The 72089-nt window shown below is 37.1% G+C and overlaps 2 long non-coding RNA genes across 2 annotated transcripts; both read left to right on the top strand.

Moving 5' to 3' along the window:
- Positions 1–44870: 44870 nt before the first annotated feature.
- LOC149231879 (uncharacterized) lies at positions 44871–47192 on the top strand. Its single transcript, XR_016248110.1, has 2 exons — positions 44871–45103; positions 45341–47192. It is a non-coding gene; the product is annotated as an uncharacterized LOC149231879 (long non-coding RNA).
- A 15892-nt stretch (positions 47193–63084) lies between these two features.
- Positions 63085–64854, top strand: LOC149231878 (uncharacterized). Its single transcript, XR_016247492.1, has 2 exons — positions 63085–63356; positions 63593–64854. It is a non-coding gene; the product is annotated as an uncharacterized LOC149231878 (long non-coding RNA).
- The last annotated feature ends 7235 nt before the right edge of the window (positions 64855–72089 follow it).

The raw sequence follows: 72089 nt of genomic DNA, 5'->3' as shown, positions 1-72089 counted from the left end.
ACTCTACGTCCATATGTCCCTTGCCACTGGCTTCTTTTGCTCCAGCGTTTGGCACCTCTTCTCTAGTGTTTGGCACCTCTTCGACACCAGCTTTTGGTGCAACTTCGACACCCGCATTTGGTTCTACGACGTCTACTCCATTTGGTGGAACATCTGCATTTGAACAAAAGATTGCATTTGGAGGATTTGGATCACCAAGTCCCGCTCAATCAAGTCCTTTTGGAAGCACTTTTGGACAAACGCAGCCAGCGTTTGGGAGTCAACTTGTGGTGCAAGCAGTCAACCTGCTTTTGGGTCAATTCGCACACCTGCATTTGGATCTACTTCAACACCTGTAGTTGGATCTACTTCAACGCGTACATTTGGGTCAACAACTACACCTGCCTTTGGGGCTTCCAGTACTCCAGTTTTTGGGGCTTGCACTACTTCCTTTGGTTTTGGGAGCACTACAGCTTTTGGTCAATCGACTCCAGCATTTGGTGTTGCATCTACTCCAGCATTTGGGAGCAGCACAACATTTGGAAGCACTCCATCTCTTTTTGGTCAAAGTTCGGCTTTTGGAGCTCAGTCAAGGGTATTGCCTTTTCAATAACCATTTCCTTAGTCGAATCATTTTATGCTTATCGACTTTCCATGCGTCTCAAACAATTGGAGGGTTGAGTAACAAGAGTAATTGATAGTGATATTGTTTGGAGTCTTTATTGTCTTTATTGATATTGTTTTGAGATCCTCGCAGAGGAGAGCTAGAATTCTTTTAAAGGTTTTGAAAGCTCTACAAGGAGCATATTTGGGCAAAGATATTTGTTGGACAAGAAAGTCATTTCGCAAAAGGGAGTAAAATTTTGCTGAAGAAAAATGGTTCCAATTGATGAAATATTAGAGTTACTGGACAATCTAATACTCTCTACTATAGATAATACAGTCAAAATCAGCAAAGATTTTCTCACCGATATTCATAGTTGTTTACAAGATGTACATGAAAAGATTGATTTTTTACAGCTTGAATCTCAATTCTAGCAAGAAGAATTACAGCAGTGGAGTCATCATTCTGAACCTGTTTCTGTTCAGAAAATTGAAATAGACTCCCATAAACAGTGAGACATTAATGTTGCAAATTCAGTGCCTAATACAACAACAGATTTGCATGCAGATGTAGAAACTCGGTCTGCACTTCCCAAGCCCATCATCAGGCCTTGGGAACAGCTTGTCCACAACAAGCACAGAATTGGTCTTGGATATGACAAGGACTTGTCCTTTCATATTCCAGACTACACCAAGCCCATTCAGTTTCAAAGTGCTGGATTCATTCATGACAGTTCACCTGCTCCTCATGATAGTTCACCTCCAGCTGTTCCGGACTCTGCCCCACTTCCACAACAACAACAACAATTTGTAAAATGCCAACACTGTGACCGAGTTGGCCATTTGAAAGATCACTGTTTTGATCTTCATCCATGTAAGCACTGTCATAAAACCAGTAATTCTTCACACAGATGCTTCAGAAATAAACATCCTGCAAGAACAAAGATTCATCTTGGATGGATCGCTTCTTGGCAATGGGCATCAAAAGCCAAGAAGATATTCCAAACACATGTCAGAACTTGTTCCAGAGTATTGAATAGTCTTGCAGTTGAGTTTTCTCCATCATCTCACCTTGCATCTGACAGGGGGGAAATGACGGTCATCTATAGGCTTCAAAGCCACCTCAAGTGAGTTTGAACCACAATCTGCCACACCAGTTTCAGAGTTGTAGCCAGAAACAAAGATGCCGTTGAGCATCCCTTCAGTTGGCAATCCGGGACACTTCCTCTAGCAGAAGACTTCAGCTTCTTGCCAGTTTTGGAAGAATTCCAGAAACAAAATTGAGAACACTTCCTCTAGCAGAAGCCTCTAGCTTCTTGCCAGTTTTGGAAGAGTTCCAGGAATTGCATTAAGCATTCCAGAGTTGTTGGTCATCCTTAAACCATCACAGGTTGAGACTTCCCTTTTCAGGTTGAAGTTCTCCCTTTTATGCGGGGTGAGACCTCCTTTTCATGGTTGAAGGTTTCCCTCTTCAAAACAATAGGAGCACTTCCTCTAGCAGAAGACTTCAGTTTCTTGTCTGTTTTGGAAGAGTTCCGGGAACTGCACTAAGCATTCCAGTGTTGGTGGTCATCTTTAAACCACCGCCCTTTATACCAACATTTCAGAGAGCACATTCAGCGTAGTGTTGCCATGCATTTTTGCACATTTTGTATTGCAACGCTCTTCTTGGACTCATACATAACCCTTCGGATTAAGGGGGGGAATGTTGGACACCTAATTCTTAATGGGTTAATGTGGAAGCCGGATGGACAAAAGGAATCCAAGAGACCTTGGGATGTGAAACCCAACGGTCAAACTGTGTACTATAAATGTAAATCATATGTTAATAAAAATAGTATTCTCATGTTTTATCTTTCCTATTTGTGGTTGCCCATGTGTGTTTAACAATTTTTTTTCCAAGTTTATTTAATGTTGAGAAAATACAAGGAGGGGATTTTGATTTTCTATTATAAGTTGATTTTTTGGTTAATAATTAGAAGCCATGTATCGCTTAATTGAAGATAACATTTAGAAACTTTTCATGCAGCTTCACTTTTTTTTTGTTCTTTGGGTTTTTAAAGCCATTATGTTGTCACTTCCCCAACCTCCATTCTTTCAAAGAAGCAATCTAGTGTAAATCCCCACCTCTTTGGATTTCAAGCCTCTTTAATTAATGATTTTTATTGTTGAGAGTTAGGAAGTAATCCCAAAGTTGAATGTGGAGTTGTTATTGAATAATGAAACAATTAAATATTACATGTATCAAAATATCAATAACATATTGAATAGATTGTGGTAATAAATACCACAAAAAGAGATGGTGGACCTTTCTTTCAAAGTTTTGAATGATCATTTTTAATAGTTTGTAAGAATGAATGTTGATGTTGGAAGCATGAACAAAGATCTAGCCCCAAATAGAATAGTAGTCTTTTTGTCAAATCATGTTTGTTAAAGATTAACTTGAGTAAAATGTCTTTGCAACCTCAATTTGGGTGACACCACCATATCACTCTATTTGCATGTGGCAAATAAGAGTTTTGACAAAGATAACTATAATTCTTTATATATTTCTCAATTGTGACATTAGCTAGGTTGATAAAATGAATTGATACATCTGCCAAAATATGTGCAAATGTTGGCATGAGTAAGATCTCCTTAATTATATCATACTACAATTTGGAGACCACTACTAGCTCTAGTACTTGGATTATGAGAGTACAATGTAAGATATGTAGCCATATTAATCACTGATAACCCCAATGGCTCTAAGGAACAACGAGGCGACTTCAAAAAACCATTTAGATTAATTGACATCTACGATATTTGTTACGTGCTCACCCCCCTTTGAGGATTTTGACACGAGTATGAGTTGAGGGTCTTCTTCTTTAGTGCAAGGAATTCTAGTTAATCTTGTGTGAAATTAATAAACATTATGATTTAAGCAGCTAAAACCCATAAGTGAATTGGTTATTTCATTAGTTTAAAAGATGCAAGGTATTGACAACCTATATTATGAACATGTCTATGTCTATTTGTTAAATGGAAAGGCATCCAAAAGAAAAATGTATTAGAAGAAAAGCTTTTTGTGTTTTCAAAAGACATAAAAATAACTTACTCTTGGGGATTGGGATTAGCTTCTACAATCAACTTGTGCTGTACGGGTTGCTTCAAGGATCAATCTTGGTCATTTCTCTGTAGATTGGTTCACTTATCATTGTTGGAGGTTCTAATAATATTATTAGACATTAATCTTGGTACAACATTTGTTAAATTCTGTATATCAAAGAGTTATGGACTAGATGTCTCCATTTCATAGAATTTGAGCCAAACATGATCTATGAGATTTCAATGCTCTAGTAGATTCATTGACCAAGCGCAAAATCCTCTTGGTGCCTTGAACTCTTTGTAAATGGAACAATCACAGAGGTACACATCACATAACATTGAGAATTGATGGAATTTAAAAACTTAAAGTTATTACTCCTTTGCCCATGTAAAATAATTTTTAGGAATGTTGTACACACCCTCAAATTTAGTGATGATCCCACTCACATTCACATAAATACTCATTCAACTTCTCAATGTCAGCACTCTCCCTCTATTTGATGATTAATCTTCAGATGAGTGTATCCCTCATGTGAAGTGATGTGCATGGCCTTGTTGTCAACTCAATTCCTCGACAATGCAAAGGATGGTGACACCATATCTTGTTGATGGTTGATGCAATTCATGGTCACTCATTACAACACAAGGTAATAATGGCTTGAGGGAGTCTCCAAAAATGCTTATTATTTATCATTGGCCACTCTCTAGATTTGGTAGTTGGTTTTGTTTTTTTCTTGGTCACTTGTCTCTGATTGTTGTCAAAGCCCTGTGTCTCTTCTATTCATTGTTCAAGTCCCTATCTATATTCTGTGAGGTTGTCTTTCTCTTAGAGCCCCAACAATTGGAATAATGACATCTAAGAGAGGACAAGATAGATCATATGGAAAACAAATTGTCTACAATTTTGGCACCAGATAACTTGCAACGCTCAATATGAAGATTAATAATTTGTTAGTGAAGATGGGTGCAATATTAACTATTCTGTTAGAGTTTTTGCCACCTAAATCCACAAGCTAGCATGGAGAAAATCCCTAACTCCACTTGGTGTGGCCTTGGGGGCATGCTATGAGTTGGGACTGTCACCCAATTCCCAACTCATCTGTTTAGGTTAGATGGCTATGATCAATGGCTAGATGTTAGGAAAAGGAAATGCTTGAAATAAATTAGACTAGTTCACAAAACTCATCCAAATATTTAGCATGTAAAGCTTGGGAAATGTGAACCACTTTGCATGAAATGAAAGCAAAAGGGAATGAAATTTGAAAGTGATTAATGTTAATCTAATCTATTTTAGTGTTAAAGCAATGAACAAACCAATCAATCAAACCATGAGGGTCTTCACCAAATTGGGAAGAATAGGATGCCAAGGGGAAAAAGTCCCTAAGCTCCCAAGAGAAAATATTATTTTATTAGAGTTGAGTCCCATTTGTGGGATGAGGGATGTAGAAGGTGCCTTGGATAGGTTTATAAAATGTTCCCCCAAGGGGAAAGGACACCTCTTCCAAGTGTCTAAATGAGTTATAAATTAACAACCTTCTTTTGAGAAGGGTTCAAATTAATTTCGAAAAAAAGAACAAGTAAGAACAAATGACTTAATGATATGATACAATCCCAAAGGATGAATGTTTCCAATAAATAAAGGGGATTGAACACTCTAGAAGAATTACAAGTATGTCCTTAAATGAAAAGACTTTCACCCTTCAAGTCTGTCCAAAAAACACAAATATTAGTCCCAAAAGAGACCAATTTTGCCAATGATGAAATTTGGCCCTTTTCAATGGACACATTTTGTCAAATAAGGTTGAACTGAAAGTTGGCTTCCAAGAGAAAAATTGGGGCTACTTTAAAGTCAACCAACATTGAACTAATCCTTGTTCTTGAATTTTCCCAAAGAAGACATTCAAGAATAGCAGTTAGAAATGGATTAAGGAATGCCTTTAAACAAATATTCAAAGGCGATCATTCGTTAGTTTCAAGTGTAAGTAAAACTACTAAGTCCAACCAAAGTTTACTCTATCTTGGCTAAGGAGACTAAGTGAACTTGGTTCCTCCCTAGACAAAAGGGATCATTGTTGTGACCAACAATCTAAAAAGCCTTTTACTTGATTTGTAGTTGAAAGCACAATAAGTGACCAATAAAGTTTTAGATTTTAAGTGATGGAAGGAAGAAGATATAAAGACTAATGGAAACCCCCTTTGATCTTTCTTCTTTGAATCGCTCTAGAGGGTCTTTGGCTCTTTGAGTTATGTGCTTCTTAAGTCAGTGGAGATGGCTAGTCTAGCAAAGGATGTCCCCAACTCCAATGTAATTGGTAACCTATTTCAATACAACAACCACCTTGCAAAGGCAAATATTAATGTCAATGGGAACTCGCCAGATAATGACAAAGTTGGATTTGTAGTTCAACCGAAACATACAAACCCCAACTAGGACTAGGATATGTGCAAGCCCAAAAAAAAAGTAATTTTAACTTTCCTTCCCTAAACAAGAATACCCTCAAGCTATAATACAAAAATGGTTGCAATGCAAAGAAGAAATCAATGAAGAAATGGTTGCAATGCAAAGAAGAAATCAATGAAGAAATACCATGTTACCTCATGCTACAAGAATAACAACATAAAACCCAACTTGATGACCGACTATACTTCTTATTAATTGAATAAAAAATATGATAGAGTTACAACAAGCTTCTAGCTTCCAACCATAAGCAAATAGGAGCTCATAGGATTTATTTATACAAAATTGGAGAGCTGATCCCAAGAAAAACAAAAGCAATAAGTGGTGAACTACTTGATAATACCAATGCCAAGGTCAAATTACAAGTGGCAACGACAAATCCTCAAACTATTGTAGTGAATTATCTCTGCTGGCCTGTACATATCTTTAACTAGTTGGTCGAATGTTTTGGCTACTAGCATACGTAGAATAAGTGGATATATGTGTGGCTTGGTTGGGGACAAATCTCCCACAAAACTAAATTAATCAACCCATCGAGTGCCAAGAGTAACCTCTGTTATCCAATTAAATCAGTCAATGGTGTTGTACGTATTCTCCTCTTTGTTGTGTGTAGTGAGTGATATGATTGGCCGACAGTGGAGAAGGTGGGGGACAAGGTCTACCCCATGTGGCAGTGTTGCCCCACTTTAAATTGCATTTAAATCTGCCTCAAAGAAACGCCAAACTAGTATTTCAAATTGCCTTTTTGACTGGTTGTTACCGAATATTGTGTGTGCTAATGGGTGGGACAAACTCTGACCTTTTTGACTGGTTGTTACCGAATATTTTGTGTGCTAATGGGTGGGACAAACTCTGACCTTTTTGACTGGTTGTTACCGAATATTGTGTGTGCTAATGGGTGGGACAAACTCTGACACAAGTGTCAAAGTTGTCTCCACTAAATCTGATATCAAAATTTGTGAGGCTAACCATCCAAAATTATGTGTTGACTGCCATGACAACGGGCCTGCGCATTTACTAAGAAATCTGCTAATGTATCCTTTCTTGTGCACGGGTTTAAATGTGTAGAATGTGGGAGTTAACTTCCCTTTGACTGCCAACCATCAAAATGATGGATTCAGCCTTCTCTTTAATTGAAGATGAACCTCATTTTATGGGATTCGGTCACCCTAACTGTTGTAGCAAACACTAATTTGCCCCTCCTACCCGGGGGGACATTTGACCCTCTTATGTGGCCTTCCAACTCATCTGTGAACTAAATTTTGACTTACTTGGATGTCATGTCACTTGCTTGTCTTTTTGACTTGGAAAAACATATTTAATATGTTTGCACATTTTTTTTATTTTTTATTTTTTATTTTTTTTTTAATGCCACTTTTTGCTACTAATATAGGAAAAGTGGGTTTTGAGGGTTTATAAGACATTTTTTGGCTCTCAAAATGTGTCTTAGGATAATGTCAGGGCTCTAAGGATGAATTTTAGGTATTCACATGCCCCTAACATTTCCTAGAACCACTTATTTACACTTTACATAGGGAATTAATTAAAAATCCCATCCCACGGAAAATTTTAATTAATTAAAAAATCTTATGAAGACCTAGTCCAATTGTGCAACACTTTAGATATGTCCTAATATGGTAATATATATCAATTGAAGGCACCAGGATAGACTCGGGCCTCAGTCATCAAGTTGTCACTTTAGCTTTGGAGGTAGGTGAGTGAAAAAACTCAACGAATTATTCATCTTTGAAAACCAAGAATAATTAGCTAAGTAAAAAAAACACTCTAGAGTGTACTCACTCGACGATTGAGTCCTAAGTTGCCTGAACCTTTTACAATAGGTCATCATACTAGCGATATTTAATATGATTACCTACAGGGTTGTGAAATTTGTAAGAGAAGAAAATTAGAGAGAGGAGAGAGAAAAGGTCAACAAGTGTCTGTTGACTTCTGAACTTCTGGAAAAAAATTTGATAAGTTCCTTGTACATTGGGCCATGGGGTCTTCATATTCTGCTTAGTGCAACCTAATCGATAACATTTGACTCCACATGGGGACATGTGTTTGATCTTCAGGAAAGGATGCGAAGACCTAGAGTCTGCAAGCAAGACAACTCAATGAAGCACATTAATAATACCTGCACCATATATGTCAGAATATTTCAAAAATCAATTGAGCAAGGAGGAAATATATTGAAAGGAAATACATAAATAAAATGCTAAAACCAAAAGCAAGAAATGAAATGTAAGAAGGGTTATAAATACATTACTTACAGGGAAATCCATAGGCTCTTTTTTTGATGTGCCTTGTCTAATCTTGACCATCGTGGGACTTTGACTTGTCCCACTGTCAACTTGTTTATGGCCATCAAATTTATCTACCTCTTCCTTCTTCTTTTTTGACTATTGACTTACTTAGGCTTGACCTTGCTCAAAGTTGGCGATCTATTTTTGACATATTTTTTCTTTTTTTTCTTTTTTTGTTTTCTTCTCGATAAGTTGTGATGGTGATGATAACACAACTACTACTGATCCTTCTGCCTTGTTTTCAAAATGTGTTGATGGAAATTTTGAAGTACCTAAGTGTTCTGTAGTATGCCCATCCTCTTTATTCTTAATATGCTCTATCAAGGTTGTTGGAAAGTTCGTTAACATTGCATAACTTCATGACTTGAATGATTCGCAAACAATTTCGTTGTTGGGTTCCCTTGGATTCTCAACATGATATCTTCATTCTAGCTCCCAACCAAACAAGGCGTTATCTAGCATGGGAATGGTGGCATAGGATAGGTTCATCTAAAAGCTGCCACCTAAATTTGCAGCCCATTTCCCTGATAAGAGCATGCCACATGCGTCAGGTACAACTATCACAACAATATCCATAGTAATCATTATGTCTAGGTATGTTGCTAGGTGAACTTGTAAATCCTTGATTAACCCACACACTTCAATTATTTTTTAGTCCATGGCACATATATTGTGATAGGGCCTAGATACCCTTAAGTTCAGTTGCTCCATGACTTTCTTAGGCATGACATTAGATGAAGCCCCTGAATCTAACATGCAATTGTTTAGGAGGTGGTCATTTACCATCAAAGTAATGAAGAAAGTTTGATGATGTCCATTCCCACATAACTATCCATATTTTGTCGTATAATTGGAGCTTCTTTTGGTACATCATTAGGCATTTGCATATTAACTTCCCCTTGAGTCGCTTTAATGGAATTCAACAACTTTGCCCTCTAAGCTGGTATCTTCAAAAGCTCTGATACTAGGATGGAAACCTTTGTGTTGTTTATCTAATCACCCAAATCAAAATTTAAACCATAAGTGGGAGGAGCAAAAACTTTAGGAGTACTTCGATCTTTGTCATTCCTTTTTTGCTAAGTCACCCCTTTTTACCTAGTTATGACAAGCAATTGTTTTGGTGTGGGCTCCTCACTAAAAAGCTTGGTGACATCATCGTTTATGCAAATCAGGCCATCAACCCCGCAAGCATTAGCCACATTATCAACAACCTGAATCAATTCCATGGTTTTAACACTTTGACTTCTTTCAATTGTTTCCATCCAATCCTCCATGGAAAGGGTGAGCATATTAATTTGTTCACTAGTTCCAATGCAACTTCCTCCAACCATGTTGCTTTCAACAATTCTTCTAATAATAGGGCATGTGGCCTCATCATGAAATTTGTTACATGGTCTTCAGTTTGGAGGGGCTTGATCCACCATGTTGGTTGATTCAAAGGGGTTGGGTGGTCTTTGATTATATGAATAACCCTTGTTTTCATGCCACCTATCATTTCCTCTATTATGAAATTTCCCTATTTGAGATCTTTTCATGGCCACCATCCTATTTTGGATGGAATTCATTTGATTGGTGTGATTTACCTCCATGGTCTTAATTATTTGAGTCAATTCTTTGATGGAATCACTTTCAAATTCTTTAGCCTCTGCGTTTCCCTTAGACTCATGTGATTTTGCATGACCCCTATTAAAATCTACGATTTCATATTTCCCAAAAGCTTATCTTGTGGCTTAATGTCATTGGGAAGACTTTTCATTATATAATTGAATCTCTTGTTGAACTCTTCCATTGTTTCATTCTCTTGTTTCTTGATATGGCTGATGGCTTTGAGCAGATGCCTTTCTTCCCTCTTATCTCGGTGAAAGAAGTTATCATCTTTCTCAAAGTATCAAATGTGTTAGCAGGTTGCTCAGTAAACCAATCAAGTGCATCTTCATCCAAGGAAAGTACAAATAGTCTCATTTTAACATCTTCAAAGTTATCATTGTTGCACCATTTGCTAACACACAAGTTGAAATTCCTCAAGTGAGTGTTGGCACTTATTGCATTATTGCCTTGAAAAGAAAGCAATTCCTTAATGGCCTTATCTGGATTGTTATTGGGGTATCCATTGATATTAGAAAAGTCACAAGGGGCAAACAAGTTATCCATGGCATCTTGTTCAAATTGAGCCCCAAAAGACAAGTGGATATTAGAAAGAGCTTCATGCCCAAGATTTGCAAGAAATGTGTGAGAAGAGAGTATGTTTAACCTTGCTCTATAAACCCTTTATAAACCCTTTCAGGCTCAAGAATGGGTCTAACTAGACCACTTAGACTTCTTCTTTTAGAAATTCTTACATAAAGTTGATCAAGTGGAGTTGCCCCTTGGATAAAAATCTCTCTAAATATTCCAAAAGCTTAAAGCAAAATTTAGTCGTATTTTGAGTTTAAGATTACTTATCCCTGACTACAGTGCCAAAAATGTTGTTGACTAAATCTGCACCTAAGGTTAGAATGGAGAAAATCCCTAACTCCATTTAGTGTGCCTTTGGGGGCAAGCTATGAGTTGGGGTTGTCACCTAATTCCCAACTCCTTCCTCTAGGTTCGCTCTTAGTTAAAGCTAAGGGGGGTAGACCCTAAAGGAAACTGAGGCTTGTTGAATTCTTCATGAAGCAAGTTCTACGAGTTAAATGGAATTACATTAAACAATCCACCATTCACAATATAAATCATATCAAGAACTTCAAAGCATATAGATGATAACGATAATCATTAATCATTAAGCATCATACTCATTCATAAACCATAAGATAAAATGATTATAAGAAAATGAATAATATACTTGAAAAATAAAAGATATGGATAATAAGTCCAATGCCAAAGTGTGTTTGATAGATGCTCAAAAGGAAGTACTTGAAAATGTAAACGGATTTGAAGACATAATGTACTTGAAATTGAAATAACAATTGCCCACAAGTTAACAATGCTTTAAAAAGTAAAGTGGCAATAAGTAGATAGATCAAGTACAAAATGTTGGAAAATAAATGTAATGGAGTGCTTCTTGGTTGATTTTAAAATTAATTATGTTATCTCGAGTTAATGTAAATTTAATTGATTATACCTAATATAATGTGAAACTCGGACCTATAAAACTTTATCTAAGGTAAGATAAGAATGGTTGCAAAGAAATCAAAGTGGAGAAGTGTTAGAAAATTATATATTACAGAGCAATGGATCACATAAAATATTACATAAATATAAACACAGAAAACGCATAAAACCAGAGAGGCATAGATATACGTGGTTCACCCATTTTGGGCTACGTCCACCATGAACAACCAATCCTTCCTTTCTATGATCCAACAAAATGAAGAGACACAACCTACAGCAGATCCGTTGTAATATCCTATGTTTTCTCTCACAGTCTCACCTCTCTGTTTCTCGCTCGAAGAATACACATCTATTACACAGCCTTAATACAATGCTCTCATATAAAGAGAGGGGGTGCCTTCTAGGGAAAAAAACCCTAAACTAAACATAAGTTCTACTGTCAGATCATCCACCTAATGAATGGCCCAAATTGACTAGAAATTACTATACTCTTACAAGGCAATTTTACATTTGTTTTTAGCTTTGGGGACGTTGCCCCTGAAACCCCCGCGGGGGGACCGTTGGCCCCCAGACCCCCCAGCCACGGGGGATCGGCCCCTCGAACCCCCCGCGGGGGGGACAAGTCCCTTTAGCTTCATTAATGAGTATCCACCTGATTTCTCAAGTCAACCCACTTACAAGTAGATCCAACATTGGGCATGCCCAACTTGACTTAACAAGTAGAGTGTTTATCTTCTCCTAACTTGGAAAAAATGAATGGATGAAGAGGGAGGTATTTTAAACTATACAACCAGTTAAGTTGGAGGTTAATTTCCTCTAAGAACAAAATAATTCAAATCTAAATAAAGACTAACAAGTTAAGAAACTAGTCCACGGGGCCTTGAATTGACGGTGAATGAGTGCGCTGTTAAGGCACTCTTTGCGATAGGTCACCGGTTCAAATCCCCTGTGGATACTTAGATTAGTCTTAATTAAAAAAAAAAAACAAGTTAAGAAACTAAACCAAATTAATTATTCAAAGAAAATAAATGATTTTGGATTTAAGAGATCTGTGGTTTGTATCTTTTGAATCAGTGACCGGAGAATCCACAGTATGAACATTTTTATGCCAACGTTTCAAATCCCAAATGGGATCCATCATCAGGACTTAAGAATGATGATAAAAGAAGAGCTTCATAGAAGGAATAAATAATAATGAGGAATTTTTTTTTTTAAGGAAACAACAAACTGTCGGCTGGAATATTTATTGATTTAATTTAATTTTAATAAATTACTTTTATTTTTATTGATGAGCTTTATAAAAAAAAATTATAAATGATTTTCAATTGCCCAGTTAGTGATAACAATGGCTCAATAAATAAAAGATGCCTTGAAAAAGAACAAATAACAACTTATGAGGAAAATAAGCAAATGGAATTGCAAATGAAACAAGCCATTAGCAAAGCCCATGGGGCTTTGGATTGACGGTGAATGGGTGCACTATTAAGGCACTCCTTGCAATAGGTCACTGGTTCAAATCCATCGTAGGTACTTACCTACCAAAAAAAGAAACAAGCTATTAGCAATGGCTAAATGTTATGAAGACGAAATGTTTGAAATAAATTAGACTAATTCACAAAAATCATCCAAATATTTAGAATGTAAAGCTTGGAAAATGTGAATCACTTTGCATGAAATGAAAGAAAAAGAGAATGAAATTTGAAAGTGATTAATGTTAATCTAATCTATTTTAGTGTTAAAGCAATGGACAAACCGATCAATTAAACCATGAGGATCTTTCCCAAATTAGGAAGAGTGGGATGCCAAGGGGAAAAAGTTCCCAAGCTCCCAAGAGAAAATATTATTTTATTAGAGTTGAGTCCCTCTTGTTGGATGAGGGATGTAGAAGGTTCCTTGGAGAAGATTACAAAATGTTACCCCAAAGGGATAGGATACCTCTTCCAAGTGTCTAAATGAGTTACAAATTAGCAACCTCCTTTTGAGAATGGCTTGAATGAATTTAGAAAAAAATGACTACAACTAAGAACAAATGGCCTAATGATATGATATAATCCTAAAGGATAAATGTTTCCAATAAGTAAAGGAGATTGAACACTCCTTGAGAAGAATTACAAATATGTCCATAAATGTGTGTTGGCTTCGGTTGCTACGAGGAAAGGCTCGAGCCAATTATTATATTAAAAATAAGCCCCCTCCTTGACTATATATATATATATATATATATATATATATATATATATATATATATGAGACCCTCTACCGCAAAGGTTGGGATTGGCATATTTGGGACTTGGTTCCCAGTGTTGGTTGCAATGGTTCTGAGGGTCTGATTCAATTTGACCAGTTATATATCATAATAATAATAAAGAGTAAGACAACAAGGTATGTCACGGGGGAACCACATGGCGGGAAAAGAGAGATGTTATTTTTGCACTAATAAGGCTTTAAAAAGATTATGATTTCAAATCCTGGAGTATGATTGAGACCAAAATTTATATCACTCGAATCATCTTGACGAGACAAACAAAATGGTACTATATGTTTTGAATTTCGAAAGGGTAAAAGGAAGTGAAAAAATTAGACTATGTTTCCATAATGTGACTATGTGGGTCACGTTCATAGTAACTGCGTCTTGCTAACCTTGATTTGGGTTGGGGATAGTAGGGGGCATGTTACAAGATCTCAATTAATTGGGGCCAAGCCTTTCATATATTTCATATCTTGTATGTATTTGCTTTTCTATACAAATTTTAGAGGATATAAAATTTTAGATCTTTATCTATAAATAGACTATATTTTAAAATAATGTATATTTAAAATAGCGTTAATAATTTGTTTTTATATATATCTATATATATATATATATATATATAATTTGGTTGTATTTTATTTAAGGAAGGATTTTAATAATTTAATTATGAGTGATTATATTGTTAATTGTTTCAATTAAATTTAGTTTTAATTATTTGATTGAATTACAATTAATAGTTCTTGCAATAGTTTGATTAAATACAACTCATAATATTTGTAATAAGTTTTTTGGTTTTTTTTCTATATTCTATAAAGATATGAAATTTTTTTAATCATGGCTATTTACATTAATTGACCTAATCACAATGCTCATTCATCATCACTAAAGAAGACAAAGTATAGGCCAACTCAATATAGAACTTCCACAATATTATTCCAATGGCAAAGTGATGCTAGATTTTATCATAACATTATGCGATAGCCAAATGAAAGATTACAAGTTGTCATATAGTATTACACTTCGATTTTTGCGCACTAAGTAAATCACTTTAGGGCCACTCTAATACACAACATTGCATTGGATATGGGATCATGCTTCATTGTTTCTCTAGTTTCTTCTACCTTAAACATGAATGCATTACTTTGTATATAAATATGGTTATTGTACCCCCTTGGGTAGGTAGACACGGCTTGGAGGATGCCCTAGTTTGTTAATATTCATATTAATCAAATTGTAAGTGGGTGAACCATGGTGGTTGAATATTCATAAGGAACTAGTATGATCTTCCTAACTTAGGGGAGAACATGAGTGGATAAAAAACACAAAGTTACACTCAACTCTTAAGCTTCAAAAACTCTAAATTCAAATAATTAAAATATTGACATTGTTTATTCAAATGAAATAACACGGTTTAATTGTCACGTCTCTTTCAAAATACTTTTTAAAGTTTACTTTTACGAATTTAAAGAAAAACAATTGTAACATGCATCTCATTTGTATGCACACCACTGGACATCCTCCCTTAGGAGGCCATCACACACCTTGTCATGTAGTGAGTGTGTGTGTGTGCGCGCATAGATGCACATGCACACCAATCTATAATTGCTAAGTCTATGGCCAAGTCAATTCACTAGTATGTAAGTTATTGCGTTGGTCTATTAAATCTTCTTGTGCTTTATTTCATACAACTAGTGATTAATTCTTAATATATAATGCAATTGTTATTTTCATATTTTGTTGTGCATTAAGACAATGAATACAAAATAATAAATTCAAACACATCATAGAAATAGAAATTTTCCCTTGGAAACCAAAATGAGAAAATCAACATAGAAGAGTAGGCGTGCCCAACTCTAAATGATCTCACATAATAATAGACTACAAGTCACGCTTAACTAAAGTTATATTATTCCTACATTAATGACTCAAGCCTTAAAGGAAATGGAAATGCCCTTAATTCATTATTGATACACTAACTTAGGGAAAACCAATATGTACAATATAGATTATTGCTCTCTCTAGATTATGACCAAGTAGTATCAATTATGGCTTTCTCTTATTTCAAAGGAGGGCCTACAACCAAATTGTAGGCGATCTGGCTCTCTCTAGATTATGACCAAGTAGCATCAATTATGGCTTTCTCTTATTTCAAAGGAGGGCCTACAACCAAATTGTAGGCGATCTCTTGTTGTAGGCACAAGAAGAAGTTTGTTTTTCTTTTTCTCTAGAATTCTGGATTTTGTAGTAGGTTTAAAAGTTTGGATGACTTCTTCCTCTTTCCATGAACATTTGATCTACTTCATGGTCAATTGGAATGTTATCTCCTTCATTATTGCAACACGGCCAACTTCTCGAAACGATCTTCAATGCCTTAATGAGCCATATATCGATGATTCAAGAGTTCAAGCTCTGTGATAGTTTGAATTATCTCTCTCATTGCTAATGGAAACTCACTAAGATAATTAGGACCATTGAGATTGCACAAAGAGCATGTATGATAGTCTCCTCTTCCTCTCACTGCATAGTGCCCTTCTCAATGTTCTATAGTTAAAGTCACATGAAACTTGTTACCCTTAGAAAAACCCTTTCTATGTTCATCATACTCCCTTTTTATCTCCAACCAATGGAAGGGCAAATGAATCCTAAAAGTTGTTATGGAAGCTCGACCATCTAGCTCACAAGCCTCCATATATTCTTCCATTTTTCCAAAGGAAAAATGAATTCCATATATTTTTATGGACACTTTCATCTAAGGAAATAACCTTTTAGGCCTCTTTCATTATTGCCACATATCAACATTTAATTTCACACCCTATACACCTATCACCCCTTGGTGTGACCATATTACATTTCAGCTAGACATTGACCTATTATGGCTCAGAGTCCTCCTTTCCTTTATGCAGAGGGTGACCTGTCTTGTGCTTTGCTTAAGAAGGCCCTTTCATTGTGTGTTGACGGTGTTGGACTCGCCAACAAGTCAAGGGGATCTCCCCGGTAAGAAGTCCCAATTAGACCTCTTTGGTGTAGAAGTCCTAGCAGTGGGTCGTAAGGTAATGCCTTGACCACGCCGTCGAACAAAGGCTAGTAAGATAACTTTGTCAGTAGCAAGGGTGTAACTTTGTCAGTAGCAAGGTGTGACTGTTGCAGTGAGTCAAGGAAGGTGAATGAAAGGCTCTAACACAAGTGGGTTGGGATGAGTGCACCTCTTGACAACCTATATCAGTGTTCAGCTGGGAAGGGAACACACAAGCGAAGATGCATCACAAGCTAGAAAGTAGATCTGTCGACAATCCAAAGTGATGGTTAAACCAACAACACATCTGCAACAAGATTCATATAATTTCATATGAAGCAGTTCATACACAAATACATAAGTTAAACAACATACATCATTAAAGCAATTAGAGCAGTCCAACTACAATAACAACATATGCATGAAAATGTGTTGGCTCTTATTATATAAAAAAGTGTAAGTTCCAATCATACAATATATCCATGTAAACCTACTAGCCCCAACAGTGAAACGTTATAGCCACATCTGCATGCTCCTCTAAAGAGATGAACTAGCTTCGTGCAGTGGAGAAGCCAAGGCGCGTTACAATACTATCGAAGCTTTCTTGAAGATAGTCTTAACATAAGCTTGGCTGACCAAAAGCCTATGCAATGAGTTATGAGGGACTATTTATAGCAAAGGGTGGGGTGGTGTTATAGACATTTTTGGGCATTGCAACCCCAGTCATATATGTCCTTAAACCAAGGGCTTCTAAGTCCCTAAAAGTGTTGTCTCATGCCCTAAAGGAACAAGGTCAGCAGATTACATCATCTCCCAGAAGTTCTCCATGAAAAACTGCTCAGAAATGGTCAAAACTGGACCATACTGATTGCTCAGTGCTGAGGGTGAGATGCATCGCACCTATTACACACGGGGGGTGCGATGCATACTGAAAAGTCCTTCTATAGGGTGCGATGGACGAGAGTAGACAAATGGCGGAGGCAGCTTGCTAAGTGGATGATCTTGGAATCTTCTAGAAATTTCCCCAGGACACTTGTCTCTTTGAATTCGCCCAGAGATGAGTAAGAGATCATCAATCTCCAAGTGGAATCAAGAACTATCAGAGAGAAGGCACTAAACAAAATCCCAGAAGCTGACTCACCCCCTTGCAATTATCTATATATGGATCCCTCATCCCAGAGATCCAGAGGCTGGAATTTTGTATTTTGTAAGGAAGTGTTGTTGGTTTCTTGGTGGAACATCATAGTGTTGGGTGATCTAAGCTTTTCTTGAGGTGAAAGAACGGCTTTCATGTTGTAGGATGACGCTGGGTCAGAACAATTGGTTGTAATCCTCCTTGCTTATTCTTGATATTAATAAAGCTATTCAAGTTTTCCTCCACATTCTTGTATGTTTGATGATATATGCATTTGTGTGGTCAATATATATCTGGTCCTATATTGTTTATGATTGTAGATCTCTGTTCTTCGATAGTATTATGCTATTTTGATTCCACAGGTGCTCTTTGAAGCTGGGTAGACGAAGGAGAAGCGGCAAGGATCTCTCAGAAGGAAGAGGAACCGAGCAAGGAACTAAGCGCAAGGCTGAGGTTGGTGTCCTTCATTCCTATCTTATCTACTTCTCATAAAGGAAAACGAAAGTAGTTTTAGTTTGTTTGTTTCTAAGATAGCTACTAGTCTTAGTGGGACTAGCAGCTTCGAGTGGACACTAGATTTCCCGATAACAAGTGGCCCTTGACATTCCCCTTTGTGACCGTTCAACTACCCTCATGACTCTTCACCGACTCTATGACTGTTACATTCACTATTGACACTTGACTTAAACTTGACATGACTCAACATAACAATGCACATGTACCCATGTGAACACAATGGCTTGAGCAAGCCAAACTAGACATCACTTTGACTTAGAAAATTATAGAAGTCCAACTACTCAACATCCTCATGCTGATCAACAGTAACATATTGATGCCAAGATCTGTAGTCTCCAATAATGTTCGTGTGTTCCGCGGTGACATCCGTCTAAAACCTGACCTTCGCCTCCATAGCATTCGGGTACATTGTTCGGGCTCCTCTATCCAACTCGTCTGAAAGCATGTGCATCATTGTCTTTAATGTGGCCGGACTAGCAACATACTTGTGCATGGTGTCTGCACTAATAGGAAAGTTTGGGTTGGTGGCGATGTGCATCAACTCGTCGAAGTACGAGTCAAGCTCTAGTCAGACTTGCTTCTTGGTTTTCGCCTGGGTGAGAGTCCCAAGTGATGGAATTGCATGTGTGCGCAGCACAACATCCATGCTCTTGAATACTCATGCATGGGAAGGATGTATGCTAGTGATGATTTGCGATAGGTCCTCATAGTTTCGGATCTGACTCTGGATACGTGCTTTCAGCGTGACCGCATTTGGCCTCATCACCTTTGGCAAGTGAAGTGGGGCTCCCTTATACTTCATTGCCCATGTTTGCATGTCATCAACAATATCATGTATGTTTGTCAAGATGTGTGCTCTCCTAGCACATCGTTTCTGCCATCCATTGATATGGACAACCGCCTTGTACACAGTACCAAACTTGGAGTACAATGCTCACATAATTATGTCAAGGGACAATACTTCATCTAGTATTGCCTTCTTTAGTTTAGCTCAGGTGGATTTTGTCACCAAGTCTCCTCCTTGCTTTGAAACCTATAGTTCCTTCGCCATTCACTCATTCTTAGCTATTGTTATCACTGACAAAATTTCAATGCCAAATGTCTTACATTTGTTTGATGGTAAAGCACATAAATCCTTTTTAGCAGTTTCGCAGTGCAACATCTTTTAGGTGATTTCGTAGCGCGCTGCGAAACCCCTGTAGCAGCCTGTTTTAGCAGAAAAACTCTGTTTTCTGCTTTTACTAGTCAATTTCTAAAAGCTTTCCTGACCAGCTGAGAACTTAATTTTGCAAACTGAAAGAGGCTTTTCTTCCTAACATGCTGCACTACAAAAACCTCTTTCAGTTTCTTCAAATTCGTTCTGAGGTGGGAGGAATTTATGGTTAAACTTGCGCTACGAAACTGCAGAAAGTCAAGCTTTGTCTACTGGTTTTAGCAGTGTTTTTCAAAGTCAGTTTCTGGTCACATGAAAGGCTATTTTGGAATTCTGAAGGAGGTTTATCTTCATCAACTCTCTTACTACAATAACCTATCTCAATTTCTTCATAAGTGTTTTCAGTTGGGAGATACTAAGCTTTCATTGAGACCCTACTTTCAGAAAACGGATTTTTTCCTGTTTGCCATGTGTTTTTCAAGGACAGATTCTGAACAGCTGGAGGAATGTTTTAAAAAACCAGGAGAGGTTTTTGTTCTAGACAACATGGGCTACAAAAACCTCCTTCAGTTTCGTAAAATGTGTCATGGATGAAGAGATAAAGGCTCTGCAATGTTCAAGGATCTAAACCTAAAAACAGGGAAACATGTTCCCTAATTTCTAGGGTTTGTCATCAGCAGTTGGGTGACCACGTGGGAGGCTTCATCAAGTTCGACTTCATGGAGTCTTAGGTGTCAAAGAATGTTTTAAATGTTTAGATAAGGTTGGTTTAGTCATAATAAGGAGTTACACTCCTAGTTGTATTAGGTCTCTAGGACTCCTAGTTAGCTGTCCTTTGCATTTAATAGTTAGTTTTGAGTGTCATTAGGTGTCAGGTCAGGAGGAATTCGAATTCCCCTCATGCTGGAGGAAGGAATCTACATGAACTCTATATATGGGAGAAGAACTGATGTACAAAGGGTTGGAAAATGTTAGAGAAAAAGACTACTTTTGTAAATGCTATGCAGGGATTGATATATACAGAAGCAGTTGGACTTTTCTGAAGCTGAGATTCTTAGTGTACTTCAGTGAGCTTCATCTTTTATCTTTGATATGCTTTACTTCCATAGTCTTAATGCTTATTACTCAGAATTCATGGAGGAACATGCTCTGACTTCCTTTAAGTGTTAAACTATGGTGAATTGAGTTTTTGAGTCCTATCTTTGGATGTTTTTCTTCAATGTTTTAATACTTATTACTCAGAATTCATGGTTACTCATGCTCTGACTTCCTTTAGGTATTAAACTCTGATATCACTTTAAATTCTGTCCTTTTAAATACCTTGATGTATCATTACTCAGAATTCATGCCCACATGCTCTGACTCCTATGAACTTCAAGTTATTGAGATTTCTTGAATGTGTCACTCTTTCATTGAAGTATATACAAGCCTCAGTTTTATAAGAAGAGCTATTTGTTATCCTTATCCCTGTCACTGACTCCATAGCCCAATGGTAGCAAGTCTTCATCTTCCAATCTACAAACATATAAAATCACAAACCATAGAGTTAGCCATCTATCCATATCTTTAATCAATATCATTAACCCTTTGAGAGACCCCTCTCAGGCTAAGGAGGCTAAGCCTTAGCTAAAAGATTGGTTTGAAATAGTTACTTGAAGTCTTCCTGGTCTGTAGCCTTCCAGTGCTTGATTTTGAGATAACATTTTGGTGCGTCTGCCGGGAGCCTGAAGTCTATTCATTCCCGAAATCAATGGTTGAACTTCTGAAGGTAGCAGGAGCTCAGACATCTTTTTGAGGCTGCAAAACTACCTTGGCGACTCCACACATCAAATAACAAATTAGAAGGTGACTCCACTGCTAGAAGATCAGTAGCTTGATGAAGTTTCAAAATGAGTTCCACTGCAAGAATGAATGCCAGGTATGCTCCTATGGATCGGTCTCATATCCCTAGTTTTCCAAATCCTATGCCAAAGGTTGATTGGTTAGAGGATCTTCCGATATTCAAAGATGAAAAGAAAGACAATGCTGCTCTTCATTTGGTTAGGTTTCATATGCATGTACGCAGTCTTAAGGTTCACTTTCCTGAGGATTGTCTCATGAGGATGTTTATGGCCACTTTAGAAGGAAAAGCATGGTCTTGGTATAAAAGTTTGGAAAATGGTTCATTATCTTCTCTTGCTGATTTCCATGATGTGTTCTATGACATGTATAAAGAGTGTCATCCTTCCTTATTGTTGCTCAAAGATTGTTGTAGACATTCTTTAAGTCTTATTCAGTACTTGGAGGATTGTTATGATGATGATGAGTTTATGGATGAAGAAATTTTAGAGGCTCTTCACAACAATGCATTTCAGCACCAAGAAGAAAGTACAACATCTCATGAAATGCAGCATGAAGATCAGCAAGGGTTTACTTATGAAAACCATGTTCAATCCTCTGATATTGATGTAGAGATGCAGCAGACTTGTCAGTCTTCGGATCATTATCAAAATGAACATGATTACAAACACCAAGAAGAAATGTTGGAAGAAATTTTTTATGACCCTCAGGCAGAGGAAAAGATTGTTCATTTTTGTAATTTCTTGCAGCAGCTTACACCAAAGAATGATGATAATAATGAGGAAAATTCCATTGTTTGTGGGCATCATGCAGAAAGGCAGTTGGATAGCACATCAAAGGAATTTTGTGTGGCTAAGGATCAGTTGTCTAAAGAGATAGAATGTTATGATGATTATCAAACTAACCATGTGTTTTTTGACCCTATAGCTGACTACATGGAAAAGATTTACTGTTCAGGCTTCCAATTATATGTTCATCTTGAAGAACAGTTGCACCTCATGCTTCCTTGGTTATTTCAGTATCTGGTTTATTTATGCTTCAAGCACAGTAAGGAGATCCAAGTTTCAAATCAGATTGATGATTGGCTTCATTGGAAGTTTCATGTTCCTTGAGCTACAATTGGAGAATGCAGCTGATAGGGTAGGTAGGAATATGCAAATAAGCTCAAGGTTGACTGAGCATTTTTTCAGTAGTGGTAGATTTCTTTTTCCCACAGTCATCATCAAGCTTAAGCCCGAGGTGAAGGCTCAAGAAGCTGAAAGAAGATGTTTGTCAAATAAATTTTACAAGGCACTGGAACTGCAGGTTCTTAGTGTACCACAAGGGCACACTATCCCAAGTGGAGCCACTGTTATCACTGACAAAATTTCAATGCCAAATGTCTTACATTTGTTTGATGGTAAAGCACATAAATCCTTTTTAGCAGTTTCGCAGCGCAACATCTTTTAGGTGATTTCGTAGCGCGCTGCGAAACCCCTGTAGCAGCCTGTTTTAGCAGAAAAACTCTGTTTTCTGCTTTTACTAGTCAATTTCTAAAAGCTTTCATGAGCAGCTGAGAACTTAATTTTGCAAACTGAAAGAGGCTTTTCTTCCTAACATGCTGCACTACAAAAACCTCTTTCAGTTTCTTCAAATTCGTTCTGAGGTGGGAGGAATTTATGGTTAAACTTGCGCTACGAAACTGCAGAAAGTCAAGCTTTGTCTACTGGTTTTAGCAGTGTTTTTCAAAATCCGTTTCTGGTCACATGAAAGGCTATTTTGGAATTCTGAAGGAGGTTTATCTTCATCAACTCTCCTACTACAATAACCTATCTCAATTTCTTCATAAGTGTTTTCAGTTGGGAGATACTAAGCTTTCATTGAGACCCTACTTTCAGAAAACGGATTTTTTCCTGTTTGCCACGTGTTTTTCAAGGACAGATTCTGAACAGCTGGAGGAATGTTTTAAAAAACCAGGAGAGATTTTTGTTCTAGACAACATGGGCTACAAAAACCTCCTTCAGTTTCGTAAAATGTGTTATCGATGAAGAGATAAAGGCTCTGCAATGTTCAAGGATCTAAACCTAAAAACAGGGAAACATGTTCCCTAATTTCTAGGGTTTGTCATCAGCAGTTGGGTGACCACGTGGGAGGCTTCATCAAGTTCGACTTCATGGAGTCTTAGGTGTCAAAGAATGTTTTAAATGTTTAGATAAGGTTGTTTTAGTCATAATAAGGAGTTACACTCCTAGTTGTATTAGGTCTCTAGGACTCCTAGTTAGCTGTCACTTGCATTTAATAGTTAGTTTTGAGTGTCATTAGGTGTCAGGTCAGGAGGAATTCGAATTCCCCTCATGCTGGAGAAAGGAATCTACATGAACTCTATATATGGGAGAAGAACTGATGTATAAAGGGTTGGAAAATGTTAGAGAAAAAGACTACTTTTGTAAATGCTATGTAGAGATTGATATATACAAAAGCAGTTGGACTTTTCTGAAGCTGAGATTCTTAGTGTACTTCAGTGAGCTTCATCTTTTATCTTTGATATGCTTTACTTCCATAGTCTTAATGCTTATTACTCAGAATTCATGGAGGAACATGCTCTGACTTCCTTTAAGTGTTAAAATATGGTGAATTGAGTTTTTGAGTCCTATCTTTGGATGTTTTTCTTCAATGTTTTAATACTTATTACTCAGAATTCTTGGTTACTCATGCTCTGCCTTCCTTTAGGTATTAAACTCTGATATCACTTTAAATTCTGTCCTTTTAAATACCTTGATGTATCATTACTCAGAATTCATGCCCACATGCTCTGACTCCTATGAACTTCAAGTTATTGAGATTTCTTGAATGTGTCACTCTTTCATTGAAGTATATACAAGCCTCAGTTTTATAAGAAGAGCTATTTGTTATCCTTATCCCTGTCACTGACTCCATAGCCCAATGGTAGCAAGTCTTCATCTTCCAATCTACAAACATATAAAATCACAAACCATAGAGTTAGCCATCTATCCATATCTTTAATCAATATCATTAACCCTTTGAGAGAGCCCTCTCAGGCTAAGGAGGCTAAGCCTTAGCTAAAAGATTGGTTTGAAATAGTTACTTGAAGTCTTCCTGTAGCCCGGGAACTAATGTCAGGCACAGACTGCATCCAAGATGTAGGTGGACATGTAAATATTTGCATGCATACCTTCGAGTGACTGTCGAGCCTTCGTGACTTGCTCCTTCAGCTAATGAGCCAGTATGTTGGACCAGTTACATGGTTTTCCTTCTCTAGCCACTTGGTCCAGTGCAACTACCCAACTCTGTGGGAAGGTTTATGTGCTTTCTTGGCCACACAGTCGACAAGAAAGTATGATCAAGTATTGGTAAGCCTTTCTCAGTATCTTTGTCTTTTAGACCTAGTTGGGTGTCATCTTGAAATGAGCTGGCTCCTTTACCTAATCCTTCAGAATGTCTCTGGAGTTATCACTGTTGTTGGGTAAGCTGAATGGAGTCTCCATGATAGTCACAGGCCTTGACATCTGATACATCTCATCATAATCTTGTTCCCAGAAGGTTGCAAACTTTGTCCCACTAACATTGCTCAAGGTCATCGTCTCGAGATCAGTGTGAGAGACGATTTAGTGTATCATGTCCGCGTATGGGAACTTGGGATATCTGTATGCAATCTGGTACAAGCCAGACTTGTGAATGTTCACGTACAACTAACGGTCTGTGAGGTGTTCCCCAAAAATGCTTATGAATGTTTCATTGACTTATTGCCACTTCAATTTGAAGTCCTTGTCTAGATACAGTTTTGTATCTTCATAGATCGACAAACTAGAGGACACTTACTTAGATACTGCTCCAACGACATTTCCATCAGTGTCTTGAGACCCTGTTCTCTTGGAAGCCATTGAGACAGATGAACACCTGAAATATCTGGAGACAAGAAACATGCATGGCAAGAAATCTGTTAGTGAAAACAAAGAAAATTCTAGGGAATGACACATCACATACCTGGGAAAATGATGAGCAAGATTGCACAATTTCTTCTAGGAGGTTGGGTGACTGGCTGCCAGAACTGTGCAAAAGGAAGTTTGGGTTGTCTGGGAGGCAGGATTGGCTGCTGGATCTACGTAATGCGCAATCCAGACTGGTTGTTGGTTGTTGGGATTGCGCAATGTGCAATTCCAGCTGGGAAGGACTGCAGGCCCAGGGACAGATTTGCACAATTTCCTGGGCCAACAGTCACTGTCCTCCAAAAATGCGCAAAATAGTCTTGGAGGCCAGTGCTAGGAAAAAATGTGCATTTCTGGAGAGGAAGGCAGAGCCTTCCTTCCCCAGATTGTGCAAAGTAGTCTCAGTGAGGCAGAGTCCGGGCCAAGGTTGGCTCAACTCGCTGATGGGCAACTGAAAGCAAATAAGACAATGAATGCATGGTGACAATAAGTGATAGCATAAGTGATTAACAGTGTATGCAAAACATGAATGAAATATTTAGCAAACAGATCAACATGCATGTGGGTGGAGTCGTTCGCCCACAACAAGGCCAATCTATCATGGTTGCTTCAAAAAGTGACGGAAAACACATCATCACTGCAACACATGATTTCCATACATAAGGCCAAACACTATTGTTTTGACAAGTGATGAAAACATAACATCACTTTCATAGTTTTAACATGCAACTCAAAATACGACTCAAAACATGACCAGACATCATTATTGTTGACCAAGTGATGGAAACACATCATCACTTTTACACTTTAAAATGTAACAAATGATTTACAAAAGAATGACCATGAAACAAAAACATGTCTAGAAACCATTTCTCAATTATCAATGTGAATGGGTCACCTCCTTGAGGTGGTTTTGCTTGTCAAACAACTGCTTTACCTGGTTCACGCACCAACGATTTGTCTTTAAGGCGTTGCTCTGGATGGAACCTCCAACAAGTGGCTCTTTGATGGCCATTTCTATCGCAATGGCTGCAGTAGGCTTTCTTCCTCCGTATCTGCTTAACCTGTTTCTTTTCATGTTGTTGAGAGGGTCTTTCACGCCTCATGAGTGTTGCCATTCTTTTCCAACACTTAGAAAATGTATGGTTAGGTAAACCATAAAAGGTACATATTTTTCGATGTCTTGATCTTCATTCATTATTACCAACATGATCATAATCAAAATGACATTCGAAGATTGAAAGTGGTTATACCTTCTTTTCTTGTTTCTGATGTCAGTATGGCAATGAGAGCTTGCCTCCGCTCTCTCCCTGCAATGGAAACTGCCATGGGATGATGGGGATGCTTTCCAATCATTCTCTTTCCTCGACGATGTCTCGGACGAATCTGACACCTTTGAGCACTCTCCTCTAGTGTAATTCGAGCCTGCAAATCGATGTTCATGCACAACCTCCAAAAGTTGAGTTATGCCTTGGTTATTAGCACCAAGTTCTTTTTTCTCCTCATGCCTCATCCTTGTAAGAAGCCTCACGTTTGTCCGTGTAATTGGGATCTCCAAATCTCCAACATACATCATACTATGAGAAGATGAAATTGAAAGGAAATCAACATCTTTTACCTTTTTCTTTCGATTTGGAAAGATTTGATGAGGGTTTCTCATCATCCGTTGTTGGTGGTTTGCTAACTGTCTCAGCGCATTCCCCAACTTCTTTCATCACATACCCAAGTCCTACCTGACGGGGTAATTCCTTTACTTTGATGGGGTTGACAATGCCTTGGCCATTAATGCCCAAGCCTTTTCCTTCATACCCCATTCTCTTAAGTAGTTTGGAGCCAATTCCTGTCGTGTGATTTTCAAACACAGTGAAATCATCATCAGGAAACATACGTGAAGATGGAGAACTACTTTTTACCTCGAATGGGTCTCGCTGCAGCTTTTCCAAGGCCTTGTCCTTTGCTTGCAGTTGTCGTAGCAAACTCTGTTTTTCCTCTTTATCTTCATGTACGCGCATATTCAATTCATCATTCCCTGTTTGAAGATTATTCTTGTTTTGTTTCAATTCATCCATGGCCTCTTTTGTGGCTTGCAACTGAAGTTGTAATCACTCATTTTCCTCTATTTCTTTCTCTAGAGTTTCATACACTTTCTTGGAAATATTGAGCATGGTCTCGTACATTGTTCTTTCATCCTCTGTCATTGTTCACACTGCAAATCACATCAACGCAAAGACCGCTCTAATACCACTTGATCCAGGTTCGGGTGTAACGAAGGACCCTTCCAAGACTTTTTACTTTGGTGATGTGTTAAAATTTCATTTTAAAAGGACATTAATGCATACATCTGCATGCAGAAAATAAGAGGGACATAACAATCGTCAATACATGAAAACATAAGCGTTGAAATTGACAATCAACGCTTAAATTTCGTACCAAATAAAATAGATTAAGGACAATCAAAGTGTTGAAATTGACTCAATCATGATATTAATATCAATCCATTCGTAAAGAAATAACCATGAAAAGTAAATTTACTCCCTGTTTTTGTCAGCTAACTTTTGTGCATGGCAAAAAGCTTGGCATTATTGATTTGTTGTGTCATGCAGATTAGTACGTTATAAAAGCATACAACAATATGAAATTGTCGACTCTTAAGCAAGTTAATCAGCGTTTAAATAATCCACTAAATGTTCTTTAAATTAATCTTCCAAATGTTCCATTATATGTTTTCAAATCAATGAAATATCAAATCTGTGTAAGATTTCCTTGGAAGACTTCAAAGTATCTTTCAAGTGAAGGAGTTAAAAGATCTGCAATTAAAGGATATTTTGAAAATGACAATAATGAATGATTTTCAAAAATGTTGTAGTGTTTGTGTTTAAATTTTTCTTGTTTTTTTTTTAAATAACAAAAATAAAAATAAAAGCAATTTATTTTAAATTTATTTTTTATTTTGAAAATTTTTAATTTATTTTTTAATAAAGAAATCAACAAAAATATATTTATTTATTTTCTAAAAAACTAATTTAAAAAAACTAACACTAAAAAAACTTCCAAACTCATCAACGTTTTTTAAAAACGTTCACGCCCAAAGAAAAGAATTACCTTTTCATTTTAAGTTAAAGGCACCAGCAGTGCCTATCTTTCCTCTTTCACAGTCATTGTCTCTTCTCAACAAATTTGCCACTTTAAGAGCATGTTTATCCTCTCCTACCTTTAGATGGAACATAAAGTTTTTTGTGTGGTTGGGTGAACACTTGACGAACACACCAAAACCTTTCAGGAAAAATGTATTTCTCTGCTGCGCTGTGACTTCAAAAACTGAGCCTTCCCGATCACTCGTTCTAGCTCAGATTTATCTAATTGGTAGTGCACCAACATCAATATGTCTCTTTATAGCACTACTAATCTCTGTGTGCATCCAAAACTATACATTCATCCATCCGTTCCAGATTGTTTAACAACGATCTGCATCTCTTTGTCATGCTACCCTACTTTCAACTTCCAACTTTCATTTGACAATGCAAACCCAGATCACAAGTAATTGACCTAAAAATGCAACCTCCACGGTACGATAATTTATACACCAGGGTTCACAACAATTCCACAATGGTTTTAGTTTTTGAATCAGCGGTGCACAGTTTCACAAACGCTATGTAGATAGAAGGGACAACATGACTATTGCATGCAACTCTATGTAGCAACACTTGCTCTCACACACAATGCACAATTCTCTACCGAACAAGTTCTTCTCGATCACAAAGCAAAAGAGGGAAAGGTCTATTGGCTAATGTAGTTATATACACCTTCCCTGTTTTGCAATGAATTAATAGAGGAGGGTTTCTTATATCAAGTAAAATATTCAATGCATCACATATGTCATCCACAGAGATATCCATTTTGGGCTCTTGGAAAGTAGAAAGATAAGTTTGAAAATTACGCTGAAATAGATGGTGGTTGATAGCAAGGAATTTAATGGCCATAAAAATCTGCTTCGCTGCTAGCAAAACCCGTAATTGTCTGTCATTAATTTTAAAAACCGTTTTTCTTCACGCAGTTACCAAAACAGGGTCCCAAAGAACCACAATTTCCTTTCAAATCGTTAGGAATCCAAGCAAACGATTTCTTGGTTATGTAATTTATTCTATTCCAGAAAAACCTGTGTCTCTTTTTTTTCAATTTCACCCCAGTTCGATCAGAAACCTATTTTTAAAACTGACGTTTTGTAGAAGTTGTGTTTCTCTGCTGCGTTTTTTTGATTCACTGCTTCTCGTTTTTTCAGGGGCGAATTCAGAGTTAGGTTGGGTTTACAGTATGGTTATAGCACACGTGGCTGACTCATCGATTCAATCCGCGGTAGGAATCATTCAAGTAGATTTTGTTCTCTAAATCAGATGGTTTTGTAAGCTTGCTATTTATACCTGCAGGCTTTGTGAGACGATTGTTGGTTTTGAAACAACATGTTTGAATTGTGAATCTCTCTCTTTGTAGCTTTCCTAATTTGCTGTAATGGGTCCATGTTTTGACATGTAATGTTATTCGCTGAGGATAATATATTTTATTTAATGCGTGTATAGATAAAAAATTTCAAAGACTCATGGCTTTGGCTCTTGTTCATCTTTGTTGTGTTTTATTTGTTTCATTAGTTTGAATTGTTATTTTTTATATATTTTTTAATTAAAAAATAAATGAAATTGAATCTATCTCTAAAAAAATGGTTAGTTTTAAAAAAGGTTTTTTTTTTTTTTTTTTAAATAATATATATATATATTATTATTATTATTATTATTATGTGAGAATTTTTTTTAAAAATACTAAAATTCAAAAAAAAAACTAGACTTGATCTAAATTTTTTTAAGATGATCTTTTGCACATTCACAAAAATTTTTATTGTCATATCTCAGATCAATTTTCCAGCGAGAGTATTTTTATTTGAAATAAATCGATAGATTTTCTGATCTTCCTGATCGAACGAAGCGCAAGAAGAGAGCATATTAATCTTTTGATTTATTTTTATTTATGAAGGTTAGCGTGGATGGATAATTAACACAATCAAGATCTGCGATCAAACCTCGCATTATCTGCACTCCTTTTGCAATGTCACAGGGGCATTTAGACTTTCGGAAGACAAAGCTTTCCAATAATCAAGTTCCTGGCTTACCCGCGATACAAAAACAAGATATAGAAATGCGAAGATGAAGCAGCTCTTAGTGTGCCACTGAATTTATTCATGATGTTTTATAAAAACTTCTAATAAGATTAAAACAAAAAACTTTTAATGAGAATGACTTCTAATGAGATCTCATTTTTATTTTTCTAATATATTCTATCTATCTTGTTTGAAAGGTTTATTTATTTCTTAGGTAAAAGAATGCTTCCAGTGAAGCCACCTATGGATTAAAAGTTTGAACATGCTCACGTCATGATTTAAAATTTTTACCTTATGATTTGCAAGTATGTGAGTAACTTGTCTTAGAGTTGGCTCAAGGTTATTGTCCTTGCTCTCCAAGAAGTACCTATTCAACATAATCAAATTCTTCATCCATAGATGGATTAGTGAGAAATGGGGGGTTTAAAATAAAAACTGAATTTAAATTAACTATGTGCAAAAATAAAAAAAAATTGTTCCAAACTTTAAACTCATTTATGAACCTGATGTCACCAAGTTCCACAAGTTAGTCCATAAAAACAAATGCATAAAATAATTACTAAATCCTTCTAGTTGCACTCCCCGACAACGGCACCAAAATGTTTGGTCTAAAATGCGGATGCAAATCAGAGTTCAATTAATGTCAACCTGGGAAGGTAAACTTAGAAGTACCACCTATAGGTCTAGAAATATTTCTAATTTGTCTGAGATCTATTGGTTCCCTTACAAGAACACATTCGCAAAGATCTCTTCCAATAACTAAACAAACTAGAGAGGTTCCTAATTTGTTGGAGGTCTTAAGATTCCCTTACAAGAACACATGAATTTTAATATCTCTTCCAACAACTAAACAAACCTAGATCTAATATTTATCTGAGATCTTAAGGTTCCCTTACAAGAATACATGAATTTTAAGATCTCTTCCAATATTAGAATATCTAACAAGAACTTAAAAGCTGAAATGAAATAAAAACATAAATTAAATTCTACCTAAAATAAGCATGCAAGTGAGGCCATGGGGGCCCTCCATAACTCCACAAGCACACCACTTCAAAGGAGACTCAAATGTAGAAGCAACAAAATCAAAGTATGATTCTTTATTTCAAAATCTCCATCGTGATGTACAAACCAACTTTAAGATTACAAATGGAACTCTAAGATTACAAATGAAGATTCTAAGATTACAAATGGAGGAGATTGTACTGCTATTTATACAATGGGATGAGATAACAAACTCATAATGATGATCCAATGATCTCTCTTTAGTTCCATACATCTCTCAACCATCTAGACACATAACCCCCTTTTGTCCTTGATCTTCTCCATGAGGCTTATCTTATCAAATTCGAATTCGATCATTCAAGGCCACATAAAGTTGTCTTGGAAGCTTCCTTTGTACCTACACATGTCACAAAAAAAATCCACTTTCCATATATGAAGTAAAATATATTATTTTCTAATATTTAATCAAGAATTTCTCTTAAAAATGCTTAAAAATAAATAATATTTGGAAGATATAAATGAAACCCATTAATGATGAACAATAGGGAAAAATGAAGTGACATGGTAGTGAATAATGAGTGATATAATGGAAGCATAGGTGAAAAATGTATGGTAATGAGTGATATTTGTATGACATTTTGAAGCCCAACACATACCATGTATCCCTAAAACCAAGTCTAAGCCTTATGACCAGAGACAAGAGTAAGAATGGAGGCCCCAGGAGAGGTATGTACAAAACCTTATGGAATTGGTATCCTAAAACCTTTTCCAGCTTGCAGGATACATTTTCACTGAGCTGGACTATTCCAATTTTTGAAAGGTTTCAAGGGCATAATGTTACAATCACAGAGTAATTTGTTGGTACATTCAATGGAGAAACAACAAGGGTTGGCGACATTACATTAACAGTCTTGGAGGAAACCCTAGCTAGGGTTACAGGACTACCACAAACATGTGAAAAGTGGTTTAAAGGGAAGAGGATAACAAAAGAAGCAACGACACAGTTTTTGAATAAAACGCAAGGGAACGTAAAATGAGCCAAAGGAGTATCAAGACTATGCCTAAAAGATCCATGGGGCGACATCGTTTATTTCCTGCAGAAATATATGACCTGTGAGGGAAGGTACAATATTATTTTCCTCTACCATATACGATTGATGGAGCATATTAAAAACAATGCTAGGAGGATAATTTTTCCCTTTTTTCTTGCATAAAAGTTTGTCGAAAATGGAAGTCAATTTTCAAAAATGTCGAGGAGACAAGGAAAGGTTTCTCTCATCATGATTTAGTTAAATTACTCGTGCTAGACAGATTGGATAGACTAAATCAAACATGGAATGACTTTCTGCAAAGAAACCAATTTGGAATTGAAGAGGCAAAGCCTCCTGAAAACCCTAATGAAATCAATCCAGACCATAATGAGAGACAAATTGAAGGGGAGGTGCCAAAGGAACCAGAAAACCCAATTCCCCAACAACAAGGGAATTTATAACCTCAGGGCCAAAATCAAATTGATAAAGAAAAGGTCAGAGAAAAAGAGACACATGAAGAGCTCAAGGAATAAGGGTTACATGGAAAATAGAAGGAAAGAATCTCCACCATCCCTAGAGGTTATTGGCTTCTCATCTAATGGAAAGAAATCAAGAAGCAATTCTAGTTGAATGCAAACAACGGGTAGCAAGCTTATTAGGAGACAAATGTAGTTGCTAAAGGAAACCTATGGAGAAGAATACACCCTTGTTAAATCACAGATACTTTCTAAGAAACCTAAAACTAAAGCCTAGATTTTGTATGAGGAAGCTCTCAAGGAGGTACAAGTTGAACAAACTAAAGAGCTTCAAGAGGAAATTCTCAAGAAGGTGCAAGTTGAACAAACAGAAAAATTTCAAGAGGAATAGGAAGTATATATTGGGGGAGATTATACTAAAGAGGCCTATGTAGAACCAAGCCAATTATCTTAATAGGATCGAGAAGAATACTTGCTTCAAAGTCAATCACCACAACAGGAACAAGAGGCATATGAAGGATAATCAACTGAACAAGTTCAAAAACAAGAAAGCCTTGAAAGTCAGATAACCATTCCATTGAATAAACTGAAGAAAAAGAATAAGACCATTAAGAAGTTGAAACACAATTTAAATAAGAAAGAAATGGTCAATGAAACAATAAAATCAGAGAATGAAATGTTGAAGGATAGGGCTTACAAAAACAAAGAAAAATGCCAAGGTCTCAAAACAAAATGTAAAGATCTGTATTGAGAAAATCTCCACAACATTCAAATGAATAAAAGATTAATTGAATAATGATCAAGGGATTGAAGGTAAATTGAAAGAAAGAATTGACAGAGCAGAGCCCTTGAACACCAATCTGAATCTTCTTATTCAAGAAGTTAGGGAAGTTCAAGACAACATGGAAGTCAAATTTTGACAAACATGCAAGAAAGAAAAACAATTTTGGCCGATGATCAATGCACTAATAGAAGGGTCTTAAATTTTTGTTGCATAGGGTCATGCAAAAAGATTAGCTTGGACGAAATGTTGGGCTTTAATTTCCATATCCATGACCATCCCATTTTTGACATAATACCTTCATTTGAACCTTCATTTCACACCATTTTACCAATTTTTGGTGTTTAAAGGATGCGTTTAAGGTAAAAATTATTTCAAAATTATTCTTTTCTTCTTATTCTTTAAATGTTTGTAAAAAAATTATTTTTGTTACTAATAAGGATGTAAGGTACGAAATTTGTTAATATAGGAATTGAGCTACCAAATTTGTTCCACACTAGTAAGAAGGATTTTACACTGGAAGATTGATCCAAGTGAAGGCAAGGTGTGTCAAATCATCGAAATTGAGTTGAATATCATGGGACTACCATCATTATCTGCAACAAATTGTAAAAAGCAGAAATGTAGATTTAGAGCTCTTGTGTTAAGTTGTTTTTAGCATGAAAATAATCAAATTGACCCTAATTTTGGGCAACTTTGTTAAGCAATTATCCTTTATATAAAAATAGAGAGATGATACATTGAGTGGTTAGAGAGGAAGAGACTTAAAAACCATATACACTCTTTTGTATCAAACTCTGTTTTTCCAGTAATGCAAGATCATATTTATGATATAGTTTTGCGGTAACTGCTCATATTTTTTATAGCATCACTTACCAGGAGGGCCCCTTGGTATGTGTCGCTTATATTTTTGCTACATGTTTTAAAGTTTAGATATGGTTTGGTGTGACTGTTATTTAAAATTCATAAAATGTATATGATAAACAACATGCTTTGTTTTCCTGTAACTACTTACTGTTCTTGTAATTGTATGTTGGAATTTCATGTAGCTACGTGCTAAGGCTTCCTATAGTGATCTTGTAATCATAACAGGAATTCCCATGATAAATCTAAATTTCCTATAGTGATCTTGTAATCACACAAGAATTTCTGTAGTAATTACAAAATTTCTTGTAGTGATTTTGTAATAAGGGAGAATCCTACTTGTTTGCTGTAGTTACATATTCTGTGTTTCTGAGTAATTTTATTTGAATTCTCTTTAGATGTGGATGTTTTCGAATTATTTAATTAATTAGATTTTCATTGGTTTGTGTCTAGAATAAAAAAAAGTGATTGTAATTAGAATTTTCTTTTGAAACTCAAAACATTGATTTTATTTAAATTTATTTTCAAAACAGTCTTAATTGATTTTGATGAACAATTAATTTAGATGGAGTATCTGGTGAGGAAGTGTGATATCTCTCGCTGAATTTGTAACTTTGTTTCAAAAAGTCAAATTTCAATTTAAGAATCTGAAAATTAGTATAAGGTGAATCAACTTTGGGATCTACTTGTATATGCTTTGTGATTGATTTTATAGGAAAATATTAAAAACCAATTAACACACACTGTGTTTCACCTTGAAGTTGACCTACCCCGATTGACAAACAAATGCTAATTTATTTATCCCAATTCGTGACTTGACAGTGGTGATGCAACATCATTTTTTTTTCATTTTAGTGAGAAAACTCCAACATTTTTTAACCATGGTATTAAAAACTATATATCATGATTATGAAAAACATGAAAAGTCATGTTGAAATGCAAAAGTGGTGATGCAACATCACCTCTCTCTTTTTAGTGTTAAATTCACATATCTTTTAATCATGGCATTAAAGACCAAATATCATGACCATGAAAGGCATGAAAACACACATTGAAATGCACAAGTGGCTATGCAACATTACCCCCTTTTTTAGGGTTAAAAATCAAACAATTTTCAACCATGACATTAAAAACTAAATGCCATGATTATGGAAAATATGTCTATTTTTTTTGTTTTTTGAAATGCTTGTTATTTCAAATTTGTCTAACTTTTAATTTATTTTTAGGTTGAAAAATATTTAATTAATTGACATTATAACCTTGACCACTAGTACTAATAAAAAAAAATGAATCACAATACACAATTTTTATTTAGTTATTTATTTTTCTAATAATTTACATTAAAAAAATAAAGGAAATATATATATATATATATATATATATATATATATATAATGTGAAAAATCAATTAAAAATACATTTTTTACTCAAAGAAAAAATATTGAAAAAAAAAATTAAAATATAAAATTAAAACAATTATTTTTAAAGCTTTAAAAAAACACCTTTTTAATAAAAAAAAGAAAAATCAATTTAAAAAACAAAACAAAAAAAACAAGCAAACAAACAAACACTCTTTACTCCAAAAAAAATATTGAAAAAAAAAAACAAATTAAAATATAAAATTAAAAAAAAATATATATTTTTAAAGATTTAAAAAAAATACTCTTTTTAATAAAAAAAAAAATATAGAAAAAAAAAATATTGAAAAAACTTAATGAAAAAAGTAAAAATTAAAAATATTTTTTTTAGATTAAAAAAAAAAACATTTAAAATAAAATTAGAGCAAATTTTTTAACAAAACATTTAAAAAAATAAAATAAATAATTAAAATAATTTTTAAAAATTCATTAATATATTTAAAAAAAATTAAATAAAAATTAAAAATAAGAAATTAAAATATAAATTAAAAATGAAGGAAAAATATATATAAAAAAAAACTTGTTTTGTGTGTGGAGGGTGATGTTCATCTACCATAAGGTCAGTCAGGTAATTGGTTGTATTGCTTGTGGGGGCGATGTAGGGGAGCCCAGTGGCAAACATAGGCAATGTGGTTGGCCTTGTGGCAAATGGTGCTTGCACATACGCATGTGCACACACACATATAACATAATAACATCTTTTTTGATTTTTTCTATCGGTGATTACATTATCCGAATTGGATCCTTGCAAAAATAAGTCTCTTTTTAACCTTTGTAGTAAGCATTTAATCATTTTTGGTGAAGTAGAGAACATGTTCAAAACTCCCTTGAAAGTTGGAACAAAACATTGTAATGGTTGACTTTTTAAGTGACCCCATAAAAATGAGCATTGTGATGATGAATGAAATGACTGCGATGATCACTGACATTCACTATAATAGAGATGATGAAATGAAGAAAGGTGGTAGCATAAATGAGAGTTCAAGGAAGCAATTTGATTCATGAGTAGAGGAGCATAAGACAATGAGTCTATACCTAGATGGGAAAGATTGTTGTTGAGCCATGGCCATCTGCAAGTTTCTTACAATGAGTAACAATACACTAAATCGATGTATTGTTCACCATTTCGTAATAATTTTCCTACTTAATAAATCTCCACTCTATTTGATTTTCCCTTTGAGATCTAAAGGATTTTTTTTATTTTTTTTATTTTTTTTATTTTTTTTTTAATGTAATCTTATCTTAAGTAATTAAATATTTATAAATTTATTTTTAATTTTTAGTTATTATTTAAATATATCTAAACCACAAAAATTACTCCAACGTTACCTCAATTTCCTACTTCATTATTGAATAAATTCGCCAATTCATTTAATCTCTACCATAAAATAATTTATCGTTTGATACATCCATCAAAGCATCGACACTAGCCATTTGTTAAATGCCTACTTACAATCATACATTTTGTTCCCTACAACATTGAAAATTCTTGTTTGATTATAATATTGTTATATTAGTTAATTATTTTCACAATTTATATTGTGGGTTATTTTGTTAATTTATTAATTTCCGTTGAGTACGCCATATTATATGTCACTAATTAATTTGATAATTAACAAGGTCGTACAACTAGCGATTTGTGTCACTTAGTTTAAATAAAATATTTTAATGTCATAATGTATTGTAAAAAATGCTCTAACAATAATAAAATTGTAAGTTATATATATATATATATATATATATATATATATATATATATATATATATATATATATATATATATATATATATATATATACATACATACCATTACATTTAGGAATGAGTATGACATGTTAAAATACAATGTTAAATAGGCGATGTGATTAGCAACTATCTAAATTACTTCCTATGATTTGATGCAATAGAAACATTGTAGTTATTTATAGTTATTATACAAAGTCCATATTCCATTTAATCTCTTTAATCTCTTTGTGAAATGTACATGATTCACTCCATAAAGTTTTTAGATATTTAAGTTTATTATATTTTATATAAATTTAAGATAAAAATAATGTAAATAAAAAGTAAATCTATTACCATATTTCTATTTCTATCTTAATAATAATAAAGTTGTTGGACACCTAATCCTCTAAGGGTTGGTGTGGAAGCTGAAAAGACAAAGGGAGTCCAAGAGACCACTTGGAATATGGATCTAAGGGTCACACCATGTACTATAAATGTATATCTTGTCAATAATAAACGTACACTCTCATGATTATCATTCATCTTCCGTTGCTGCCATGTATGTGTTTAACATGGTATTAGAGCTGTAGGCGAATTTCTGCCCTGCTCAAATTTGAGCCACTAGTTGTGGCCTCTCTGTGCATGTCAGTTATGCATTCTTGCGGTAGAACTGTCATTATTGTGTGCATGCCTATTTCATGTTGCACACTGTCCGGCTGACCTCTCTCAACTAGATTTGTGTTGGGTTCTCTATCCACTATCTCAAATAGAAAAAAAAGCACCTGCACTCTTGCCTATTCTGCCCATGTTTTGCATTTTTGTAGCTTGACACATCTGCCTTCTACCAGCACAAATTCCTGACTCTGAATGATGGTGATTCTCTATGCATGAATGAATGGCTCCATTGAACATTGATGTTGCTTCGTTGTCGCTCTTACCACTGTCTAAACACTTGTGAAGGCCGCTTGTGAGACGGACGGACAGACAAGCAATTGAGCTAAATCACCATCATTCTCCACCACCATGGTGTGGTATTGAGGGAGACGAAACTGCATTTGAAGCAGCTAAAGTTATCAGCGAATTTCCTGTTTGTAGTGTATGCAGAAGTATCTGTATGGTTGAGCATGTTGAGGTAAATCAAATTATTCCCAAGACTGTGGTTGCATCCTACGATCCCACGGAGCATTACATTTGTTGTTACTTTTGTTAGGGTTCACATTTAAACCTTCTGGATAACAGAGTTGTATGCAGTCACCACATTGCATGAATTTTATTTGAAAAAAAAGTTGATATTCGTGGATTCTCTAGCGCTGAAATAAATTCGCCAGGTATTTGATTCTCTAGCGTGGTGGGCTATCGAAACGCACTACTGATGAGGGCTTGAGAAAGCCATTTCCCATACGTTGCTCCCATACTCCTCTCGCTGCTCCCATATGACTGCTCGTCGATACCTCTCGGTTTTGAACGCTGCTCGCAGGTTATATTCCACGACCCTCCTCCATACTCTGTCAGCTCCCATCGCCTCCCGCATTCACCTACAATCTATACCTCAACCCTGCATTGTTTTAGGGAGGGCAGCCATTTCTTGTTGTTGATGGAGAAGTTGACAGTTAGCAGAGGTTTGAGATGAAAAGCTCTCCGACATCATGGATTCTCAAGGTAGAAATAAGTGATTTGATGATGAAATTGCGCTGGTTTGATTATCTTCTAGTCTTCTCCAAAACGAGCAAATAAAAATTCGAGGTCTCCATTTTGTGTGGATTGTACCACATTGTTCTCGCGTAGCCTCTCGTTGTAATCATGGTCCTGTACAACAACACGGGACACTTCTTTTTCCGATCGTCCACAAACTTCATCACTGAATTCCTGAACTCATCCGCCTCTTCGGCTCCCTTAGTGAACTGTCCAACGCTCGTGGACAAGCAGTTCCCAAAATACGTTGGGGGTTAAGGGAGGTTTTATTCGGCCTCTCTGATCGACAAGAACTGAAATATCAACAGGCTCATTGTCTGGAACCTCTCGAGCTTTGGTTAAGCATCTCCAAAAATGTGCGATGACTGCCACAAAGGAACTTGAAGCCTGCGCTCTTTCTTTCAACTTTCGAACCATTTGTTCGCTGAATCGAAAAGTATACAATTCGACATCTGTTTCATCTTTCATGGATTTGATTATCTGAGCACTGCCTTCATTTGTGTTCTCCATCCTGGCATTGTCAGTGCTGACGTTAATTTCTGAATGATTCAAGGGCGGTGAATCTTCTCGCACAAACTTCAAAATCTGCGCTTCCTTGATACAATCAGTCACAACTTCTTCAGCTCTCCAAGAAACATTGGGCAGTGCACAAATCTTCTCGTCATGTTTGAAGATTTCTCGCATGTGCTCAGGCTTATTGGAAATAGGAAGCCCTCTGCTACATTCCGCCTAGCACTTCATGAAATGCCAAAAGGAACTCCCGTCTGCAATAACTTTTTTCACTCCCTTGTCTTCCATCATTTTTATCACTTTTTCCATGTCCTCCCATCTAACTGTGGTTGCATAAATTCATAGGGTACAATTCTATAAGGTTCTTTGTTGTGTGTTCTCCTAACTTCATATTTGCATAGACTCTATAAGCAGCAAGCAGGGATACCCATATACGAATATTGGGCTTAACTGGCATTTTATCAATAAAGCTTTATGCCTCCTCAAGGTACCCAACATAGCTAGAAGGTTGCTTTTGCTCAGCTTGAATTTTTTGGAAAATGGCTAAAATTAATAATACAATAGAATTATTGAACACCCTCATTCATTACACTATTCATGATATGGTAAAAATAGCAAATCCAGTGTTGTCGATATTCAAATATGTCTATAAGATGCACAGGAAATGATCGAGTTTCTGCAACTTGAATCTAATTTCCAGCGAGATGAGTTACAACAACATAAGCATCATGACACCCATCAACAACCAACAAGTGATCAAATCAATAACATTGAGACAGACTCCCATCAACGACAAGAAATGGCAGATACAGTACCCATTTCAGGAGTAGATGTGTAGAAAGATGCAGAAGTTCAGTCTACACTTCCCAAGCCAATCATCAGACCTTGGGAAGGGCTTGTTCACAACAAGCATATAACAGGTCTTGGATATGATAGGGAGGTTCCCCTTCGTATTCCAGATTACTCAAAGCCCATTCAGTTTTAGAGTGCTTCATTCCTTCATGACAGTTCATCTTCAGTTGTTCCAGATTCTACTCCTCTTCCACAACAACAACAACAGATTGTTAAATGCCAACATTGTGACCGAGTTGGCCATGTGAAAAATCATTGCTTTGATCTTCATCCATGTAAGCGATGTCATAAAACCAGTCATTCTTCAAACAGATGCTTCAGAAACAAACCTCTTGCAAGAACAAAGATTCATCTTGGATGGATCGCTTCTTGGCAATGGGCTTCAACAACCAAGAAGATATTTCACTCATACAACAGGATTTGTTCACGAATATTGAACAGTCTTGTAGTTGAATTTTCTCCATCATCTCACCTTGTATCTGACAGGGGGGGAAGTGATGGTCATCTACAAGCTTCAAAGCCACATCAAGCGAGCCTGAGCCACAACCTGCCATACTAGATTCAGAGTTGTAGCCAGAGACAAAGATGCCCCTGAGCATGCCTTCAGTTGGTGATGCCTCTTCAAAGAATTGGGGACACTTCCTCTAGTAGAAGACTTCAACTTCTTGCCAGTTTTGGAAGAGTTCTAGGAATTTCATTAAGCATTCCAGAGTTGGTGGTAATCCTTAAACCATCACAGGTTGAGACCTCCCTTTTCAGGTTGAGGTTATCCCTTTTATGCAGGGTGAGACCTCCCTTTCATGGTTGAAGGTTTCCCTCTTGAAAACATCAGGAGCACTTCCTCTAGTAGAATACCTGAGCTTCATGCCAGAATTGGAAGAGTTCCGGGAACTGCACTAAGCGTTCCAGTGTTGGTGGTCATCTTTAAACCACCCCCTTATACCAACATTTCAGAGAACACATTCAACCTAATGCTTCCATGCATTTTTGCATATTTTGTATTACAACTCTCTTCTTGGACTCATACATAACCTTTGGATTAAGGGGGGGAATGTTGGACACCTAATCCTCTAAGGGTTGGTGTGGAAGCTGAACAGACAAAGTTGAAGAGACCACTTGGAATATGAATCCAAGGGTCACACCATGTACTATAAATGTATATCTTGTCAATAATAGACATACACTCTCATGCTTTTAATTCATCTTCTGTTGCTGCTATGTATGTGTTTAACAAAAGTGGTGCCTTTATTTTATTATGTTAAAAAACATATTGCTTATTTTTAAAGTTAAATATTACCTTTTATATAAAATATAAAATTATAGTAATGAAGTACATGCCATTATTATCTTTTTAAATTCATAATTTTAAACATGCATTCTGTGCCAAATTACTTAGAATTAGAATTATTGACGTAAAAGGCATCGCCTTCATAACGTATAAAATATCTTTATGCATACCACTTACTTCATACGAGTTTCTGCCCTGCATTACTTTAAATCGATAGAAAATACTCGTTGTTTCTCTTACATTTCTAACAGGAGAAAACTGGAGACTGCACCAGCAGGTAAGGCACCGAAAGTCCTTTTTGTGGTTGAGTGGTGGAAGGAATGCATATTAATAAATGTTGAGTTGCTTTTTGTGATTGCATTACATGTGGCCGCTTGCTGCTGGAAGGTTGTTTCTTATTTGAAGAGAAAGTAGAAAGAATATTAGTAGGCAAGTTGTCTCATTTATTGTATGATGAGAAGGGAGGTTGTACAACATCATTGGATGATGGGGCACGTCCGGTAGAATGAGCTGAATCCACATGTAGGGGATTGATGAGATGTACAATTTCATACTCAACAATGAATGCCAGTAGCAGAATGAATTGAAGACAATTGTACCTTAGTTATGATTACATAATAAGACTCTAGCTTTGTAAGCCAATCGTATTTTAAATAAATAGATTTTTTTTTTCTTAAATAGACTTTATAAATTATTGGTCAAAATAAAATTAATACATAGTCAATGCAATATCTGCCTTGCAGCAGGGATAACAAGTACTCATACCATACAACTATACATATAGCTATTCAAGTCCCCTCAACATAGGAAAAAAGCATCAAATTATTGAAAAAAAAACTTGTAGAGCAATCAATTAAAAAGAATGAACAAATTTAGAATTATTATTTTTAATGGTAATTTGGGTTTGGTTTGATATTTGGGTGGTGAATGGACTCCTTCATAAGGAGTTATACAACAATGGTATACGTTTAAATAACTCCAATGATTTGTTTGTCTAGAGCTCGGACAATTTGTCTGGTAAGGTGACAACAAAATATGCATATGTAGCCATTGCTCATTCAATTGTAGATCAGAGAGTTTGCTCGTGGAATAATACAATTTGGAGATGGAACATCCCAAACAAGCCAAAATGCTTTATTTGGGTAATTTTGCAAAATAGAATTTTAGCTTGGGAAAATCTCCAGAAAAAAGATTTATAGGGCCCAATTTGTGTTGCCTCTGTATGATCTAGAAAGAATTAGTTGACCATCTATTTGTATGTTGTAAGGTTGCCAAGGAAATATGGCAATCAATTTTACAAGTTTTGGTATAAAAGAGAAGATAAATCAGATCTCTTTTGAGGATCCCTCCAACACTGGATCAAAAAATTAAAAAAAAATTGTTGCTTGGGAATTTGATTACTAAGAAACATGGTTACTTTTAAAAACTCAAAAATCGATATGATTCATCAATCCTTGAAGATTGTGTCACACTTCAGGGAATATAACCTGAAGCAAAAAAAAGAAAAATATAAGAAGGATCAATTTCCCAATTATATCTTAATGTCTTCCGGATGGTTTTCTAGATGGAGTTGCTCAAAGAGACACATGCTAAGGGAATGGTTAAAATTACATGAAATGAGTCTTTATAGTTCAAAAATTGGTATAGGGAGAGGAACAAACACAAAAGTAGAGTTAATTGTTTGATGGGCTCTTATGATTCTTGCATATTTGAAAAATATAAAATGCATTCAAATTTTTAGAGATTCCAAATGCCTAATTGATTGGCTGACAACATATAAATTTTCAAGGATGAAAAATTATCTTAATCTTTAGAAACATTGGTAAATCTCACTAGTCTATGATATGCAAATCGCAAGATGTTTGACTATATTTTTGTAGAAATATTCAAATTTTTAGTAATTTTATAGTCTCTATATAAAAATTTAGTAAATTTTAAGGTTAAATAATTTTATAATATAAAATTTGGGCAAAACTAAAAATGAAAATGAACCATTTTTTTTTTTAAACATAGACATTTAGCTTATGTTCCAATATTAACTTAAACATAAAAATTTAACCTATCCGCCAATATTAACCCATACAACAAACCTCTTATAAAAAAAGCTCTTTCCAAAGATATATACGTTTCATTTATTTTCTCATCTAGTTTAAACTATACCTTATTTGGATAGTCTTTTTTTGGGGCTATACCTTATTTTGGTACTATACCTTGTTTTGGATATATTTTGGTACTATACCTTGTTTTGAATATAGTCATTTTTTTTTGGCTTATTAGCATTTTGCTCCTTTCCCAAAAGTTTTGTTATTTGAGAGACTATTGTAACGATCTCTATTGCATAAAACCTACATATATTTGTGCTTCCTTTTTTGAATGAACAAAAAAAACAAAACTACTTCTTTTCCTAGGAAAAAAGGAGAAATAAAGCACTTCATTTTATTTTTACACTGAGTAGCCATAAACTTACCATATAAGAATCATCGCATAGCATAGAGAAATAAAGCACTTCATTTTATTTTTATACTGAGTAGCCATAAACTTACCATATAAGAATCATCGCATAGCATATATTCAGGCAAAGTATGAGTGTTTTGTTTTTGTTTTTTATTTATTTATTTCACATATAACACTATTTAATAAATATTTAAATATTTATTGATAATTTAATTTTTAATTATAAATAATATCTATGGATGTTGTGAATTATTCCCTTATCCCATTTAATGGCGAGCAGGGTTCTTAGCTTCAGTTGTTTTGGGTTTTTAGGGTTTCGGTGGTGACATCATCGGTTTCCTTATGTCGAGGGCCGGTTACTAATCTTACAAGATTTATAGGATTTTAATATAGGAAAACCACTTAAATTTAGGTATCGATGAGGTGCGATAATCCATCGCCTCTGTGCAAAAGGCGCGGTTGTCATAATAAGCAGAACTTCATCTACTCGGGATCAGTTGGTGAGGTGAGTTAATCAATGATCTTTGATCTGCCATTAGTGGTGTCAGATCGGAGCTTTTCTTTATTGTTGTGTTTGTTCATGTAGATGTGTTTTTTGGTTTGGTTTGTAATCTTCTGAAAGTAGATCACTGTAATAATCAGAATGCTTGGATCTTTATTGTAAACGCTATTCAGTGTTCACTACTAATAAAATTATAAAGTAATTTCACTCTCTTATTGTTTGAGGCTGTATTTTTTGCAGCAAATAGCATATCAGTATACCGAAAGGAGTCGCCTGTAGAAAAAAGGTTTTCACTGAGATCTAGTAGGAAATATATCAGACTCAGTTATTTTATCAATTTAGGCTTTCACGCTAACGAAAGGCAAGTTGATGTGCGCGGTGCAGTGGGGCTTGGCTTGTTTCCATGGGGAACTTAAAGAGTAAGACATCAAATCTCAGCCACATAAGTTGTCAGTTCAGGCCAAGGTTCCTAACCCTCAGCCTATAGGGATTGGCTACACGAAATTTCTTTTTTCAAGATTGAGTTATCTTTATACATCTGTTACGGGTTTCGGTGACATCAATTTTACCACTTGAAAGCAAAAATAATGTTACAGTTATGACGCAACATAGAAGAAGTGCATAGACTTTGCTATATAATCATATCCACAGGATGAGTTGTTTATTAGATGAAATTGTTCTGCATTCATGCTTCAACTTTCACCTTCAACATCCAGATGAAAGTCCTCCATATGACTAGGCCTACTTTATTGTAGATGAACGTTGCAGACTAGCCTGGCCATCAAAATAATAACGGGGTATATGGCGAGAGTAAATAGTCTACCATCACATCTCAATGAGCAGCAAATTTCTGCAATACTGCCGGTCAAAATGAAGTAGACTCGCATGTCCCTTAAATGTGTAATATGGATGGAGAACTTCTGGATCCTAGGGGGGGCTTGTGGGTTGTGTGCACTGATAACGTGGGATATATGATGCTTGTAGGAAATGATCCATATAAATATTCCTCTGATCATTGATGATCTCGCTTGATTGTTTGAACAGTATGATTCAATTTCATCGAGGGCAACTTATGACAGCTCTATTTTTATTATGCAATGTCGAATCTCGCTATTGTTTTGATGGCCAGTGGTAGTCTGCACCATATTTTACAATACGTGCGGTCAGATGCTCTGGCGAAACTTGTTATCTTGTCTGGAAAAGCATGAATGCAGAATAGTTTCCTCTGATTAATGACCCATTAGGTGAATGTAATGATCTGGCATAGTCTCTCTAACTCTTCTATAATGGGTCATGATGGTAATCTTATTTTTGATCTCTGATGGAAAACAAAGAGAGCTTTTCCTCGTCAGATTTTGATTTTGATCACATTGAAGATTGATCTGCCTGTGTATCTGAGGCCAGCTGTTCTTAACCACAGATTTCTACTATACTTCCAGCCAAACCAGATGGATAATGAAGGAGACATAATTCTTGTAGGAGATGTGCCATGACAACAAGTACAACGGCCCAATTTTCCACTGATCATTGTTGATAAAAACATTGATTATTTCAAAATTATTATTCAATTTCATGTTCCATGACATTTGGTCTATTTATTTGTATGTTATGATGTAATTGCAGGGGTTCTGTAGCATTATGTAGAAGGTTTTATTTACACTTCTGAAGAGGCTTGATGTTGCAGAGGCGTTATACTGGGCAACAACGTTGAACTCATTTCAGATTCTAATTTCCATGGTGCTATCTCTATGATTTTGTAAATGATTTGTTATAACTTCAGCCTCAATGATGAAGGCCATCCCAGGGCTTTGTTTTGCAGTTAGAAAGCTTCAAGAACAAGGTGCTTTGTGTAAAATTATCCTTGTTAAAGTAGTTCCAGTCTTTTCTAAACCGTTTTGATCAAGAAAAGGGATATAATCCCAGTTTTGTTTTTGTATCTCCTCCAAAAGAAACTTTTATAAGTAGAAATGTTTGTGATCTCTAATGAAATTTAAAGAGAATAGTTGGCTGGAGCTTTATGTTTTTTTGATGCTTCAAGTCTTTGGATAATTTACGCTCATATATATATATGCTGAAGACATACTTGTGTTGACTTGTGTGTCCTTGTTGACAGTTTCCTTTTGCAGTCTTTTGTGAACCTATACATTTATTGTTAGTTCAAAGTCACTGGAAAGGAAAACTTTCGGGCGTGAACTGATAAAGTTCTTGTCATGGAATTGTGACATGAGTTGCTGGTTGCTTTTGCACATTACTTGCTCATTGGCTAGCTGTTGTTTCTGTATTCAGGTTACAGTTCTCTTGTTACAATGCATCCTTTCTTTTCCCAGCAATAAAATTGATGCACACATGGCTTTTTATGTCATGGAAATTGAATAAGAAACGTACCGAATTTGCAATATGGAATGACTCGAATGAGTATGAAGATGACACGCAAATACCTACAAGGCAGCATTCACATCAAGAAATTGTAGCTGAATAGAGAAATCACATAAGCAATAGGAACATGCCCATAACCCAATGTTGTGGAATTAGAAAATTTGCATTCTAAAGTTGCAGAAGATGGGAGCATTCACATCAAGAAATTGTAGCTGAATAGAAAAATCGCATAAGCAACAGGAACATACACATAACCCAATGTTGTGGAATGTAGAAAATTTGCATTTTAAAGTTGCAGATGGGAGAACTGAAAAACCTATCTTTCTGAAAGAAGTAAGCCGATAACCTAGCTTTGTGCTCTTCAAATGCTGACAAGCACAGCAAACTGAATTGCAGACTACAATAATCTGCAATAGGGAGTTGCATAACCAAAAGCCACAAAGAGGCATTCCCAGTCAGGGATCGCCTAGTGAAGCTTGCAAAGAAGGTTAACCAATTCATTCAGTATGGAAGGAAAATTTATGGTCTTTGGAGTTGTAACTTACAGATCTTGTCACTGATGTACACGAGTACCCAATAGGGGATTAACTTCGGGTTCTGAGTGAAACTCGAATTGTATTTAGGATGTCGAGTGCATAATCACTATAATACAAGGAAATAGGATATTATTATAACTGCTATATGTTTGTCCAATGATTCTTTAAAAGTGTTTGCCTGTAGATTTCCTCCTGCATTTGTGAACGTAGCACAATGGGTATGCTAGCGGCAAAGTCTTATTGTTCATTAGTAATATGGAAGTGAAAAATAGAGGCAACAACATCCCGCATCTATTTGGTGTGGAGCAATGAAGATGACAAGCAAATCCCTACAGGGTAGCATCCACAATAAGAACTTGTTCCACAGAGAAATTGCATAGGCCACATGAACATTCCCATAACCCAATACTGCGGAATTTAGAAGATTTGCAATCCTAAGTTGCAGAATCTGGGAGAACTATTACCTAATCCTTTTGAAAGCAGTAACCTTATAGCCTAGCATTGTGCAATTTAAATGTTCACAAGCAGAGATTGTGGAGACGGCAAATCTACAAAGAGGTGTTGCAGATACTAACACCCAAAATTGCAACATACAACACTCTGCAATAGGAGTTGCATTACTAGCAATGTTCCACGGAGTTTCCGGGCCAGGGAAGGGACAGGGAAGCACGGGAGCTGGGGATACGCACAATTTAAATGTTCACAAGCAGAGATTGTGGAGACGGCAAATCTACAAAGAGGTGTTGCAGATACTAACACCCAAAATTGCAATATACAACACTCTGCAATAGGAGTTGCATTACTAGCAATGTTCCACGGAGTTTCCGGGCCAGGGAAGGGACAGGGAAGCACGGGAGCTGGGGATACGCACAAAGGAAGGGACATATATAAACAATCCTCAAATTTAAGGAAATTTCAGAGAAACGGGGACTTTAGAGTCTTAAAAGTTATATATTATTAAAAATTTAATATATAAAAGTAAAAAATAAAATTCCAACAACATGTCAATAACTAAATAGAAAATGTTAATAATTATGAAATAGATATTCAAAGACTAAATATGATCATATTTTTTTATTAGACTATTATTATTTATGAATTGTCATTTGATATTTCTGCAATGTGAATCTGAAAGTAAATTACTAAATTGAATCCATCATTTGACATAATGCAATGTTCAATCTAAATTCATCATTTGGCATTATGAAAAGTATATTTAAATTAATTTCATCATTTGAAAATTGATATTATCACATAGAAAACGATGAAAAGTAAATTCATCATACGCTAATGATAATGGCATCATGATGTAAGGTGCATCTAAATTAAATTCATCATTTGAAAATTGAAATTATGTAATGCCCATAGAAATGATGAAGAGTAAATTCATCGTATGATAATGACAATGGCATCATGATGTAAGGTGCATCTAAATTAAATTCATCATTTGAAAATTGAAATTATGTAATGCCCATAGAAATGGTGAAGAGTAAATTCATCATATGATAATGACAATGGCGTTATGTTGAAGTCTAAAATAGTTGTTGAATACTAAACTAAAAATAAACATAGAAAACATTGAAATACTAGTAAATTTCTCAAAATGTACTAAATAATATTAATAAACACTAGAAGAGCCAAAGACTCAACTTTTAAAGTTATATATATATATATATATATATATATATTTAATGTTTATAAAAATTCTTAGGCGAAAAAGACGGGGGGATGCACAAAGGAGTCACATTTCATGGCTAGAAAAATGCCCCCCGCCTCTGCGGAGTTTCCCCAAAAAGTGGATGTGAGGGAAATGTTTCCTTAGAAGTTCCCTCGTCCTGGGGTGTGTGGGAGCATGGAGGGTGGGTCCCCATGGAACATTAATTACAAGTGAGTGATGACCTTTAGAAGGTTGCAAAAAGCTTAATCAATTCATGAATTATGGATGATGAATTGTTATTCTTTGTAGTTGTGCTCAACATATCTTTTAACCTATGTAGATGAATATCTATGTTGCATTGGGACCCATCCCCCCAAAAAACCGATGTACCTTGCATCCCCGCTTTCTCCAGGCCGTTGGGGACTTCATTAGAGACTTGGGGACTTTCTGGCCATCCCCAAGACATTTTAGATAGGTTGCAGGGATGTTTTGGGCAAATTTCAGGGATGTTTTTGGTAGATTTCAAGGATTTTTCAGGCAAAATTTTAAAGATTTTTTGCACAAATTTTAGGGATAACCCAAGCATAAAGCTAAGTCACTTGACATGGGGACACGAGACACAAATACAAGAGCTCTACATGGGACAAGGAGACCCCTTGGAACATGACATGTGGTGGGCTTCAGTATTGCAGCAATAATGCTGCAACTCCTGGGACTCCCTTCTTTACTTTTATTAACCCAGTAGTTCGTAACAAACTTGGAAGCGACGATGCTGTATGCACAAGTACTAGCTCTTGCCGCAGCGGTCACTTGGTCAGCTGGCACAAGTCCGCTAGGGGCTTAAGCCAACTTCTATGAGCTCTGAGAGGAAGCTTTTTAACTGATGGACGAAAACTGACGAAAACTAACTCAAAGAAGGCTGATCTACTTGCAGAAAGAAACTGGAAAGCTGAAAGGAAACGTAAACCCTAGCAAACCCTAATTTTACCAGCTAGCCCTACTAATGCAAGAAAGAGGATGCAAGCTACTGAAAGAGATGCCATTGACTTCTAGGAAGGTAAAATACATGTGTCTAAGCTACTTCTACAGTAACATCTGGAAAAAAAAAAAAAAAAACCATCTTTTTGTATTTTTGAATAAGTTGCCAGAATTATCATGCATGCGATTTAACTGTTTTTGACTGTGCAGAAATGGATTAGCGAGAGGAAATGTTTGGAGGAGGTCGGGAAGGTTTAGAGAGGGCCTAAGGGGTCCCTAACACCCTTCCAGAGAGTTTCACAGAGTTTGGCTATCAAGAAACCTCATTCGTGAGCCTCTACAGGAAGCCTGCAGGGGTTCTACAGGATGTTCTAGAATTTCTATAGGATGTCTGTAATTTTCTACAGGTTGTTCAGAAATGGGATTTTGGAGGATGGATGGAGAGAGAAAGGTGAAGGAGTGAGTATGGAGGTAGGACAGGGGTGTGAGGAGGTCCAGGACTTAGTGGATGGAGTTGAGGAAAGATGAAGATGGCTGGATTTGTTCAAGAAGGAATGAAGCAATGTTGCACAAAAATTAGGGTTATGTGAGCAAATGGCAAACGTGAGGCAAGAATCCGAGTTAGGGGATGGAGCAGATGGGATTGATGGAGTATGGGCAGATAGAGAAGTGGTACAGGTGCTCTGCAAGTTGTTTTTCCAACTGAACCAACGAAGACTTGTAAAATCAGAGACCTAGTTACGTTGACCTAATCTGATCTAGCTAACAGTAAAGAGAATGAACAGAAGTTTTAATTGCAATGAAACCATGTATACTAACTATGCAACGAAGTAATCAAGAATCTGAACATGTAACCAACTTCTGCAAATAAAAATCAAACACTAATGATTGCATGGCGAAGCAAAGTCAGTGTTTTTGTTGGCAGCAAGGTCACCTTGATCCCAGCTCCTGATCCCACTGAGGGAGAGGTGAAATCAGAGGTGCTTGATGGCCCTTTTCTGAAGCTTGTCCCTGTTAATAACCTATCAACTCAATCTGAACATCAAAAATCTTTCTAATCATCAACAGTGCCCTAGTTAATCAGCAAGATTTTAATCTACTTAACAGAAATTATTTTGCAAAGACATAAAGAACAAATAACAATACATAAAGGAGGCCTTGGCACTCGAGTTGGACCCAACCCCGAGAGTTGCCAACTCCTATAAAGAACTCATATCTCATGCCAAGTAAAGCTGCTTTTCATTACTCAAAAATAATCATCACAAGAAAGTTATACAGCAGTTGATACAAGAAAACGAGCTGAGAAAATGACAGCACTATAGTGTAAATACCAACAGTTCCCAAAGTAAACTACGAAGGCTAAGGCCTTCCTATTTATACACAACGAGGGGCCTAGCAGCCCTCCTTAATTCAAGGGACTCGGCTGTTCAAACTGCCAGTAAACAGTCACTCCTTCCAAAGCTGCTCGGCTGCCTTCAGGATTCGTTTTGGTGGCCTGTTGAGCTCGGAGTTGAGGGTGGAGATTTCGAGGAAGGGCCATTTAATGCAAGAGACAACCTCCCTATGAATCCTCACCTCAAGCTTGGCTGTCACCTGGCCCATAATTACTTAGTTTTGCTCCAAAATTTGTCCAAAAAACCTGAAATAACCACGTATTAACCTCCTTAGTAGAGTGACCACCCTTATTCGTTCAAATAACATAAACATACTAAAAAACATGCATAATCTATGAAAAATGGTGGATTGATCAAGGACAATTAGGCAAAATGAGCCCAATAAGTTACCCAATTCGGGGCTCATCATCACCCCCCTGCTAAATGGGTTGCTCATCCTCTGAGCAACTAGTCCAGCTCATCATCCTTTATAGCTTTGATCGCCTCCCTCACGTCCCAGGCCTCTGCGGTGATATCTTCTTCCTGGTCGTGGAATCCTGCTTTCCTTTCCACTTCCTCCCACTGTCTGTCTTCCTCCTCCTCCTTAACTCCTTCTAGCAATCCCAAAAGCAAAGGAGGACTAAATTTCAGGGCAATCCAATTGGCCTGCAGATTCTGCATCAACTGTTTGTAGAGAGATACCCTTGCCAAGGCCTCCCTCATCCTGGTGGGAGAGTGGTATTCCCTTATCTTCCAGCTGTGAGGCAGTGTGTTCCACCGCCTTGTGCAGGCATGCAGGCAGTTTTTTCCCAACAGCCTCTCCATGTCCTCAAAGTGGGCAATAGCTTGAGCCTGTTGCTCAATGTATTCTAGTTAATCCTGAGGGCTGTTGGCAAAGTGCTGGTGGGTGCTTATCGCTGCTGAGGGGTCATCCGACTCTGCTCTGATCATTAATGGCTCACTGAGTTCTTTGCCTATGATACTGTGGACCTCTGCTGCTCTCTTTTCCTCATGATTCATCCAAGAGGCCATGGCCATAAGTTGGACATCTCCTATCACAATGTTGGGATCCCATGCATTCATGTTCGGAAGGGCGAAGTTGTGCAAGTAAAACTCTGATAATTTGGCCCTGTCCTTTGATGAACTACTGCCACATAGAGCTGCAAATTGATGATAATTTTGGAATGGGGTGATGCCCCTTTGGGCCAAGGTGTTGATCTGAAACTGTAACCACTGATCCTTAAGGTATAGGGCGTACGATTTGGTAGGCTGCCTACACTGCAGAGCTTCCATTGCCCAGCTGGCCATGCAGGCCAGTTGGGCCTCCTTTTCTTGTACCTGCTATTTCAGAGACTGTATCTCCAGGCCTGCTTGCAATTCCTTTTCCTGTAGCTGTCGATTCAGTGTCTCAATTTCAGCCTGCATCCCTTCCCTTCTCTGCTGTTCATTAGGGGTATCTTTGGCTGTTGTGGGCTCCTCCTATTGTTGTTGTTCTCCCAAGATGTGAGGCCTGTCTTCCTTCTTCTATCCTTGTAACTGTAGCTGCTGTCTAAGCAGTTCATTTTCTTCCTTAAGCTTGACCCGCGACTGCTCTCCACATGTCGTACCATAGCCAATTCCCTTCTTGCCTCTTTGAGTTGTTCCTCCAGAGGACCTATATCTGCCACATCCTTGGACTTAGCGATCTTCATCCAAGTGTGGGTCCTCACTCTCTCTTCTTCTAGTGCAAGGAAAAGTGGCACTGTGAATTTTTGGGGAATGATCTTTCCGGCCTTTAAGAAGTTATAGTAGGAGCCCAAACTGGGCTGGGGGCTAGGTTCCACAATTTTCTCCACCTTTTTTCCTCCTGTGGTGATTTAGTTGCCTCTCCTTCCATTTCTTCGATCTCCTTTAGCCTAGCCAGTGTTTCCTGTAGAACAGTTTCAACATCTTGTAGAAAGGCCTTTGTGTCCAACATTTTCATTCTTTCTCTCTAGGTGGATGTCTTCGGGCTTCCCCGTTCATAAGTGATGGATGCCTTGGAGGGAGACCTCTCCTTTTGTGTCGCTGGGGTGTCTACAATCGTGATTGGTTCTTTTGATGGTGGCTGGGGTCTGCCAGTCTTTATCCTCATGCTCCTTCTTGCCTTAAAATACATGGAAGGCTCCCTCTTTTGCTTCCCTGTTTGCTTTGGAGATGTGCTTAGGGTGGCCAGCACAGCTGCTGCCTCCCTGGTTAAAATCTTAGGCGATTTTTCCTTCTGTTGCCCTTTTTCCAGACTTCCTGTAGAAAGTCCTGTGCTGACTATTTTCTGGCTTCCTATAGAAACAATTTTCTGGCTTCCTGTAGAAACTGTCTTCATTGTTTTGGTCTGCTTGGCTGGGGGTGCCTTCCCTTTTAATTTTGCTGTGGTTGCCTTGGTTGTGTCCTCACTTGCTTGGACTTTTTCAGTCCTCTCTGCCCTGATTTGCAATCATTTCTCCCTTGGTGTTTGTGCCTTTATTCCACCCACAGTCTTGGGCTTAGCAGCTTGGCCTTTCCCTCGTTTCTCTTCTTGTTCCTTCTGTGGTGGTCTGTCCTGGGTTTCCTTACCCTTGGCTTTCTCTTCTGCCTCAATATGCTCCCTTTCCTCACTACTGGATGAAGTGAGTTCCTCGGCCAAAATCTGAATATCATCATCCTTGGACATATTGCGGAAAATCTCCCAGGAGAGAGGGACAGTGTAGGTATGGAGGGCATCTTCCACTAGAAGCTTGATAAGCCCATGATGGGCCAGCTGGTCCGGTGTCCCTTCCTTCAATTTTGTGCCACACTCAATTAATGATTGTAGGAGGAAATAGGGGATGCTTAACTTTTGTTCTGGGGGTAAATCCATCCTATGTCTGAGTTCACTTAGCAACCGGAAGTGATAACCGTAAACAATACTAAACCGCCCCTCACAGGTAATGTATTTCATGATCTGAAGGCTGACCTCGCTCCAAAAAGGGTGTAGGCTGGCTCTCCGGACCCCATTCTTATCTTCTGAAAATTGTTCCTCTGGTAGGAAGAATTCTTTCTTGGCTTTTTGGCCCAATGTCCTCTCCTCTTTACTCCAGGGTATCCCCAATGGCAGATCAGTGACTCAACTAATGAGTTGTGGGGTAAGCTTTAAGGTCAACCCTCTAAAATTTACAGTGGCCAGTGTCTTGGATTTAGGCTGTAGGGACATTAATAACTCTTCTGTTACCTCATCGTCATGACCTTGAATTCTGTCACAGAAGGTCATCCAATTGGGACGGGTGAATAGGTCCACCACCTCGGGAGTTTCTCGCAATTTCCTGGAATCCGAGGGTTCCTTCCTGATAAACCCTCATGGCATGGTGAGAGTGCCCTGTTTCAATACTCTGAGCAAAAAGGGACTGTTGTTTTATGGGTTCCTCTTTTGATTCTCAGGACAGGGTTTCTCAGGTGTTTGTATCTCACTTTGCACCAATTCTCGGGTTATAATGCTGTTGCTGCCCACAACTCGACTGTGAAAAGGGAAATAGGCTCCCATAGACAGAGTGCAGAGCTTAATTTTCATCCCCAACATGCATACAACCACATAAAAAGTCACATTCTTCATGCACAGGTTAGCCCTCACAGTGGTTTATCGTTTCTATAGGAGGAATTTCTTAACAGGAACCATGGAGGAGAATTTGACGCAGAACCAACTGAAGGATTCCGTGTATCACACAAGAAAACTACTATTCTTGACCCACAGGCAGACTTGCTTCTAATTCTCCTACTCCAGACAGTTTAATTCACCACCTTTCGAAATATCATGCATGGGAATGGTGTTTTCGAGCCTACCTCTCTTCGAAACTCCAATCTCGACGCAGAAAGTCCAAGTTCTCTGCTCCGGGAGGCTATGATGTGTTTCCTGTAGAGCTCCTTCCTGTAGAGAGCTTTGCCGGCTTCTGGAGGACGTCACGGTGCTTCTGAACGAGCCTGGGACGCGGGAGGATTTTGAAATGGGTCGAGACGCTCAGGCTAACAAACTGTAGAGGAGGAGGACGTTTACTTTGCTGAGAACGGTTGCAAGTGTAAATGACAACGGTTCATCGTGAGTTCTTCGGCCGAGCAATTTTGAATTATGGCGCAATTCATGGCGAGGGGGTGAGGTGTCCAGGCCGATCTGTTAGCCAACGTCACGGCCATCATTCCTCGGCGTGTCTCTGACCGCCATTTCCTTTCTCTGCCATTAACCGCCGCCACCCTACCAATCCCGCCGATTCTCCCCGACTGGACACTTCCCACGTGTCGGTTGCATGTCTCTTTGGCGTAACCGAGCTCGTTCGGATCCCACGAGGCCATTCGACTGACTGTGGGTGGCCAGTTGACTGGCCACCGAATTCGTTCAACCCGCACCATTTCACAGAGTTGCAGTTTTCAGAGTATAGTCTATGAAATTTGACGAATAAGGTTAGACACTTACCTGTGTGGCCGTGGACGTGTTCTGCAGGCTTTGGGACGTGGAACGATGGCTTTGCTCACTACTTCTTCGTGCACAGGCGCTGGAACTCCTTCTTTCATTGGCTGATGCTGTATGCAAGGCTTCGGGACCCGATCCTCTGGTTGTAAACGCTGCATGCACGGCTCTGTCTTTTCTCAGCTGTCGAGGAGGTGTTCACGTCCAAGCGGAGTTTGTTTTTACATGTCCCCTGTGTCAATTTCAGCTGCTACTGACTCCAGAGTATGTGCTCCAGACGGATCAGCTGCTACAGGATTCCTGTAGGACATCTTGTAGTTGCTTCTCCTCCTGGGATGCATGCTGAAACGAGTAAGGTTGTATTCGCGGATGAAGGGTCCTGAGGGAGCTTTGACAGGTAGAGTGTGCGAGCCTTTGTGTGCTTGAGTTGTCACTTGGGAAAAAAAAATTCAATCTGAGGAAAACAGAACTCTTTGTATGACTGTGCAGGAATACATAACCAGATTGTTGCAATGGCGGTGGAAAGAGATGAAACAGGTGATGGGTGGAAAAGAGGGGTGGCTGCAGGCCTAATCAACAGACTTCAAACTTCAAATCCCCTTCCAAAACTGAATTTGGCCTGCTCGAAGGCTCTACAGGATGTTTCCTGTAGAAATGCAGAACTTCTTGTAGAAAGCCCCAAAACTTCCTGTAGAAAGCTCAGAGCTTCATGTAGGAGGTTGAATCTCGACCCGAATGTGTTCAAATCTTGGAAAAAATGAGTAGCCATGGAGGGAGTTTCTGTGAGGATGTCTGGTAGCTTGGTACGGACCCCTGTCCTCGTTTTGTGCGACCTTCTTTATATGCGTTGTATTCCCTGCAACCTGCAATAATTCCAGAGATTAGACCTGTTTCTTTTACTTTTTCTCTTTTTTTCTTCTTTCTGCCTTTTTTTTTTTTGAGAGATAGCAGGGGCGCCTCCATGAGGTTTTCACCCCCACTATCTCTGCCCTGAGCGCCTCAGAGAGGTTTTCACCCAGGGATTCCCTTTTTTTTTTTTGATGATCAAGGTGTGGGCGGAATAGAGACAGAACCCTGCTCTACTACCAGCACTGATTTTTCCAAAGTTTCAATGAACTCCTGCCTCGAAAGGGGTTTCCTGTAGATTTTCAATCGATGCCCATTGAAAAGCATGGGGATGGCTTCTTCATCAATGGTTCTGATAAGGACTGAACCATTGTCATTGCATTTCTCCACTATATATGGTCCTAACCATCTTGTCCTCAACTTTCCTTTGAAATCCTTGTATCTTGAGTCATACAGCAGCGCCCAATCTCCCTGCTGGAATTGCTTTTCATTAAGGTGCTGGTCATGCCATATCTTCCTCTGGAGTTGAATTACTTCTGAGTGGAGGAGGGCCTGCATTCGCTGTTCATCTAATCCATTCAGTTGCAGTAATCTCTCACGTTGAGCATGGCTGAGATCTAGGTCCAGCTGAGCTGCCACCCTCAATGTATTGTACTCGAACTCTATGGACAGCAAAGCTTTCTTCCCATAGACTAGCTCATAAGGTGTGAAACCTGTTGTAGTCTTCCAAGTGGTGTTGTAGGCCCAGGTGGCCTCAACCAGGCGATCTGCCCAATCCTTTCTGCTGCTGCTCACCACCTTAGTCAAAATCCCTTCCAATGCTCTATTAGTGACTTCCACCTGCCCATTTGCTTGAGGATGATATGGGGTGGAAGTCCTGTGCTTGATCTTGTGATGAGCGAGCAAGTCTTCAATCAGGTTGGAGGTGAACTGGCTTCCTTGATCGGTGACTAACTCTCTTGGGTAGCCAAACTTGTAGAAGATATTTTCCCTTAAAAACTCAGCCACCTTTTCTTCTGTTGTTGCTTTGATTGCCTTTGTTTCTGCCCACTTTGTCAGATAGTCGGTGCACACAATGATGTAAGACCTTTGCTTTGAAGGAGGGTTGATAGGACCCACAAAATCCATGCCCCACTTCTCAAATGGCTCGAAGGTCACTTGAGGTTGGAGAGGCATTTCATCCCTTGGAGTTGGTTTCCCCATCCTCTGACATCGGTCACACTGGCTGATGTATCTTCTGACATCTTGATGAAGAGTAGGCCAATAGTAGCCTGCCTGTAGAATTTTGAAGGCAGTCCTTTTTGCTACAAAGTGGCCTCCACAAGGTCCGTCATGACAGGTTAGGAGGATGTCAAATACTTCCTCCTCCCTAACACAACGCCTCAAGATTTGATCTGGGCCAAGTTTAAATAGGTTGCCCCCGATCCAAGTGAATGGGGCGCTCTTCCTTACGATTTTGCTCTTCTCCTTTGAGGATAGATGCAGAGGGAACTGTGCTGAGACCAAGTAATTTGCTATATCAGCAAACCATGGAGAGAGTATTGAGATAGCAAACAGATGTTCATTTGGCATCTGGTCATCCACTGTTCCTTCTTCACCTGCAGGCAAATCCAATCTAGACAAGAAGTCAGCAACACCATTTTCCTTACCTGGCTTGTCAACAATAGTCAAATCAAATTGCTGCAACAAAAGTAACCATCTAATGATACGAGCATTTACATCAGGCTTATTCATTAAATATATAATCGCAGCATGATCAATGTGTACAAATGTTTGATAACCAGTGATGTAGTGTCTGAACTTGTTTAGGGAATGGACTACAGCCAGGAACTCTTTCTTGGTTACAGTATAGTTCACTTTTGCCTTGGACAGGTTTTTGCTGACGAAATATATGGCATATGGCAGTGTCTCCTCAACTTGTCCTAAGGTTGCCCCTATGGCTTTGTTCGAGGCGTCAGTGTGGATGTGGAAACGTAGCGCCCAGTTTGGATATCTCAAGATCGAGGCGGACACCAACTTATCTTTCAACTCTTCCAGAGCCCCTTGACAGTCGTCAGTCCATTTAAACACAACATCTTTCCCTAAGAGGCTAAACAATGGCGAGGCTAGCTTACTGAAATCTTTAATGAATCTTCGATAATATCCTGCTAAGCCTAGGAAACTCCGAACATCTTTTACCTTTTGAGGAGGTGGGACCTTTTGGATGATAGAAATCTTATTATGATCCACCTGTAATCCTTGCTGAGAAATGGTATGACCTAGCACGGTTCCTTCAATCATCAGGAATTCACATTTTTCGGGACTAAGGGACAGGTTCATCTCAATGCACTTAGTTAGGACTTTTCCCAGATTAGTCAATGCTTCTTGGAAGTTGGACCCATAAGGAGTAAAGTCATCCATATAGATTTCTACCGAATCATGGACCAACTCAGAAAATATGCTCAATACTGCTCTCTGGAAAGTGGCAGGAGCGTTGCATAGCCCAAAGGGAAGGACTCGGTAGGCAAAGGTATCCCATGGATAAGTGAAGGTGGTTTTATCTTGGTCCTCCGGGCTTATTTGGATCTGGTTATACCCGCTGAACCCATCTAGGAAAGAAAAGAACTTCTTCCCTGTCAGTCCATCCAACACTTGATCTATGAAAGGCAAAGGGAAATGGTCTTTCTTGGTGGCTTTGTTAAGTTCTCGGTAATCTACACAGATTCTCCACTTCCCGTTCTTCTTGGGCACAATCACTAGAGGTGAGACCCACTCACTATCAGAGATAGGGTAGATGAATCCTGCGTCCAACAATTTTTGCAATTCTTCTTTGACAATGTCTTTAAGGGTTGGATTCATTCTCCTCTGAGGCTGCTTTACTGCTTTACAATCTTCTTTAATGTAAATGTGATGGGTACAGACCGAAGGATGGACTCCTTTCATCTCCTTATAGCTCCAAGCGAAAGCATCTAAATGATTGTTCAGTAAGCTACGCAGCTCCTTCTCCTAGGAGGGAGATAGGGAGGAACTGATCTTTAAAGTTCTTTCGGGACCAAACTCCACATTCTTAACTCTGGGAGAGGTCGGATCAGTCACACAGAGGTCCACTAAGGTGCTGGCTTGGGTATCTTCCACCAATTCCTCTAAGGACAGTGCACTAGGAGGTGGATTTTGAATCAAATTCTCAATCAAATCATCCTCGGTTTGAGGGCCTCCCCTAGTGGTTTCTACTGTGCACAATGTTGCAGAGTAGACCTCATCCTCATCTCTTTCTTCCAACCAGAGTGGTAAGTCATGTTCTAGCAGAGGTTGGGCAGGAGAATATAGGACTAGCTACTTGGACATGGGCCCATTCTTGATGGTCATGCCTCCAGCTCGACAACTGATGTAAGCATCCGCAGTGGCTAACCAAGGCCTTCCCAAAATGAGGGGGTATCCAGTGAGCTTTGCCTTTGGCTGAAGGACCAAGAAGTCCGCAGGGTACTCCCAAGAGTCAACAAAGACCAAGACATCTTCCACAATCCCTTCGGGAGTCACGGTGGAGCAATCTGCCAACTGCAGGACTGTCGGCAAGTTGTCTCATTTATTGTATGATGAGAGGGGAGGTTGTACAACATCGTTGGATGACGGGGCACGTCCGATAGAATGAGCTGAATCCACATGCAGGGGATTGATGAGATCAATGTTGTACAATTTCATACTCAACAATGAATGCCAGTAGCAGAATGAATTGAAGACAATTGTACCTTAGTTATGATTACATAATAAGACTCTAGCCTTGTAAGCCAATCATATTTTAAATAAATAGAATTAAAAAAATAAATATAAATTAGACTTTATAAATTACTAGTTTAATTATTGGTCAAAATAAAATTAATACATAGTCAACACAATATGTTATTATCCGCCTTGCAGCAGGGATAACAAGTACTCATACCATACAACTATACATATAGCTATTCAAGTCCCCTCAACATAGAAAAAAAGCATCAAATTATTGAAAAAAAACTTGTAGAGCAATTAATTAAAAGAATGAACAAATTTAGAATTATTATTTTTTATGGTAATTTGGGTTTGGTTTGATATTTGGGTGGTGAATGGACTCCTTCATAAGGAGTTATACAACAATGGTATACGTTTAAATAACTCCAATGATTTGTTTGTCTAGAGCTCAGACAATTATTCTGGTAAGGTGAGAGCAAAATATGCATATGAAGCCATTGCTCATTCAATTGTAGATCACAGAGTTTGCTGGTGGAATAATACAATTTGGAGATGGAACATCCCAAACAAGCCAAAATGCTTTATTTGGGTAATTTTGCAAAATAGAATTTTAGCTTGGGAAAATCCCAGAAAAAAGATTTTTAGGGCCCAATTTGTGTTGCCTCTGTATGATCCAGAAAGAATCAGTTGACCATCTGTTTGTATGTTGTAAGATTGCCAAGGAAATATGGCAATCAATTTTACAAGTTTTGGTATAAAAGAGAAGATAAATCAGATCTCTTTTGAGGATCCTTCTGACATTAGATCGAAAAATAAATAAAAAATTGTTGCTTGGGAATTTGATTACTAAGAAACATGGTTACTTTTAAAAACTCAAAAATCTATATGATTCATCAATCCTTGAAGATTGTGTCACACTTCAGGGAATATAACCTGAAGCAAAAAAAAGGAAAAATATAAGAAGGATCAATTTCCCAATTATATCTTAATGTCTTCCGGATGGTTTTCTAGATGGAGTTGCTCAAAGAGACACATGCTAAGGGAATGGTTAAAATTACATGAAATGAGTCTTTATAGTTCAAAAATTGGTATAGGGAGAGGAACAAACACAAAAGTAGAGTTAATTGTTTGATGGGCCCTTATGATTCTTGCATATTTGAAAAATATAAAATGCATTCAAATTTTTAGAGATTCCAAATGCCTAATTGATTGGCTGACAACATAAAAATTTCCAAGGATGAAAAATTATCTTAATCTTTAGAAACATTGGTAAATCTCACTAGTCTATGATATGCAATTCGCAAGATGTTTGACTATATTTTTGTAGAAATATTCAAATTTTTAGTAATTCTAAAGTCTCGATATAGAAATTTAGTGAATTTTAAGGTTAAATAATTTTATAATATAAAATTTGGGCAAAACTAAAAATGAAAATTAACCATTTTTATTTAAAAAAAACATAGAAATTTAGCTTATGTTCCAATATTAACTCAAACATAAAAATTTAACCTATCCACCAATATTAACCTATACAACAAACTTCTTATAAAAAAAAGCTCTTTCCAAATATATATACGTTTCATTTATTTTCTCGTCTAATTTAAACTATACCTTATTTAGATATAATCATTTTTTTTTAACTATACCTTATTTGGGTATAGTCATTTTTTTTTGGACTATACCTTGTTTTGGATATAGTCATTTTTTTTGGACTTATTAACATTTTGCTCCTTTCCCAACTGTTTTGTCATTTGAGAGACTATTGTAACAATCTCTAGTGCATAAAACCTACTTATATTTGTGCTTTTTTTGAATAACCAAAAAAACAAAACTACTTATTTTCCTAAGGATAAAAAAAGAAATAAAGCACTTCATTTTATTTTTACACTGAGTAGCCATAAACTTACCCTATAAGAATCATCGCATAGCATATATTCAGGCAAAGTATGAGTTTTTTGTTTTTGTTATTTATTTATTTATTTCACATATAACACTCATTAATAAATATTTAAATATTTATTGATAATTTAATTTTTAATTATAAATAATATCTATGGATGTTGTGAATTATTCCCTTATCCCATTTAATGGCGAGCAGGGTTCTCAGCTTCAGTTGTTTTGGGTTTTTAGGGTTTCGGTGGTGTCATCATCGGTTTCCTTATGTCGAGGGCCGGTTACTAATCTTACAAGATTTATAGGATTTTAATATAGGAAAGCAACTTAATGTTATGTTGATGGCTGGAAAGGCACTTGGGGTTAAATTTATGTATCGATGAGGTGCGATAATCCATCGCCTCTGTGCAAAAGGCGCGGTTGTCATAATAAGTAGAACTTCATCTACTCGGGATTAGTTGGTGAGGTGAGTTAATCAATGATCTTTGATCTGCCATTAGTGGTGTCAGATCGGAGCTTTTCTTTATTGTTGTGTTTGTTCATGTAGATGTGTTTTTTGGTTTGGTTTGTAATCTTCTGAAAGTAGATCACCATAATAGTCAGAATGCTTGGATCTTTATTGTAAACGCTATTCAGTGTTCACTACTAATAAAATTATAAAGTAATTTTACTCTCTTATTGTTGAGGCTGTATTTTTTGCAGCAAATAGCATATCAGTATACCGAAAGGAATCGCATGTAGAAAAAAGGTTTTCACTGAGATCTAGTAGGAAATATATCAGACTCAGTTATTTTATCAATTTAGGCTTTCACGCTAACGAAAGGCAAGCTGATGTGCGCGGTGCAGTGGGGGTTGGCTTGTTTCCATGGGGAACTTAAAGAGTAAGACATCAAATCTCAGCCACATAAGTTGTCCGTTCAGGCCAAGGTTCCTAACCCTCAGCCTATAGGGATTGGCTACACGAAATTTCTTTTTCAAGATTGAGTTATCTTTATACATCTGTTACGGGTGTCGGTGACATCAATTTTACCACTTGAAAGCAAAAATAAGGTTACAGTTATGACGCAACATAGAAGAAGTGCATAGACTTTGCTATATAATCATATCCACAGGATGAGTTGTTTATTACCTTCAACATCCAGATGAAAGTCCTCCATATGACTAGGCCTATTTTATTGTAGATGAACGTTGCAGACTAGCCTGGCCATCAAAATAATAACGGGGTATATGGCGAGAGTAAATAGTCTACCATCACATCTCAATGAGTTTCTGCAATACTGGCGGTCAAAATGAAGCAGACTCGCATGTCCCTTAAATGTGTAATATGGATGGAGAACTTCTGGATCCTAGGAGGGGCTTGTGGGTTGTGTGCACTGATAACGTGGGATATATGATGCTTGTAGGAAATGATCCATATAAATATTCCACTGATCATTGATGATCTCGCTTGATTGTTTGAACAGTATGATTCAATTTCATCTATGGCAGCTTATGACAGCTCTATATTTATTATGCAATGTCGAATCTCGCTATTGTTTTTATGGCCAGTGGTAGTCTGCACCATATTTTACAATACGTGCGGTCAGATGCTCTGGCGAAACTTGTTATCTTGTCTGGAAAAGCATGAATGCAGAATAGTTTCCTCTGATTAATGACCCATTAGGTGAATGTAATGATCTGGCATAGTCTCTCTAACTCTTCTATAATGGGTCATGATGGTAATATTATTTTTGATCTCTGATGGAAAACAAAGAGAGCTTTTCCTCGCCAGATTTTGATTTTGATCACATTGAAGATTGATCTGCCTGTGTATCTGAGGCCAGCTGTTCTTAACCACAGATTTCTACTATCTTCCAGCCAAACCAGATGGATAATGAAGGAGACATGATTCTTGTAGGAGATGTGCCATGACAACAAGTACAACGGCCCAATTTTCCACTGATCATTGTTGATAAAAACATTGATTATTTCAAAATTATTATTCAATTTCATGTTCCATGACATTTGGTCTATTTATTTGTATGTTATGATGTAATTGCAGGGGTTCTGTAGCATTATGTAGAAGGTTTTATTTACACTTCTGAAGAGGCTTGATGTTGCAGAGGCGTTATACTTGGCAACAACGTTGAACTTATTTCAGATTCTAATTTCCATGGTGCTATCTCTATGATTTGTAAATGATTTGTTATAACTTCAGCCTCAACGATGAAGGCCATCCCAGGGCTTTGTTTTGCAGTTAGAAAGCTTCAAGAACAAGGTGCTTTGTGTAAAATTATCCTTGTTAAAGTAGTTCCAGTCTTTTCTAAACCCTTTTGATCAAGAAAAGGGATATAATCCCAGTTTTGTTTTTGTATCTCCTTCAAAAGAAACTTTTATAAGTAGAAATGTTTGTAATCTCTAATGAAATTTAAAGAGAATAGTTGGCTGGAGCTTTATGTTTTTTTGATGCTTCAAGTCTTTGGATAAGTTACGCTCATATATATATATATAGATATATACGCTGAAGACATACTTGTGTTGACTTGTGTGTCCTTGTTGACAGTTTCCTTTTGCAGTCTTTTGTGAACCTATACATTTATTGTTAGTTCAAAGGCACTGGAAAGGAAAACTTTCGGGCGTGAACTGATAAAGTTCTTGTCATGGAATTGTGACATGAGTTGCTGGTTGCTTTTGCACATTACTTGCTCATTGGCTAGCTGTTGTTTCTGTATTCAGGTTACAGTTCTCTTGTTACAATGCATCCTTTCTTTTCCCAGCAATAAAATTTGATGCACACATGGCTTTTTATGTCATGGAAATTGAATAAGAAACGTACCGAATTTGCAATATGGAATGAGTATGAAGATGACACACAAATACCTACAAGGCAGCATTCACATCAAGAAAATTGTAGCTGAATAGAGAAATCACATAAGCAATAGGAACATGCCCATAACCCAATGTTGTGGAATTGGAAAATTTGCATTCTAAAGTTGCAGAAGATGGGAGCATTCACATCAAGAAATTGTAGCTGAATAGAAAAATCGCATAAGCAACAGGAACATACCCATAACCCAATGTTGTGGAATGTAGAAAATTTGCATTTTAAAGTTGCAGATGGGAGAACTGAAAAACCTATCTTTCTGAAAGAAGTAAGCCTATAACCTAGCTTTGTGCTCTTCAAATGCTGACAAGCACAGCAACCCGAATTGCAGACTACAATAACCTCTAATAGGGAGTTGCATAACCAAAAGCCACAAAGAGGCATTCCCAGTCAGGGATCGCCTAGTGAAACTTGCAAAGAAGGTTAACCAATTCATTCAGTATGGAAGGAAAATTTATGGTCTTTGGAGTTGTAACTTACAGATCTTGTCACTGATGTACACGAGTACCCAATAGGGGATTAACTTCGGGTTCTGAGTGAAACTTGAATTGTATTTAGGATGTCAAGTGCATAATCACTATAATACAAGGAAATAGGATATTATTATAACTGCTATATGTTTGTCCAATGATTCTTTAAAAGTGTTTGCCTGTAGATTTCCTCCTGCGTTTGTGAACGTAGCACAATGGGTATGCTAGCGGCAAAGTCTTATTGTTCATTAGTAATATGGAAGTGAAAAATAGAGGCAACAACATCCCGCATCTATTTGGTGTGGAGCAATGAAGAGGACAAGCAAATCCCTACAGGGTAGCATCCACAATAAGAACTTGTTCCACAGAGAAATTGCATAGGCCACATGAACATTCCCATAACCCAATACTGCGGAATTTAGAAGATTTGAAAGCAATAACCCAATACGTAATCCTTTTGAAAGCAGTAACCTTATAGCCTAGCATTGTGCAATTTAAATGTTCACAAGCAGAGATTGTGGAGACAGCAAATCTACAAAGAGGTGTTGCAGATACTAACACCCAAAATTGCAATATACAACACTCTGCAATAGGAGTTGCATTACTAGCAATGTTCCATGGAGTTTCCGGGGCAGGGAAGGGACAGGGAAGCACGGGAGCTGGGGATACGCACAAAGGAGGGGACATATATAAACAATCCTTAAATTTAAGGAAATTTGAGAGAAACGGGGACTTTAGAGTCTTAAAAGTTATATATTATTAAAAATTTAATATATAAAAGTAAAATATAAAATCCCAACAATATGTCAATAACTAAATAGAAAATGTTAATAATTATGAAATAGATATTCAAAGACTAAATATGATCATCATTTTTTATTAGACTATTTTTATTTATGAATTGTCATTTGATATTTCTGCGATGTGAATCTGAAAGTAAATTACTAAATTGAATCCATCATTTGACATAATGCAACGTTCAATCTAAATTCATCATTTGGCATTATGCAAGGTATATTTAAATTAAATTCATCATTTGAAAATTGAAATTATCACATAGAAAACGATGAAAAGTAAATTCATCATATGCTAATGATAATGGCATCATGATGTAAGGTGCATCTAAATGAAATTCATCATTTGAAAATTGAAATTATGTAATGTTCATAGAAAATGATGAAGAGTAAATTCATCATATGCTAATGACAATGGCGTTATGTTGAAGTCTAAAATAGTTGTAGAATATTAAACTAAAAATAAACATAGAAAACATTGTAATACTAGTAAATTTCTCAAAATGTACTAAATAATATTAATAAATACTAGAAGAGCCAAAGACTCAACTTTTAAAGTTATATATATATAATTTTTTTTTTAAGTTTTAATATAATATAATATTTTTTAATGTTTATAAAAATTCTTAGGCAAAAAAAACGGGGGTATGCACAAAGGAGTCACATTTCATGGCTAGAAAAACGCCCCCCCCCAGAGTTTCCCCAAAAAGTGGACGTGAGGGAAATGTTTCCTTAGAAGTTCCCTCGTCCTGGGGTGTGTGGGAGCATGGAGGGTGGGTCCTCGTGGAACATTGATTAAAAGTGAGTGATGACCTTTAGAAGGTTGCAAAAAGCTTAATCAATTCATGAATTATGGATGATGAATTGTTATTCTTTGTAGTTGTACTCAACATATCTTTAACCTATGTAGATGAATATCTATGTTGCATTGGGACCCATCCCCCCAAAAAACCGATGTACCTTGCATCCCCGCTTTCTCCAAACTGCTGGGGACTTCATTAGAGACTTGGGGACTTTCTGGCCATCCCCAAGACATTTTGGATAGATTGCAGGGATGTTTTGGACAAATTTCAGGGATGTTTTTGGTAGATTTCAAGGATTTTTCAGGCAAAATTTTAAAGATTTTTTGCGCAGATTTTAGGGATAACCCAAGCATAAAGCTAAGTCACTTGACATGGGGACACGAGACACAAATACGAGAGCTCTACATGGGACAAGGAGACCCCATGGAACACGACATGTAGGAAACATTAAGCATACAATCATGATCCATCAATGATATGAGTTTACAACTAGCACTTACCACTACATCAATGATGAATATGATAAATTGACATTGGACAAACACAAGAAATTAACCATAAACTGCAGTTTCCCATTAAGTCATTAAAATCAAAATATATTACATAGGTACAGAGCCATGTGGAATCTTGACTAAGAATGGTAATGGAAAATAGCAAATACAAAACAAGGCAGACACTAGAGCCTGGAGTTGTAGAACAGGTAGGAAGAACCTCATAAGATGCTGCCAACAGACTATAGGTTATGCTTTTAACTCATCAACATCAAAATCAATATTGATACCACCACTACTCTCTTTTGCATCCTCCACCTTTGTATCCAATGTAATTTTTGCAGTTGCTAGTGTTGAGGATGACCCCTCAAGAGTATCACCGCCATAAAAAATTATAGGCACTAGCACTAACTCATTAAGATCCAAGTTGGCCAATGCCAACTCAACATTGTTATCCAAACCCATATCATCAGGAAATACATCCCACATCATTGTCTTTCCCTTAGACCATTCCTCCCTTTGCTTGTAAATAATATGAAGGTTGGTGTGCACATACGCCATTGTCTTTGCCTTGGATTCGTAGACCCTGATGAAATTGAAAGAGGAGGCATTACAAATGCGGAAATTCTTCCCCTTCTTTTGCCCCTTCCCTGTTACCCTTGATTGAGCCATGAATGTTGTAAAAATAAAGAAAAAATGCACTGTTGTAAGGCTGTGCATGTAAACAAAATGGACAGGTAGACTGTTGTAGCAAAACTAGGAAAAAATGGAAGGGAAATGCACTTACCTATACCTTGAATCACCTCCAAAACACTCCCATCTTCTTTGCTAGTCACTTCCAACATTCCCACAACACCCAAACAACAAATGCAAATGGACAAATGCGGCTTAATTCTTGCTTTTATCAAGCATGCAAGCCGCTTTTTGGCAAACACATGTTCGAAAATCACAAATTGGACACATGTCAGCGACAGATCATGTCGAACACGTTGGATTCACGACACGTGGGGTGGGAGGGTGTTAGTTTTTGTAGCATCGAATGTGTTCTAGCTATGAAACTTGGTGGAAAGGTTAGAATGCATGAGATCTCCATAACCAGAAATCATTTATGGAAATTCCACATAGAGATGACTTAATTAGATTATTAACCTATTTTTTAATGTTCCCTAAGTCTAAACTTTTAGGGAATATGGTTAATTAATCAGAATTAATTAAGTCAAGGTGATAATAGTCTAGAAACTCACATGGATCGACTTCAAGAAGATCCTAGCCCTTGATTAACATTTAATCTTGTCCATTGGAGTCCCAACAGAGGATTATAAGAAGTCATCGATGGGAACTTGGAGATGACACTTTAGCAGTTTGATTTCCTTGGCAGATTGATTTTTAGAGAGCAACAACAGTTGTTGAAGAGCCAAAGATCAAAACAGAGTCAATGAGAGGCAAAGACAGTGATCTAGAGGAAGTTTTCTAGATCCGGAGAGGCAAAAACAAGGGGCTGAGTTATTCCCAGTGAGATAGCGTAGAGGACTGCATAGTTGCTTCAGAAGAGCAATTCAATTTGGCTGGAGGAAAAATCGATTAAGCTTCCAGAGGTCCGAAGGATCATTTTCCTTAGTAGAGACAGATAATACGACTTCATCAGAGGCAGTTTCGAGCTTAGATGTCCAAGGGTCTGCGCAAGCATAGCGCAGAAGATGACACAGCCGGTCTAGGAGGATGAGTTTTCTGAAGGAAAGTCGTGTTGGGTTTGCTTGTGGAGGAAGGGAGATTCCCTTAGGTAATTTTGTCCAGATTTACTTACTGTTTGGATTGCCAATTGGGCATCCATAGATTGTACTAAGATTTCACTGTTGCTTAATAATAAAACCCCTTCGCTGCTCCACCAGTTTTCCCAAGTTGGGTTTTTTCAAGGACATTTTTCCAAAAATAATAGCGTCATTCTTATGTGTGTGTGTGTGCTATATTTTCTCAGTTTCTAGCGCTATTTTTCTTCCACAATATTTATTTGTGAAAATTGCAGTGTGATTTATTTGATATTTGTTGTAGCAGATAAATTGTTAAAATAATTAACAATTAGAAAATAAATTCCAGTAGATGTAGTAGGATTTCAGATTTGAAATTTTCACATGGTATCAGAGCGTGAGTGATCATCTAGGAAGCTCAGAAGCGGAGGAAAGAATTTCGTTGCTCAGCAAGAGCAGCAGGCCGAAATTCTGAGAGACAGCGTAGTGCTCAGACAAGCAGGGCGAATTGCTGGGGCAGGATTTCGATTTTCAGTTACAGAGTTGCAGAAAAGTTGAGGTGCCTAGGTTAATGATTCCAGTAGTCAAAAGGAGCAGCTGCAACTCAGATTTTCGTTGAGAAAATTCCTTGGTTGGACGCACAAGGTTTTGCAACAGTAGAACCGGCATCAGGTAGAAGACAAATTGCACACACAGAGGGAGATTTCTCTCAAAGGGTTTCTAGCCAAGAAATCTGATTTTGAAGTCCATATAATACTAGTGTATTCCCTTATTAGTATTATCATTGTAGCCCTTATTGTTATTGTTGTGCCCATGTTGTCGCCATATTGTTATTATTGTGCCCCATAGAAGCCAACTATTGTTATTGTCATGCCTTTACATTATTATTGTTTTGTCGGCTCTGATTATATTGTGACCCCTTAGACTCTTGTATATAAAAAGGAGGTCTTGTCATTTGTATCATCCAAGAATTGTTCATCTGTGTAATGTAAATAAGGTTTCCCCCTCGAAGAGACTGATTTTGAAGTTGTTGATCTATCTTTTTTTCTATTTTGTGAGCTGGTTGCATAACATTTGGTATCAGAGCTTTTTGAATTCTAGGGTTTCACTGCTCCAAACAAGTCATCGTGGAATTTTCGCCATAACTTTTTTTCTACGACATTTCAGAAGCTGAAATGAAAACCAATTTGAGCTGAAATTTTGATGAACCTCGGGTCCAAATTTCAAACCTTTGCTCGCGATATTTTCGGAGATATGATCCAAGGAATTTAGGGTTTTTGCAGGCTCTCAAATTACATCCCAAACAGGTGATCTTGGGAAAATCGTCATAACTGTCTCTCTGAGCATCGGATTGAAATTTTGTAAGAAGTTACAGAAAGAGGACAGATTGTAGTTTTCTGTGTATTGTTTTTAGGTCTGAAGGTTGAAACAATGACACATGGCAAGTCGTACAAGTCTACTCTACTGAACCAATCTATAATTAGGTCACCGTGGGAGATTTGGCATAACTCTTTCTTGAAGAATCCAATATTGATAAGATTGGTGGGGTTAAAAAGAGGACACAGAGGGCTACCATAGGACACAATTTCAAACCTTGGAGATCCGAAATTACAGTGATACAATAGATTCAATATCGAGCTCTTACAAAGCGAAAAAAATGTGTGTAGTTTTTTTAAAAATTTGTATAAGTTTCGTTTGAAAAATTAGTTTGAAGTGATTCAAAGGGCATAGTGAGACATAATTATCATTAATTAATGCCCCGAAGAAAGAAATGGAAACACCTAGTAAGCTAAGTCACCTGACACGGGGATTCGAGATTCGGGGATTCGAGTGTCGGATTCGGACACGTTGACCCCCCGGAACAGGACACGTAGGATTCGTTATATATTATCTTATTAAAAAATAGATATTTCTTACACAAATTCTAATTAATGATACAAATTCATTGATTTCAAACATAGATCTTCATCTATAGCATGCATAGTACATACAAAATTCAAATACATGTCAGTGGTCACATAAATCATGATTCA

Source organism: Pinus tabuliformis, chromosome J (genome assembly GCF_031772625.1).
Source record: "Pinus tabuliformis cultivar Carrire ecotype Pingquan chromosome J, CPIR1, whole genome shotgun sequence".
Lineage (NCBI taxonomy): Eukaryota > Viridiplantae > Streptophyta > Pinopsida > Pinales > Pinaceae > Pinus > Pinus tabuliformis.
Note: the sequence above shows the minus strand (reverse complement) of the source record. Positions and strands in the feature narration are given on the sequence as shown.